Source organism: Anarhichas minor, unplaced genomic scaffold (genome assembly GCF_050575085.1).
Source record: "Anarhichas minor isolate MPS153535 unplaced genomic scaffold, ASM5057508v1 ptg000030l, whole genome shotgun sequence".
Taxonomy (NCBI): Eukaryota; Metazoa; Chordata; class Actinopteri; order Perciformes; family Anarhichadidae; genus Anarhichas; species Anarhichas minor.
In genome coordinates this window covers 9,619,190-9,675,987 of record NW_027466476.1, presented here as the reverse complement: position 1 = coordinate 9,675,987, position 56,798 = coordinate 9,619,190, and the positions used below count along the sequence as shown (strand labels likewise).

General features: G+C 40.5%; 7 protein-coding genes across 7 annotated transcripts; 1 reads left to right on the top strand and 6 right to left on the bottom strand.

Moving 5' to 3' along the window:
• Positions 1-958: 958 nt before the first annotated feature.
• Positions 959-3,414, bottom strand: LOC142964179 (nuclear factor 7, brain-like). The gene has a single exon (XM_076104387.1). The coding sequence runs from the start codon at positions 3,250-3,252 to the stop codon at positions 1,825-1,827; it is 1,428 nt and encodes a 475-aa protein (XP_075960502.1). The 5' UTR covers positions 3,253-3,414; the 3' UTR covers positions 959-1,824.
• A 2,949-nt stretch (positions 3,415-6,363) lies between these two features.
• On the bottom strand, positions 6,364-7,922 carry LOC142964436 (nuclear factor 7, brain-like). The gene has a single exon (XM_076104755.1). It carries the CDS (start codon positions 7,881-7,883, stop codon positions 6,456-6,458), a length of 1,428 nt encoding a protein of 475 aa, XP_075960870.1. The 5' UTR covers positions 7,884-7,922; the 3' UTR covers positions 6,364-6,455.
• Positions 7,923-11,623: 3,701 nt separating this feature from the next.
• Positions 11,624-14,042, bottom strand: LOC142964434 (nuclear factor 7, brain-like). Its single transcript, XM_076104753.1, has one exon. The coding sequence runs from the start codon at positions 13,881-13,883 to the stop codon at positions 12,459-12,461; it is 1,425 nt and encodes a 474-aa protein (XP_075960868.1). The 5' UTR covers positions 13,884-14,042; the 3' UTR covers positions 11,624-12,458.
• Positions 14,043-17,311: 3,269 nt separating this feature from the next.
• Positions 17,312-19,954, bottom strand: LOC142964538 (zinc-binding protein A33-like). Its single transcript, XM_076104896.1, has one exon. It carries the CDS (start codon positions 19,810-19,812, stop codon positions 18,355-18,357), a length of 1,458 nt encoding a protein of 485 aa, XP_075961011.1. The 5' UTR covers positions 19,813-19,954; the 3' UTR covers positions 17,312-18,354.
• Positions 19,955-23,444: 3,490 nt separating this feature from the next.
• Positions 23,445-26,095, bottom strand: LOC142964501 (nuclear factor 7, brain-like). The gene has a single exon (XM_076104849.1). It carries the CDS (start codon positions 25,948-25,950, stop codon positions 24,523-24,525), a length of 1,428 nt encoding a protein of 475 aa, XP_075960964.1. The 5' UTR covers positions 25,951-26,095; the 3' UTR covers positions 23,445-24,522.
• Positions 26,096-28,807: 2,712 nt separating this feature from the next.
• Positions 28,808-31,306, bottom strand: LOC142964494 (retinol dehydrogenase 14). The gene is made up of 4 exons (XM_076104836.1): positions 30,911-31,306; positions 30,228-30,470; positions 29,724-30,026; positions 28,808-29,205 (listed from the first exon to the last, which is right to left on the bottom strand). The coding sequence occupies exons 1-4, from the start codon at positions 31,029-31,031 to the stop codon at positions 28,946-28,948; spliced, it is 927 nt and encodes a 308-aa protein (XP_075960951.1). The 5' UTR covers positions 31,032-31,306; the 3' UTR covers positions 28,808-28,945.
• On the top strand, positions 28,816-56,188 carry susd2 (sushi domain containing 2). The gene is made up of 14 exons (XM_076104835.1): positions 28,816-30,515; positions 32,243-32,441; positions 32,993-33,141; positions 33,528-33,885; positions 34,236-34,437; positions 35,079-35,164; positions 35,256-35,524; positions 36,827-36,970; positions 37,589-37,741; positions 37,842-38,093; positions 39,475-39,753; positions 40,298-40,474; positions 48,610-48,706; positions 55,448-56,188. Exons 2-14 carry the CDS (start codon positions 32,374-32,376, stop codon positions 55,491-55,493), a joined length of 2,280 nt encoding a protein of 759 aa, XP_075960950.1. The 5' UTR covers positions 28,816-30,515; positions 32,243-32,373; the 3' UTR covers positions 55,494-56,188.
• The last annotated feature ends 610 nt before the right edge of the window (positions 56,189-56,798 follow it).

Below are 56,798 nucleotides of genomic sequence, written 5' to 3'. Positions count from 1 at the left end.
ACCTCTCATGCTCTTCTATGGGGCTCCGTGTTGTCAGTGCAGAACATCTCACGTAGCTGAGAGAACACGAGGAGCGCTCGTTGACCATCAGCACCAAGAGTGACTGGTGCTTCACTGAGCCTGCATGTCACTTTGAGGAGCAGCACTCGAGTCCAACTGAGCGATTCGAGGCAGCTCAAAGAGAGAAGGAGCTCCAGCAGGGGGCGCAGTCACACAGAGTAAAGCACAAACACACACAGACGGACGGCACATTGATGCTTCTGATGCAGCTGCACAACAAGTTGACTTTAGTGTCAAATCTGACAGACAATGCAGTCAGAGACAACAGCAGTTGATAAACCTCTGATACATCCTGATTGTGTATGAATGATCAAAGCTGACATGATGGTAGAAGATGATTCATTGTGCAGCCCTACATATAAACTACAATAACAGTCCTTCTCTGGTGTCTGGAGGTCACTGAGAGCTCTGCTGCCTTCAGCTGTTTAGTCAGATGAAGCATTACTGAGATCAACTGGAGCCACCGTGTTCACTCTGAACCTCCGCCATCTTCTTCCTCCAGACAGCGACTACGCTGCACTGACAACACTGAGTTGTCTTCTCTTGGTCGTCCTCTCTTTCTCCCGTTCCCTCTGTTTCAGACCTTATTCAATCATTTCTCTGCAGTTGGCTCTTTCTAGTTTCCCTTTGTCTCTTTTTGTCTCTTTGGGTTTCTTCTGTATGATAATATTAATCCTCTAGTTCTCTGATTCTTCAGATTATTGCTCTGTTCTCTTACGTGCTACACGTGTTTCTATGACTTCAAGAAAATGTGTTACGGTGTTATCAATAAAATGATCATTGAAATAGAAAAGTGAATATCAGTTTCTGTGTTTGCAAACACATCAAACTGCAGCACAGCTTTGTATTGATAGAAGTCACTCATTCATGTTTTTGACCACAATATTTGCTGACAAGGTAGAAAACATGCAATTTAATAACTCATATTGTTGCCAATACCAACAATCATTAAAATAATTCATCAAATTCATTTTCTGATATTTAATGACTAAAAACATCAACAGATTAATTGATAATAGAAACAGATTTTAGCAGCAGCACTAATACACACAGTCTTAAAGTCAATGTCACATTTTATAAACATGTTGAGCTTTTCTAATTTGGACTCAAACAATGAAGAAGTATAAACATTATCAAGCAATTTCTGCAGAATTTTCTGCAGAAATTTGTTCATTTGTTCATTTAAAGAAACAAAAATGGAGGAAAGAGACTGAGTTTAATCATATAGATAAAATTGATATAATATAAAATATGTGAACAGTCACATATAGTGAATAACAGGTTAATTATTACATCAACATTCACTGTTTGGTCCATTCTGAACAATACAAATGTCATTTTTTTTTTTAAAGGAATTATTTATTCATCTGAATGATTTTATATGATTGCATTTTGAGAAAATGATTTACTGAAACAAAGATTTCATGACTAAAAGTAAAATGTAAAAAATAAAAAAGGGAACATAATAAAGTTAAAGACTATTTGAAAAATAAATGTAAAAGGAGGAAATTTAAACTTGTTGCTCATTCTTAGGAATAAAAACAAATCGAAAATAAAATGATCACATGAAATCTACTGGTCTCAGTTCTTTCAGCATATTTACATCACAAACATGTTATTTATTCAAATCTTATGTTTCTTTAACTCGACATGTTCTTCATGTATTATCAAATTAAAGAACTAACTGGAATTGTCTGTTATTAACAAAACCACCACCATTATAAAAATAATAAATCACTGAGACCTCACCACCCTCCCTGAACATCACAGAGAAATATCAGTTTGACACATTTTGATATCAGCAGTTTTAGCATCACCAGAGTTTCCAATAATGAACCATGGGAAGAGTTTCTCAGTGAAAGTGTCTCTGAGAGTGTAGATGCGAGTCATGTCTTCAGGGTCGTAGAAGGACACGTCCCCCATGTCATAGTCCAGCTGGACTCTGATCCTCTGGAGACTCTTCTTCACTCTGACAGTCTGACCAACAACATTAGTGTATTTTCCACTACGATGAGTTAAACACCAGACTCCATAATCTGGTGAAGCATGTAACTCTCCCTTCCTGTCAACTGACTCTTTAACCAAACCTACATTCCAGGAAGGATGGTCTCCCACCTCCACCTCCCAGCTGTGTTTCCCTGAGCTGAAGCCCTCAGAGCCCAGAACATCGGCATAATAAGTGTTTCTCTCTGGATTGTCAGGAAGCTTCTGGTCTGTGTCTCCATGTCTCACACTGGTCAGATCATCAGACAGATAGAGAATGGGGTCTGCAGTGTTTGGGTCCAGAATGACAGGACTGAAGTGGACCTTGTCCTTCATCTTCTCCCAGACTCTGAAGGACAGGTTGCCCAGGTGTTTGGCCACATCTATCAGCGCTCCTGAGACCAGCTGTGGATCTGACAGTGAGCTCTGGACTCTGGCTCTGGTCTGAGTGGGTTTATAACTGCTGAGGAATGACACGTTGTGTTTCTGCAGGTCTTCTTCAACAGCAGAGATGCTGTCTGACAGAGAGGAGATCTGCTCCTGAATCATCTTCATCTCTCTGCTGATAGTCTTCCCCTTCTGCTGCTCTTCCTCCCTCAGAGCTGCCAGTCTGGACTCCTCTTCCTCTTTCAGGAACTGGTGGAGCTTGTTGAACTCTGCTCTGATCTGCCTCTCTGTGGACAACAGCTGCTTCTTGGAGTGTTCAATCATTTCATTGTGTGTTTCCTCCACTTGTTTGTGTTCGTCCCTCTTGTCCTGCAGAGACTCTAAGTCAGATCTCAGCTGGTCCTTCAGGTCACTGACTGCTTGTTCTAAAGGAACCACCTTGTGACTCTGGTGGAGAGAAAACTCACAGACAGGACACACAGCTTTCTGCTCGTCCTCACAGAACCAATAAGGAACTTCTGGATGTTTTTCACACACGACCTCTTCTTTCTGCTTTTCTTGTTCCGTCTCAGGTGATCCATTATTCTGTCTCTCAGCAAACGAGTCAGCCAGTCCCTTCAGTGTTAAGTTCACTGCTGGTTCATCCGTTGAGGACTTTGTTTTACAAATGGGACAGTTTTTAGTTTTAGCTTGTTTCCAGAATAGTTGCAGGCAGCTTGAACAGAAGCTGTGGTTGCAGCTCAGAGACACAGGATCTCTGAACGTCTCTGAACAAACATGGCAGTTCAGGTAACTTTCAACAAGAACTATTTTCTCAGCCATTTGCTCTGATATGTGAATATCTTTAAACAGCAAGACTCACCAAATCTGTGTCTCTTTAAATTACAGATTACAATCCTTCTGATTTAATGTTTATAGTAGAGATACTCCTCCCTGTAATGGCGTCTCTCAGCTCCGTTCAGCAATGTAGAAACCAGCTTTAAGTTTCACTTTCTATCCTCACATTTCATTTCTTTACCAGCAGATGGTGATGTTTTGTTGATTAGCAGATTTTACAGCAACTTTCCACAACAAGTGCCTGAGAATTGTTACTTGTAAAAAAATATTTATTTTAAAGTGGAGAAAAACAAAATCAACATAATAAAATGCAGTGACATTGCAACATTTTCTGACTACAGAAATATTTTAAAACACATTTCATGATTCAGTTTAACTTGTTTTAGGAAATAATCACGACATCAAATCATGTGTTTTACAACCAGTGTTCAATTAAATGACAATGTCTTTTTCCAACACAGTGAGAAATACTGTAAAGTCTTTTATTGTTGCAAAACATTTCCTCTTAAAATACACAAGCACATGAAAGAACATGAAATATTTACATATGCATATGAAAAATAAAACTTAAATAATCGGATAGAAATGTTTAACTTTTTAGTATTTAGTTCACTGGATAATGCAAAATCATAGTTTTAATGTACTATATCACATTGAAGCAAAGAATCTGTAAATAAATACAATATTGTGATAAAGAAGGAAGATCTTCAACATTGACCACAATGACCTGATACAACCACACAACCTGTTCTAAAGAGAGAGCTCAGTGTAAACAGAGAGGACATGTTGTAGTCTCAGACTATGTACAGAACAACTCTAATTATTTCATTTCAAATAAAATGTATTTAATGTAAACAAATAGATTTGCAATAAATATAATATAGAAATGTAAACAAACAGTAAATGTACTGATACAGCACTTATTTAAAAACTGTTTAAAAGTCCTCTATTTGAAACAAGAAGTTTGGCTGTAAGTTAACAATTACTTTCATTATTGATTATTTCCTTCTTCTAAAATATCAGAAAACAAAGATATTCAGTTCCTCAGAGTGAAAGTTGACGTCTTCAAATATCTTGTTTTGTCTCACCAACAGTCCAAAACCCCCAAATATTCAGTGAACATTGATATAAAACAGAGAAAAGCATTAAATCCTCTCACAGAAGGAGGAACAACTGGTGTTCTCAACCTTTCTCTGTCTGTTCTCTCAGCTTTATAACTGCATATAAATCATTTTAGTCTCAAGATGATACAAAGAAGATGATCAGGATGATGATGTTAGTGACTGTGGCGCTATGAGGATGTTGACAGTGTTGATGATGATGAAGATGACCTCTCATGCTCTTCTATGGGGCTCCGTGTTGTCAGTGCAGAACATCTCACGTAGCTGAGAGAACACGAGGAGCGCTCGTTGACCATCAGCACCAAGAGTGACTGGTGCTTCACTGAGCCTGCATGTCACTTTGAGGAGCAGCACTCGAGTCCAACTGAGCGATTAGAGGCAGCTCAAAGAGAGAAGGAGCTCCAGCAGGGGGCGCAGTCACACAGAGTAAAGCACAAACACACACAGACGGACGGCACATTGATGCTTCTGATGCAGCTGCACAACAAGTTGACTTTAGTGTCAAATCTGACAGACAATGCAGTCAGAGACAACAGCAGTTGATAAACCTCTGATACATCCTGATTGTGTATGAATGATCAAAGCTGACATGATGGTAGAAGATGATTCATTGTGCAGCCCTACATATAAACTACAATAACAGTCCTTCTCTGGTGTCTGGAGGTCACTGAGAGCTCTGCTGCCTTCAGCTGTTTAGTCAGATGAAGCATTACTGAGATCAACTGGAGCCACCGTGTTCACTCTGAACCTCCGCCATCTTCTTCCTCCAGACAGCGACTACGCTGCACTGACAACACTGAGTTGTCTTCTCTTGGTCGTCCTCTCTTTCTCCCGTTCCCTCTGTTTCAGACCTTATTCAATCATTTCTCTGCAGTTGGCTCTTTCTAGTTTCCCTTTGTCTCTTTTTGTCTCTTTGGGTTTCTTCTGTATGATAATATTAATCCTCTAGTTCTCTGATTCTTCAGATTATTGCTCTGTTCTCTTACGTGCTACACGTGTTTCTATGACTTCAAGAAAATGTGTTACGGTGTTATCAATAAAATGATCATTGAAATAGAAAAGTGAATCAGTTTCTGTGTTTGCAAACACATCAAACTGCAGCACAGCTTTGTATTGATAGAAGTCACTCATTCATGTTTTTGACCACAATATTTGCTGACAAGGTAGAAAACATGCAATTTAATAACTCATATTGTTGCCAATAGCAACAATCATTAAAATAATTCATCAAGGAAACAATCTACACATCTGCTCAAATTTGAGTATTTGCTGTTTTTATTTGGCATTTTTCACAATTTTCTGATATTTAATGACTAAAAACATCAACAGATTAATTGATAATAGAAACAGATTTTAGCAGCAGCACTAATACACACAGTCTTAAAGTCAATGTCACATTTTATAAAAATGTTGAGCTTTTCTAATTTGGACTCAAACAATGAAGAAGTATAAACATTATCAAGCAATTTCTGCAGAATTTTCTGCATTTAAAGAAACAAAAATGGAGGAAAGAGACTGAGTTTAATCATATAGATAAAATTGATATAATATAAAATATGTAAACAGTCACATATAGTGAATAACAGGTTAATTATTACATCAACATTCACTGTTTGGTCCATTCTGAACAATACAAATGTAATTTTTTTTTAAAGGAATTATTTATTCATCTGAATGATTTTATATGATTGCATTTTGGGAAAATTATTTACTGAAACAAAGATTTCATGACTAAAAGTAAAATGTAAAAAATAAAAAAGGGAACATAATAAAGTTAAAGACTATTTGAAAAATAAATGTAAAAGAAGGAAATTTAAACTTGTTGCTCATTCTTAGGAATAAAAACAAATCGAAAATAAAATGATCACATGAAATCTACTGGTCTCAGTTCTTTCAGCATATTTACATCACAAACATGTTATTTACTCAAATCTTATGTTTCTTTAACTCGACATGTTCTTCATTTCTTATCAAATTAAAGAACTAACTGGAATTGTCTGTTATTAACAAAACCACCACCATTATAAAAATAATAAATCACTGAGACCTCACCACCCTCCCTGAACATCACAGAGAAATATCAGTTTGACAGATTTTGATATCAGCAGTTTTAGCATCACCAGACTTTCCAATACTGAAATATGGGAAGAGTTTCTCAGTGAAAGTGTCTCTGTGAGTGTAGATGCGAGTCATGTCTTCAGGGTCGTAGAAGGACACGTCCCCCATGTCATAGTCCAGCTGGACTCGGATCCTCTGGAGACTCTTCTTCACTCTGACAGTCTGACCAGATCCATCAGTGTATTTTCCACTACGATGAAGTAAACACCAGATTCCACATTTGTTTGAAGCAAGTATCTCTCCCTTCCTGTCAACTGACTCTTTAATCAAACCTACAAACCAGACAGGATGGTCTCCCACCTCCACCTCCCAGCTGTGTTTCCCTGAGCTGAAGCCCTCAGAGCCCAGAACAATGACATACTTAGTGAATCTCTCTGGATTGTCAGGAAGCTTCTGGTTTGTGTCTCCACATCTCACACTGGTCAGATCATCAGACAGATAGAGACAGCGGTTTGCAGTGTTTGGGTCCAGAATGACAGGACTGAAGTGGACCTTGTCCTTCATCTTCTCCCAGACTCTGAAGGACAGGTTGCCCAGGTGTTTGGCCACATCTATCAGCGCTCCTGAGACCAGCTGTGGATCTGACAGTGAGCTCTGGACTCTGGCTCTGGTCTGAGTGGGTTTATAACTGCTGAGGAATGACACGTTGTGTTTCTGCAGGTCTTCTTCAACAGCAGAGATGCTGTCTGACAGAGAGGAGATCTGCTCCTGAATCATCTTCATCTCTCTGCTGATAGTCTCCCCCTTCTGCTCCTCTTCCTCCCTCAGAGCTGCCAGTCTGGACTCCTCTTCCTCTTTCAGGACCTGGTGGAGCTTGTTGAACTCTGCTCTGATCTGCCTCTCTGTGGACAACAGCTGCTTCTTGGAGTGTTGAATAATTTTATTGTATGTTTTCTCCACTTGTTTGTGTTTGTCCCTCTTGTCCTGCAGAGACTCTAAGTCAGATCTCAGCTGGTCCTTCAGGTCACTGACTGCTTGTTCTAAAGGAACCACCTTGTGACTCTGGTGGAGAGAAAACTCACAGACAGGACACACAGCTTTCTGCTCGTCCTCACAGAACCAATAAGGAACTTCTGGATGTTTATCACACACGACCTCTTCTTTCTCCTTTTCTTGTTCCGTCTCAGGTGATCCATTATTCTGTCTCTCAGCAAACGAGTCAGCCAGTCCCTTCAGTGTTAAGTTCACTGCTGGTTCATCCGTTGAGGACTTTGTTTTACAAATGGGACAGTTTTTAGTTTTATCTTGTTTCCAGAATAGTTGCAGGCAGCTTGAACAGAAGCTGTGGTTGCAGCTCAGAGACACAGGATCTCTGAACGTCTCTGAACAAACATGGCAGTTCAGGAAACCTTCAAGAAGAACTATTTTCTCAGCCATTTGCTCTGATATGTGAATATCGTTAAACAGCAAGACTCACCAAATCTGTGTCTCTTTAAATTACAGATTACAATCCTTCTGATTTCATGTTTATAGTAGAGATACTCCTCCCTGTAATGGCGTCTCTCAGCTCCGTTCAGCAACGTGGAAACCAGCTTTAACCTTCTGGCTACGAGCGCCCCCCAATTGGGGGGCGCTCGTGTTGAGGGTACCCCAAAATCAAATGCGGAAAATAGCATGATTATTAGCCAGTAGTGTGGACACGGCCACTTTTTTTTTTGGATGAAATAGCAACGTGTGGACAACAACATCATATAAGTCACTTATTATAAACTCCAAAGACAACTATAGGCTACTCATATAAGTATAACAATATCGTGGCATAAAAGCACCAAATCCGGGCCAGAAATCGGCGCTATGAGTACAGTAAATCAATGTTTGTACCCTCATGCTAACGGCTACCCAGTCATACAAAGCATTTATTAGCATTAGCACACGTGGCGGAACACGTAACTAACTTCTGTTTTACGATCCGTAGAAGCACTAAACCCGTTGTGGATGATCAAACGTACCTTCATGCTGAACTTCGCCGACAAAAATCGTGGTTATGCGCCCAAGTTTTCTCAAAATATGGATAATAACGTCGCGGAATTTCCGTTCCAAAGCTGTAGTCATTGCTGCCAACTGCATACTGTTGACTTCCGACTTGTTTCCAGAATAAGAGCGGTCAAGGGGGCTTGGGCGAGTGGTCAGACTGCCTGCGACCGGAAATTTCCGCCGGGGTACACGCGTCACTTCTGGCAACTTTATTCTATGAAATCTGTTGACGATCACCACCAAATTTGGCATGAGTCTTCCTAAGACGATGACGCGTCTAAAGAGGGGTTGTTTTTGGAAATCGACCGAGGATAGGCTGAGATCCAGCCACACACACACACATGCAATGAGAAAATCCTACAGATGACAGCCAAAACTGGCTCTGATGATGTTATGAATATGAATATGATTCCTATTATCTGTATTTGGATGTATTGAATCATATGAGTGATAAAGAAAGTGAAATATATAGTTATATAGTGTATAAAAGTACAATGTAAGAGCTGCAACAGCTGGTTCGAAAATGATGACCTCGCCTGACCCCTTTGTAATAAAAACCTCTTATTATTCACTTTATTCCACTCTAACCATTTTGTAATAACTACTGATCAGTTATGCTATGACTTAAGAAAGTTTTTAGGGATCATACTGCATTATTTCAATAACTTTTTATCACTGAAAGTGCATTTTTTCCAGGCGGAGCTGAATGTTTTCAATTTCAGCTGTATAATTTCTTATTTTTCTATATTAACCAGTAACATATACATCAATCAATGTATATCAACACATCTCACAAGTGTTACCAGTATTCTAGCATCAAAATTATTAAAATAGACCTTGTAGTTTGGGTAGTGTACTCAAAGGAGTAGGAGTATGCAATTTCCGAGCAGGGGGCTAAAAACAGGCCTAGTAGTTAAAAGGTTTCACTTTCTATCCTCACATTTCATTTCTTTACCAGCAGATGGTGATGTTTTGTTGATTATCAGATTTTACAGCAACTTTCCACATGAAGTGCCTGAGAATTGTTACTTGTGAAAAAATATTTATTTTAAAGTGGAGAAAAACAAAATCAACATAATAAAATGCAGTGACATTGCAACATTTTCTGACTACAGAAATATTTTAAAACACATTTCATGATTCAGTTTAACTTGTTTTAGGAAATAATCACCACATCAAATCATGTGTTTTACAACCAGTGTTCAATTAAATGACAATGTCTTTTTCCAACACAGTGAGAAATACTGTAAAGTCTTTTATTGTTGCAAAACATTTCCTCTTAAAATACACAAGCACATGAAAGAACATGAAATATTTACATATGCATATGAAAAATAAAACTTAAATAATCGGATAGAAATGTTTAACTTTTTAGTATTTAGTTCACTGGATCATGCAAAATCATAGTTTTAATGTACTATATCACATTGATGCAAATAATCTGTAAATAAATACAATATTGTGATAAAGAAGGAAGATCTTCAACATTGACCACAATGACCTGATACAACCACACAACCTGTTCTAAAGAGAGAGCTCAGTGTAAACAGAGAGGACATGTTGTCGTCTCAGACTATGTACAGAACAACTCTAATTATTTCATTTCAAATCAAATGTATTTAATGTAAACAAATAGATTTGCAATAAATATAATACAGAAATGTAAACAAACAGTAAATGTACTGATACAGCACTTATTTAAAAACTGTTTAAAAGTCCTCCATTTGAAACAAGAAGTTTGGCTGTAAGTTAACAATTACATTCATTATTGATTATTTTCTTCTTCTAAAATATCAGAAAACAAAGATATTCAGTTCCTCAGAGTGAAAGGTGACGTCTTCAAATGTCTTGTTTTGTCTCAACAGTCCACAACCCCCAAATATTCAGTGAACATTGATATAAAACAGAGAAAAGCATTAAATCCTCTCACAGGAGGAGGAACAACTGGTGTTCTCGACCTTTCTCTGTCTGTTCTCTCAGCTTTATAACTGCATATAAATCATTTAGTCTCAAGATGATACGAAGAAGATGATCAGGATGATGATGTTAGTGACTGTGGCGCTATGAGGATGTTGACAGTGTTGATGATGATGAAGATGAGCTCTCATGCTCTTCTATGGGGCTCCGTGTTGTCAGTGCAGAACATCTCACGTAGCTGAGAGAACACGAGGAGCGCTCGTTGACCATCAGCACCAAGAGTGACTGGTGCTTCACTGAGCCTGCATGTCACTTTGAGGAGCAGCACTCGAGTCCAACTGAGCGATTCGAGGCAGCTCAAAGAGAGAAGGAGCTCCAGCAGGGGGCGCAGTCACACAGAGTAAAGCACAAACACACACAGACGGACGGCACATTGATGCTTCTGATGCAGCTGCACAACAAGTTGACTTTAGTGTCAAATCTGACAGACAATGCAGTCAGAGACAACAGCAGTTGATAAACCTCTGATACATCCTGATTGTGTATGAATGATCAAAGCTGACATGATGGTAGAAGATGATTCATTGTGCAGCCCTACATATAAACTACAATAACAGTCCTTCTCTGGTGTCTGGAGGTCACTGAGAGCTCTGCTGCCTTCAGCTGTTTAGTCAGATGAAGCATTACTGAGATCAACTGGAGCCACCGTGTTCACTCTGAACCTCCGCCATCTTCTTCCTCCAGACAGCGACTACGCTGCACTGACAACACTGAGTTGTCTTCTCTTGGTCGTCCTCTCTTTCTCCCGTTCCCTCTGTTTCAGACCTTATTCAATCATTTCTCTGCAGTTGGCTCTTTCTAGTTTCCCTTTGTCTCTTTTTGTCTCTTTGGGTTTCTTCTGTATGATAATATTAATCCTCTAGTTCTCTGATTCTTCAGATTATTGCTCTGTTCTCTTACGTGCTACACGTGTTTCTATGACTTCAAGAAAATGTGTTACGGTGTTATCAATAAAATGATCATTGAAATAGAAAAGTGAATCAGTTTCTGTGTTTGCAAACACATCAAACTGTAGCACAGCTTTGTATTGATAGAAGTCACTCATTCATGTTTTTGACCACAATATTTGCTGACAAGGTAGAAAACATGCAATTTAATAACTCATATTGTTGCCAATAGCAACAATCATTAAAATAATTCATCAAGGAAACAATCTACACATCTGCTCAAATTTGAGTATTTGCTGTTTTTATTTGGCATTTTTCACAATTTTCTGATATTTAATGATTAAAAACATCAACAGATTAATTGATAATAGAAACAGATTTTAGCAGCAGCACTAATACACACAACCTTAAAGTCAATGTCACATTTTATAAAAATGTTGAGCTTTTCTAATTTGGACTCAAACAATGAAGAAGTATAAACATTATGAAGCAATTTCTGCAGAATTTTCTGCAGAAATTTGTTCATTTGTTCATTTAAAGAAACAAAAATGGAGGAAAGAGACTGAGTTTAATCATATGGATAAAATTGATATAATATAAAATATGTAAACAGTCACATATAGTGAATAACAGGTTCATTATTACATCAACATTCACTGTTTGGTCCATTCTGAACAATACAAATGTAATTTTTTTTTAAAGGAATTATTTATTCATCTGAATGATTTTATATGATTGCATTTTGGGAAAATTATTTACTGAAACAAAGATTTCATGACCAAAAATAAAATGTAAAAAATAAAAAAGGGAACATAATAAAGTTAAAGACTATTTGAAAAATAAATGTAAAAGAAGGAAATTTAAACTTGTTGCTCATTCTTAGGAATAAAAACAAATCGAAAATAAAATGATCACATGAAATCTACTGGTCTCAGTTCTTTCAGCATATTTACATCACAAACATGTTATTTACTCAAATCTTATGTTTCTTTAACTCGACATGTTCTTCATGTACCATCAAATAAAAGAACAAACTGGAATTGTCTGTTATTAACAAAACCACCACCATTATAAAAATAATAAATCACTGAGACCTCACCACCCTCCCTGAACATCACAGAGAAATATCAGTTTGACAGATTTTGATATCAGTAGTTTTAGCATCACCAGCTTCTTCAATACTGAACCATGGGAAGAGTTTCTCAGTGAAAGTGTCTCTGTGAGTGCAGATGCGAGTCATGTCTTCAGGGTCGTAGAAGGACACGTCCCCCATGTCATAGTCCAGCTGGACTCTGATCCTCTGGAGACTCTTCTTCACTCTGACAGTCTGACCAGATCCATCAGTGTATTTTCCACTCTGATGAGTTAAACACCAGACTCCATATTCTGGTGAAACATGTAACATTCCCTTCCTGTCAACTGACTCTTTAACCAAACCTACATTCCAGTCAGGATGGTCTCCCACCTCCACCTCCCAGCTGTGTTTCCCTGAGCTGAAGCCCTCAGAGCCCAGAACATCGGCATAATAAGTGTTTCTCTCTGGATTGTCAGGAAGCTTCTGGTCTGTGTCTCCATGTCTCACACTGGTCAGATCATCAGACAGATAGAGATTGTAGGCTGCAGTGTTTGGGTCCAGAATGACAGGACTGAAGTGGACCTTGTCCTTCATCTTCTCCCAGACTCTGAAGGACAGGTTGCCCAGGTGTTTGGCCACATCTATCAGCGCTCCTGAGACCAGCTGTGGATCTGACAGTGAGCTCTGGACTCTGGCTCTGGTCTGAGTGGCTTTATAACTGCTGAGGAATGACACGTTGTGTTTCTGCAGGTCTTCTTCAACAGCAGAGATGCTGTCTGACAGAGAGGAGATCTGCTCCTGAATCATCTTCATCTCTCTGCTGATAGTCTTCCCCTTCTGCTCCTCTTCCTCCCTCAGAGCTGCCAGTCTGGACTCCTCTTCCTCTTTCAGGAACTGGTGGAGCTTGTTGAACTCTGCTCTGATCTGCCTCTCTGTGGACAACAGCTGCTTCTTGGAGAGTTCAATCATTTCATTGTATGTTTCCTCCACTTCTTCATGTTCGTCCCTCTTGTCCTGCAGAGACTCTAAGTCAGATCTCAGCTGGTCCTTCAGGTCACTGACTGCTTGTTCTATAGGAACCACCTTGTGACTCTGGTGGAGAGAAAACTCACAGACAGGACACACAACTCTCTCTTCATCCTTACAGATCAGTTTAGTCTCTTCTCCATGTTTACACACCACCTCCACCTTCGTCTCTCCTTTTTCTGTCTCAGATGATCCAGTTTTCTGTCTCTCAGCAAACGAGTCAGACAGTTCCTTCAGTGGAAAGTTCACCAGAAGACCGTCTTTTGAGGATCTTCTTTTACAAATGGGACAGTTTTTGTTTTCAGCTTGTTTCCAGAATAGTTGCAGGCAGCTTGAACAGAAGCTGTGGTTGCAGTTCAGAGACACAGGATCTCTGAACGTCTCTGAACAAACATGGCAGTTCAGGAAACTTTCAAAAAGAGCGGTTTTCTCAGCCATTTGCTCTGATATGTGAATATCGTTAAACAGCAAGACTCACCAAATCTGTGTCCCTTTAAATTACAGATTACAATCCTTCTGATTTAATGTTTATAGTAGAGATACTCCTCCCTGTAATGGCGTCTCTCAGCTCCGTTCAGCAACGTGGAAACCAGCTTTAAGTTTCACTTTCTATCCTCACATTTCATTTCATTACCAGCAGATGGTGATGTTTTGTTTATCAGATTTTACAGCAACTTTCCACATGAAGTGCCTGAGAATTGTTACTTGTGAAAAAATATTTATTTTAAAGTGGAGAAAAACAAAATCAACATAATAAAATGGAGTGACATTGCAACATTTTCTGACTACAGAAATATTTTAAAACACATTTCATGATTCAGTTTAACTTGTTAAACTTACGATAACTAACGATTACTTTCATTATTGATTATTTCCTTCTTATAAAATATCAGAAAACAAAGATATTCAGTTCCTCAGTGTGAAAGGTGACGTCTTCAAATGTCTTGTTTTGTCTCAACAGTCCAAAACCCCCAAATATTCAGTGAACATTGATATAAAACAGAGAAAAGCATTAAATCCTCTCACAGGAGGAGGAACAACTGGTGTTCTCAGCCTTTCTCTGTCTGTTCTCTCAGCTTTATAACTGCATATAAATCATTTAGTCTCAAGATGATACGAAGAAGATGATCAGGATGATGATGTTAGTGACTGTGGCGCTATGAGGATGTTGACAGTGTTGATGATGATGAAGATGAAGATGACCTCTCATGCTTTTCTATGGGGCTCCGTGTTGTCAGTGCAGAACATCTCACGTAGCTGAGAGAACACGAGCGCTCGTTGACCATCAGCACCAAGAGTGACTGGTGCTTCACTGAGCCTGCATGTCATTTTGAGGAGCAGCACTCGAGTTACCAGCACAGGTAACTTTCAAGAAGAACTCTTTCAGCTATTTGTCTTGGTAGCTTAATTATCTTTCAATAACAAGACTCACCAAGTTACTGTTTCATCTCTTCACTGTTTCAAAACTCCAAACGTGTGTTTTCCAGCAGAGATCTCACACCCTGTAATGGCGTCTGAGCTCTGTTCAACAATGTCACAATCCCGAAAAAAGGACAAGGCCATGCCAACAGGTGTGTTTTAAATGCTGGCACTGATTAGGAATTGGTTGTGGGAGGAGCCAGCCTGAGGGCTGCTTTCACAACCCTACACCCTATTCTTCATTCTCTGGGGAGCATTCCACCTCATGTAGGTTCAGTGTTGATCTGTATCTTGTACAAGTGAGTTTTGACGATGACGGTACAGCAGCACAAAATAAACGTGGGCCTCTAAAGAGCTGAAAAGACTCATGTCTGAGATATAATCTAATCTGAATAACGTCTCTGAGATGATTTGACTAACTTGGTGGCTGATGAAGCAACAACAACATCAAGAGCCACAGCAGTGATGGATGTGTGAGCTACTCTGGACAAACAGGACGTCAGACAAACACAACGAGGTTTCTGTGAAGGATCTGTGTGAAAAGAAGAATCCATCAGAAAGTGCTAAGAGGTGCTGCTATTGATCAACCTGTGCAGCAAAGAACAACATGGACTTTGTCTCCATCTTGTGACGTTTACAGGAAGTAAAATGTGTCCGTGCCATCACATCCTGTACACATGCTGCACATTCTATAATGTTGATGACATTGAGCACATGTGAGCATGTTGTCCCTGAGAAGTGCATTCAGTAGGTCAGTGATTTTCAATATTTGAAGAGGAAAAATTCAGATTCTGAACTGGGCCCTGGACAAAATTCTAACCTTGATGAAAAGCCTCGTATGAGTGGTGTTCAAAAGACAGAAAAAACGTTGAGCTCGATGCAATACAGCGAAAGTTATCTGTCGTTTGGATTTACCTTCACCGGGGATCCGACTGCACCGACTCCGTTAAGCTTGGTGTTTGGGGAAAAGCTGTCCAACAGATCCATGGTCCTAAGCGAGCTTAAACGTCATCTCTAAACAAAACACCCGTCAATATGCAGTATTATGCTACAATGTGTCATTTTGTAACTTTTTTGGTTGTTGGTGTGCCACGGGATCTTTTTAATATAAAAAACGTACCACGGCTCAGAAAAGGTTGAAGAACACTGTGGTACTTTGCTGCTATACTCTTAAATACTGCACCAATGTGTTGTAAACATTTAGCATTTATTTGTCATATTTATGTGATAATTTGTTCAAGGTTGCCCTTTTGCAACACATTGTGATTGTTGCACCATTTTCACATATTTATCCTGCACCATGTTTAGCCAATAGAGAGCAGCAGAAGCCAGCTGATGCTACATTTATTCACCACTTCATTGGTGGAATGTAACAAAGTGCATTTACTCAAGTACTCTACATGAGTACATATATGCAAAGTACTTGTACCTTATTCCAATTTCATGCAACTTTATATTTGTGCTTCACTACATCTCAGAGATAAACATTGTACTTTTTACTCCACCACAACTTTAGTTACTTTTCGGATTACAGTCTTCGTCTCCTTCCTGTCCAGTGAACACCACGTATCTCCAGATGCGTTGATTTTGAATGTTTGTGATGAACTGAAAGATGAAGTGTTCCTTCATGTGTTGAGTAGACTCTCCTCCCTGTTAAGCTAAATAAACTATTTAAAAAGCCTTTTTGGATCAGCTGGAAAAAAAACATTGTCACAAAGCTGAAAACAGGGCTGTTATTCTGAGCTCATGAAAAGTTGACTTTTTAGAGATACGTGGTTCTCACAGGACAGAGACGCTACAAATATATGATCTTCTGAAATATGATGCATTGCTGCAAATTAAACTACCAATTAACACAACCTTAAACATCTAAATGCAACACATTAATGCAGCAGTAATATTAATCCAGACATCATATTTAACAGTAAAGCACTTAATGTAACATTTTACTGCATAATAAGTACTTTTCTTTATGTACATTTAGCAGATGATACTTTTACTTCAGTACAGTTTTGAATGCAGGACTTTTACTGGAGTATTTTCACAGTTCGTGTTAGTACTTATACTCCTGTAAAGGATCTGAATACTTCCTTCACCACTGCACCACTCTACCATATCTACAGTACGTTGATGTCAAAAGACCAGAACATTACAGCTTTTATATTCCTCATTACAAACATGTATTATCATTTGTATTGTGTATTTCCAGATATCATTCCACATGTTCTTCTGGAGCTGAAATAAAGTCCTGCACAGTGTTGTTGTAAAAGACTGATATTCATGTCTTCATCAGGAACAGACAGGAATATGTACCTGCAGCACACCAGTGTTGGTGTCCACAGTGTCCCTCACCTCTTGTATGTTCTTCTACATTTCACTAAACAGGTGAGAGGAGTTTTTCACCAACACCAACAGAAAATGAAGGAATGAGAGAAGAAACATGGAGATAAGAATAAAGTGTTTTATTTAGTAGCAGTCTGTATTCACAACATCTGAATTTAATTTAAGATGCTACAGTTACACAAAAAACAGGCAAGTGATGAATGATTATATTTGTGTGTCTGATTTCTGAGATAATTAAATAACAAACTGCTAAATGAAGCATCTTATCAAGAGGAACAGTCACTTGTGATCGTCTGCTAGATACCCTGAGGACAGATAGAAATCTTCTGAAGGATAAGAAATAGAGACATGTTCTACCAAACCCTGAACAAAGGAAAGATTTTTTTTGAAACTGTGCAGGAAACAATAATATGTGTATAAAAAAGTGAAAACTAAAATTATCAAAATTCTCACCAGCCTGGAACAGAAATGTGTACTTTGTCTCCAACTTGTGGAACTAAACAGAATACAATTAAACCCGTACATCAACAGCATCACATGTGTATTTGGATATGTTGAATATGAAAATATTTGTTCAAAAGGATATGAAATCAATACAACATTATGCTGCATCATCAGCGCTAAACTCTCGTTTGCAAATAAAACAACTGAAGGAACCGAACCATTTATTCATGAAAGTAACCAGTTTACTATAAAACACAATGAAGTCATTGTTTAACGTCAAAGATAAACAAGGTAAGATGAGGCTTCATGTGGTCACATGGTTTAAAATGATAACCTTTTTAATGCAAACTTAAAGTTGTTGCTAATTGGGGGAAAAAGTAGATATCTTTCAAAATAAAATGATCACAGTAAATCTACTCGTCTGTTCTTGTAGGATATTTACACCACAAACACCATTTAGAACATAATGCCTCACACACCTAGTTCTGCTTTAGTTTCTCATTCTGTGCTTCGAAAATATATTTATATGATACAACAACCAATGAATGTGTTCTTTCATGATATTTGCTGAAAGAGATCAAATCTTATTTTTTCTTTAACCTTGATCTCTACATTTTTTATTTTACTTTCAAATTACAGGATTCTCACCTCAATAGTCTGTAATTAACTAAAAACCCACCACCATTATACAAATCCTGATAATTCACTGAGACCTCACCACCCTCCCTGAACATCTCAGAGAAATATCAGTTTGACAGATTTTGATATCAGCAGTTTTATCATCACCAGACTCTCCAATACAGAACCATGGGAAGAGTTTCTCAGTGAAAGTGTCTCTGAGAGTGTAGATGTGAGTCATGTCTTCAGGGTCGTAGAAGGACACGTTCCCCATGTCATAGTCCAGCTGGACTCGGATCCTCTGGAGACTCTTCTTCACTCTGACAGTCTGACCAACAACATCAGTGTATTTTCCACTGTGATGAAGTAAACACCAGATTTCACATTTGTTTGAAGCAAGTATCTCTCCCTTCCTGTCAACTGACTCTTTAATCAAACCTACAAACCAGACAGGATGGTCTCCCACCTCCACCTCCCAGCTGTGTTTCCCTGAGCTGAAGCCCTCAGAGCCCAGAACATTGGCATACTCAGTGAATCTCTCTGGATTGTCAGGAAGCTTCTGGTTTGTGTCTCCATGTCTCACACTGGTCAGATCATCAGACAGATAGAGAATGGGGTTTGCAGTGTTTGGGTCCAGAATGACAGGACTGAAGTGGACCTTGTCCTTCATCTTCTCCCAGACTCTGAAGGACAGGTTGCCCAGGTGTTTGGCCACATCTATCAGCGCTCCTGAGACCAGCTGTGGATCTGACAGTGAGCTCTGGACTCTGGCTCTGGTCTGAGTGGGTTTATAACTGCTGAGGAATGACACGTTGTGTTTCTGCAGGTCTTCTTCAACAGCAGAGATGCTGTCTGACAGAGAGGAGATCTGCTCCTGAATCATCTTCATCTCTCTGCTGATAGTCTTCCCCTTCTGCTCCTCTTCCTCCCTCAGAGCTGCCAGTCTGGACTCCTCTTCCTCTTTCAGGACCTGGTGGAGCTTCTTGAACTCTGCTCTGATCTGCCTCTCTGTGGACAACAGCTGCTTCTTGGAGTGTTGAATCATTTCATTGTATGTTTCCTCCACTTGTTTGTGTTCGTCCCTCTTGTCCTGCAGAGACTCTAAGTCAGATCTCAGCTGGTCCTTCAGGTCACTGACTGCTTGTTCTATAGGAACCACCTTGTGACTCTGGTGGAGAGAAAACTCACAGACAGGACACACAGCTTTCTGCTCGTCCTCACAGAACCAATAAGGAACTTCTGGATGTTTATCACACACGACCTCTTCTTTTTCCTTTTCTTGTTCCGTCTCAGGTGATCCATTATTCTGTCTCTCAGCAAACGAGTCAGCCAGTCCCTTCAGTGTTAAGTTCACTGCTGGTTCATCCGTTGAGGACTTTGTTTTACAAATGGGACAGTTTTTAGTTTTAGCTTGTTTCCAGAATAGTTGCAGGCAGCTTGAACAGAAGCTGTGGTTGCAGCTCAGAGACACAGGATCTCTGAACGTCTCTGAACAAACATGGCAGTTCAGGTAACCTTCAAAAAGAGCGGTTTTCTCAGCCATTTGCTCTGATATGTGAATATCGTTAAACAGCAAGACTCACCAAATCTGTGTCTCTTTAAATTACAGATTACAATTCTTCTGATTTAATGTTTATAGTAGAGATACTCCTCCCTGTAATGGCGTCTCTCAGCTCCGTTCAGCAACGTGGAAACCAGCTTTAAGTTTCACTTTCTATCCTCACATTTCATTTCTTTACCAGCAGATGGTGATGCTTTGTTGATTAGCAGATTTTACAGCAACTTTCCACAAGAAGTGCCTGAGAATTGTTACTTTTAAAAAAATATTTATTTTAAAGTGGAGAAAAACAAAATCAACATAATAAAATGCAGTGACATTGCAACATTTTCTGACTACAGAAATATTTTAAAACACAACATTTCATGATTCAGTTTAACTTGTTTTAGGAAATAATCACGACATCAAATCATGTGTTATAGAACCAGTGTTCAATTAAATGACAATGTCTTTTTCCAACACAGTGAGAAATACTGTAAAGTCTTTTATTGTTGCAAAACATTTCCTCTTAAAATACACAAGCACATGAAAGAACAGGAAATATTTACATATGCATATGAAAAATAAAACTTAAATAATCGGATAGAAATGTATAACTTTTTAGTATTCAGTTCACTGGATTATGCAAAATTAAAGCTTTAATGTACTATATCACATTGATGCAAATAATCTGTAAATAAATACAATATTGTGATAAAGAAGGAAGATTTTCAACATTGACCACAATGACCTGATACAACCACACAACCTGTTCTAAAGAGAGAGCTCAGTGTAAACAGAGAGGACATGTTGTAGTTTCAGACTATTTACAGAACAACTCTAATTATTTCATTTCAAATAAAATGTATTTAATGTAAACGAATAGATTTGCAATAAATATAATATAGAAATGTAAACAAACAGTAAATGTACTGATACAGCACTTATTTAAAAACTGTTTACAAAGTCCTCCATTTGAAACAAGAAGTTTGGCTGTAAGTTAACTAACGATTGCTTTCATTATTGATTATTTCCTTCTAAAATATAAGAAAACAAAGATATTCAGTTCCTCAGAGTGAAAGGTGACGTCTTCAAATGTCTTGTTTTGTCTCAACAGTCCACAACCCCCAAATATTCAGTGAACATTGATATAAAACAGAGAAAAGCATTAAATCCTCTCACAGGAGGAGGAACAACTGGTGTTCTCGACCTTTCTCTGTCTGTTCTCTCAGCTTTATAACTGCATATAAATCATTTAGTCTCAAGATGATACAAAGAAGATGATCAGGATGATGATGTTAGTGACTGTGGCGCCATGAGGATGTTGACAGTGTTGATGATGAAGATGATGAAGATGACCTCTCATGCTCTTCTATGGGGCTCCGTGTTGTCAGTGCAGAACATCTCACGTAGCTGAGAGAACACGAGGAGCGCTCGTTGACCATCAGCACCAAGAGTGACTGGTGCTTCACTGAGCCTGCATGTCACTTTGAGGAGCAGCACTCGAGTTACCAGCACAGGTAACTTTCAAGAAGAACTCTTTCAGCTATTTGTCTTGGTAGCTTAATTATCTTTCAATAACAAGACTCACCAAGTTACTGTTTCATCTCTTCACTGTTTCAAAACTCCAAACGTGTGTTTACCAGCAGAGATCTCACACCCTGTAATGGCGTCTGAGCTCTGTTCAACAATGTCAAAATCCCGAAAAAAGGACAAGGCCATGCCAACAGGTGTGTTTTAAATGCTGGCACTGATTAGGAATTGGTTGTGGGAGGAGCCAGCCTGAGGGCTGCTTTCACAACCCTCCACCCTATTCTTCATTCTCTGGGGAGCATTCCACCTCATGTAGGTTCAGTGTTGATCTGTATCTTGTACAAGTGAGTTTTGACGATGACGGTACAGCAGCACAAAATAAACGTGGGCCTCTAAAGAGCTGAAAAGACTCATGTCTGAGATATAATCTAATCTGAATAACGTCTCTGAGATGATTTGACTAACTTGGTGGCTGATGAAGCAGCAACAACATCAAGAGCCACAGCAGTGATGGATGTGTGAGCTACTCTGGACAAACAGGACGTCAGACAAACACAACGAGGTTTCTGTGAAGGATCTGTGTGAAAAGAAGAATCCATCAGAAAGTGCTAAGAGGTGCTGCTATTGATCAACCTGTGCAGCAAAGAACAACATGGACTTTGTCTCCATCTTGTGACGTTTACAGGAAGTAAAATGTGTCCGTGCCATCACATCCTGTACACATGCTGCACATTCTATAATGTTGATGACATTGAGCACATGTGAGCATGTTGTCCCTGAGAAGTGCATTCAGTAGGTCAGTGATTTTCAATATTTGAAGAGGAAAAATTCAGATTCTGAACTGGGCCCTGGACAAAATTCTAACCTTGATGAAAAGCCTCGTATGAGTGGTGTTCAAAAGACAGAAAAAACGTTGAGCTCGATGCAATACAGCGAAAGTTATCTGTCGTTTGGATTTACCTTCACCGGGGATCCGACTGCACCGACTCCGTTAAGCTTGGTGTTTGGGGAAAAGCTGTCCAACAGATCCATGGTCCTAAGCGAGCTTAAACGTCATCTCTAAACAAAACACCCGTCAATATGCAGTATTATGCTTCAATGTGTCATTTTGTAACTTTTTTGGTTGTTGGTGTGCCACGGGATCTTTTTAATATAAAAAACGTACCACGGCTCAGAAAAGGTTGAAGAACACTGTGGTACTTTGCTGCTATACTCTTAAATACTGCACCAATGTGTTGTAAACATTTAGCATTTATTTGTCATATTTATGTTGTAATTTGTTCAAGGTTGCCTTTTGCAACACATTGTGATTGTTGCACCATTTTCACATATTTATCCTGCACCATGTTTAGCCAATAGAGAGCCGCTGAAGCCAGCTGATGCTACATTTATTCACCACTTCATTGGTGGAATTTAACAAAGTGCATTTACTCAAGTACTCTACATGAGTACATATGCAAAGTACTTGTCATTTGCTTGAATATTCCAATTTCATGTAACTTTATGTTTGTGCTCCACGACATCTCAGAGACCAATATTGTACCTTTTACTCCACCACATTTATCTGACAACTTTAGTTACTTTTCAGATTACAGTCTTCGTCGCCTTCCTGTCCAGTTAAAACTACGTATCTCCAGAAGTGGTGACAATACTTTTACTTCAGTACAGTTTTGAATGCAGGACTTTTACTGGAGTATTTTCACAGTTCGTGTTAGTACTTTTACTCCTGTAAAGGATCTGAATACTTCCTTCACCACTGCACCACTCTACCATATCTACAGTACGTTGATGTCAAAAGACCAGAACATTACAGCTTTTATATTCCTCATTACAAACATGTATTATCATTTGTATTGTGTATTTCCAGATATCATTCCACATGTTCTTCTGGAGCTGGAATAAAGTCCTGCACAGTGTTGTTGTAAAAGACTGATATTCATGTCTTCATCAGGAACAGACAGGAATATGTACCTGCAGCACACCAGTGTTGGTGTCCACAGTGTCCCTCACCTCTTGTATGTTCTTCTACATTTCACTAAACAGGTGAGAGGAGTTTTTCACGAACACCAACAGAAAATGAAGGAATGAGAGAAGAGACATGGAGATAAGAATAAAGTGTTTTATTTAGTAGCAGTCTGTATTCACAACATCTGAATTCACTTTAAGATGCTACAGTTACACAAAAAACAGGCAAGTGATGAATCATTCTGTTTGTGTGTCTGATTTCTGAGATAAGTAAATAAAGAATATCTAAATGAAGCATCTTATGAAGAGGAACAGTCACTTGTGATCGTCTGCTAGATACCCTGAGGACAGATAGAAATCTTCTGAAGGATAAGAAATAGAGACATGTTCTACCAAACCCTGAACAAAGGAAAGATTTTTGTGAAACTGTGCAGGAAACAATAATGTACAGTATATAAAAAAAGTGAAAACTAAAATTATCAAAATTCTCACCAGCCTGGAACAGAAATGTGTACTTTGTCTCACCTTGTGGAACTAAACAGAATACAATTAAACCCGTACATCAACAGCATCACATGTGTATTTGGATATGTTGAATCTGAAAATATTTGTTCAAAAGAATATGAAATTATTATAACATTATTCTGCATCATCAGCGCTAAACTCTCGTTTGCAAATAAAACAACTGAAGGAACCGAACCATTTATTCATGAAAGTAACCAGTTTACTATAAAACACAATGAAGTCATTGTTTAACGTCAAAGATAAACAAGGTAAGATGAGGCTTCATGTGGTCACGTGGTTTAAAATGATAACCTTTTTAATGCAAACTTAAAGTTGTTGCTAATTGGGGGGAAAAGTAGATATCTTTCAAAATAAAATGATCACAGTAAATCTACTCGTCTGTTCTTGTAGGATATTTACACCACAAACACCATTTAGAAAATAATCCCTCACACACCTAGTTCTGCTTTAGTTTCTCATTCTGTGCTTCGAAAATATATTTATATTATACAACAACTAATGAATGTGTTCTTTCATGATATTTGATGAAAGAGATTCAATCTTATTTTTCTTTAACTTTAATCTCTACATTTGTTTTCTGATGTACTTTCAAATGACAGGATTTTCACCTCAATAGTCTGTAATTAACTAAAAACCCACCACCATTATACAAATCCTGATAATTCACTGAGACCTCACCACCCTCCCTGAACATCACAGAGAAATATCAGTTTGACACATTTTGATATCAGCAGTTTTAACATCACCAGAATTTCCAATAATGAAATATGGGAAGAGTTTCTCAGTGAAAGTGTCTCTGTGAGTGCAGATGTGAGTCATGTCTTCAGGGTCGTAGAAGGACACGTCCCCCATGTCATAGTCCAGCTGGACTCTGATCCTCTGGAGACTCTTCTTCACTCCGACAGTCTGACCAACAACATTAGTGTATTTTCCTTTGAGATGACTTAAACACCAGATTCCACATTTGTTTGAAGCAAGTATCTCTCCCTTCCTGTCAACTGACTCTTTAGCCAAACCTACATCCCAGTCAGGATGGTCTCCCACCTCCACCTCCCAGCTGTGTTTCCCTGAGCTGAAGCCCTCAGAGCCCAGAACAATGGTATAATTAGTGAATCTCTCTGGATTGTCAGGAAGCTTCTGGTTTGTGTCTCCACGTCTCACACTGGTCAGATCATCAGACAGATAGAGATAGGGGTTTGCAGTCTTTGGGTCCAGAATGACAGGACTGAAGTGGACCTTGTCCTTCATCTTCTCCCAGACTCTGAAGGACAGGTTGCCCAGGTGTTTGGCCACATCTATCAGCGCTCCTGAGACCAGCTGTGGATCTGACAGTGAGCTCTGGACTCTGGCTCTGGTCTGAGTGGCTTTATAACTGCTGAGGAATGACACGTTGTGTTTCTGCAGGTCTTCTTCAACAGCAGAGATGCTGTCTGACAGAGAGGAGATCTGCTCCTGAATCATCTTCATCTCTCTGCTGATAGTCTTCCCCTTCTGCTCCTCTTCCTCCCTCAGAGCTGCCAGTCTGGACTCCTCTTCCTCTTTCAGGACCTGGTGGAGCTTGTTGAACTCTGCTCTGATCTGCCTCTCTGTGGACAACAGCTGCTTCTTGGAGTGTTCAATCATTTCATTGTATGTTTCCTCCACTTGTTTGTGTTTGTCCCTCTTGTCCTGCAGAGACTCTAAGTCAGATCTCAGCTGGTCCTTCAGGTCACTGACTGCTTGTTCTATAGGAACCACCTTGTGACTCTGGTGGAGAGAAAACTCACAGACAGAACACACAGCTCTCTCTTCATCCTCACAGAACAGTTGAGTCTCTTCTCCATGTTTACTACACACCACCTCCACCTTCTTCTCTCCTTTTTCTGTCTCAGATGATCCAGTTTTCTGTCTCTCAGCAAACGAGTCAGACAGTTCCTTCAGTGCAAAATTCACATCTGGATGTTCTTTTGAGGATTTTCTTTTACAAATGGGACAGTTTTTGTTTTCAGCTTGTTTCCAGAATAGTTGCAGGCAGCTTGAACAGAAGCTGTGGTTGCAGCTCAGAGACACAGGATCTCTGAACGTCTCTGAACAAACATGGCAGTTCAGGAAACTTTCAACAAGAACTATCTTCTCAGCCATTTGCTCTGATATGTGAATATCGTTAAACAGCAAGACTCACCAAATCTGTGTCCCTTTAAATTACAGATTACAATCCTTCTGATTTAATGTTTATAGTAGAGATACTCCTCCCTGTAATGGCGTCTCTCAGCTCCGTTCAGCAACGTGGAAACCAGCTTTAAGTTTCACTTTCTATCCTGACATTTCATTTCTTTACCAGCAGATGGTGATGTTTTGTTTATTATCAGATTTATTTCAGAAATATTTTAAAACACAACATTTCATGATTCAGTTTAACTTGTTTTAGGAAATATTCAGCACATCAAATCATGTGTTTTACAACCAAAGTGTTTGAAAGATTAAATCATGATTGTAATAAAATGACAATGTCCTTTTCCAAGACAGTGAAAAATACTGTCAAGTAAGTCTATTACTACGGCTCAGATATAGTGCGCATCAGACTTTACAATAGGGCTTCAACTAATGATTATTTTCATGGTCGATCATTTTCCCGATTAATCAATTACTTGTTTGGTCTATAAAATGGTGAAAAAATGTCTTTCTCCCTTTTCCTCTTCTTGGTAGCTGGTCTGTGTGATGGAACCCAGTCAGGGGACAACGGGTCATCAGATTTGGCACTTACAATGATAGAAGAGAGGGAAAAAAATGTGTGATATCCTTTCTGCACACTGGTTAAACCCTCTCTCCCTTTATACAACCGCTGATAACGCTATTATTACAACCTCAATTTAACCCAAAACTTGTGCTGCTGTGTAAAAAAACAAAACAAACAGAAAGCATCATAGCTTAGCTTTAGCTAAACGTTAGTTTGACTCATCAAGGCCACTGGAGTTGGTTGCCTCACACATTTAAAGGCACAAATCTTCATTCTCCTCCTTTCAGCCTTTTGTTTCTCGGGGGCGTTCCCTTGAAGGCGTGACGTCACGCTTCTCTATAGGTCTCAAATTATAGATATTATTTGCCCCAAGTTAAGCAGGATCATAATCAAATACAGAGACGGTAGGGATAATAAAAATAAATCAAATACAACTACAACATCAGGGTTATGTCAAATTAACTTAAAGCTATCAAGTAAATAATACAAATTTAGAGATTAGATTAGATTAGATTAGAAAACTTTATTAATCCCCAGTGGGGAAACTCATTTGCCACCCAAAAACTCATACAGACGACACAGTCCACAGTACACAACAGACAGAAACACATTACAAAGGATAAATAACACCAGACAATGCCATATAAAACATGATCGACATCAGAAAGATAAAAACCTCTAAAGGTGTTCATTAATAAATCGGACTGCTGCTGGAACGAAAGACCTTCTTATTCGTTCAGTAGAACACTGAGGCATCCTGAGTCTCTCACTAAATGAGCTTCGGAGTCCATTGAAGACACCGTGTAGTGGACGGCCTTCAAACAAGACAATTGTTTTTAACTTGGCCCTTGTTCGCTTTTCAACAGTAATTTCTAGTGAGTCTGGGGTAAGGCCAATCACTGAGCCAGCCTTTCTGATCATCTTATTGATCCTGTTTTTATCATCCGCAGTGATGCCGCCCCCCCCCCTCCCCAGCAGAGCACAGCATAAAAAAGAACACTAGCCAAGATCCCCTGATAGAAAACATGAAGAAGCTTCCTGCTGATGTCAAATGATCTCAGCTTCCTCAAGAAGAAGAGTCTTGACTGAGCCTTTTTAAAAACAGCATCAGTGTTCTTCTTCCAGTTTAATTTACTGTCCAGATAGACCCCGAGATATTTATACGACTGGACAATTTCTATCTGCTGACCCGCAATTGTCACTGGGGAGACCTCCTCCTTCTTCCTTCTAAAATCAATAACCAACTCTTTGGTCTTTCCAATATTTAGTTGAAAAAAATTGTCATCACACCAGATGACAAAAGATTCAACCTCCCGTTTGTAGGCCAGGTCGTTGCCTCGGGTAAGTAGACCAACCAGAGCAGTGTCATCTGAGAACTTCTGGATGTTACAGGACACATGGCTCTGTCTGTAGTCAGCTGTATAAAGTGAGAATAAAAAGGGGGATAAAACTGTTCCCTGTGGAGCTCCAGTTTTAGTTAAGATAGTGTCAGACAGCTTTTTATCAAGCCTGACAAACTGTGGTCGAGAAAGAAGGTAATCCAAAACCCAAGCAACAGTTGTATTGTGCAGTTTAAAAGTCATAAGTTTTTTAGCTAAAAGGTGTGGTTGGATTGTATTAAAAGCACTGGAAAAGTCAAAGAATCCTAACAGAGCTGGCAGTTGTTGCAAGATGACTATAAATACTGTGGAGCATAAAAAGTATTGCATCATCTACCCCTACACCCTTCCTGTATGCAAACTGCAGAGGATCTTGGAAGACTGAGACCTGTCTACTCAGGTGACCCAGGACAACCCTTTCAAAACATTTCATTATGTGTGACGTCAGAGCTATAGGTCTGAGGTTAGTAAGACTATGATGACTCCTCACATTGTTTTTCTTTGGGATTGGGACTAAACAAGATGTTTTCCACATTACTGGAATTTTTGATGAAGACAGAGACAAGGAAAAGATAAAATGAAGGACTGAGCACAGCTGGTCACAGAGCGCAGAGCGCTCCTGTCTTTTAACAAGTTTCAGTGACTGAAGAGTTTTACTTCATTCTTCCAATGGATCAAACTGGGTTTAGTCTTAAAGTATCTGCATTTATGGAAACGCCAGAGCAGTGTGGACGCTCGGCATCACGTAGCAAAAGTTATCCGTTTTAAAACGAAAACGTAGTATTGTGGATGTAGCCTTATTCAGCATCAATGCCGTTCCAAAGTGCTTAAACATGACATCTTCATTCTAATTAAATGACAATGTGCTCTCCAAAGACAGACATCATTGTAAAGTCTTTTATTTGTGCAAAACATTTCCTCTTAAATTAGACAAACACATAAAACAAAATATTTACATCGGAATGAAAAACGTACACAACCTTAAACAAATCTAAGGATGAGCTTCCCCCAGTTTCCACCATCAGGCCAGTTTCACCAGTCTCTCACTGGCCTCCCAGAGTTTTTTTGCCACACCGGCGTCTCTTGCGAACGGACGCAGAGTAGCTGGTCGGCAGTCGACGAAGTAGCCCCCGTTGTGTTTGGCAGCTTCATCCGACACAGCACAGTAGACGACAGTCTGAGCCCCGATCTCGCACGGCACGAAAAACATCCACATGATCACCTGCATCAGCATGCGGAACAGGATGGAGTAGTGGCACGTCCAGCCGCTTTGGACAAAACCTGGAGCAACACATGGAAGCAGAGATATAAAGAATATATTTATGTTCAGGTTTGGCAATATGATAAATCCTCTAGTTCGGCACGAGTCATTTTACATCTCGATTTAAGTTTATATATTGTGATGAATTAAATTGAGAAAAAACTTAAATGACCAGATATGAATGTCCGCTTGTGGCTGATCTAGTAAATTACAAGGTACTATACAACAATAATGCAAAAGGCCAGTAAATATATACAATGTCGTCATAAAGAAGCACTGCTCAATGATCACTATTGACCACAATGGCCTGACACAACCACACACACTGTTATCTCAGTGTAAACAGTCTGCTGTTGCACGCTGTACATAGACCAAACCTAAGTACTTCAATTCAAATAAAAACTGTTGATTGTAAATAAATACATTTACAATAAATATAATATGAAGGTATTAATAGAAAGTACATTTATTGACACAGCACTTATCTTAAAACAGACCCATTCAAAACAAGAAGCAGGAATTTAGCAGCCCCTCTTACCAGGGTGCACAGCATAGGAGGTCACTCCTTTCCCTTCAGCGACGCGGGCCACTTCCTGACTGAAGTAGATGTTAGCCAGCTTGCTGCGGCAGTAGGTGAAGAAGGGCAGCAGGTTGTAGTTGAGGTCCTGGAAGTCCAGCTTCTGGTATTTGTAGCTGGAGCACGTGAGGGTGACCACGCGGCTGGGGGCACATTCCTTCAGGCGAGGCAGGAGCAGATTGGTTAGGAGGAAGTGACCCAAGTGGTTGACGCCAAAACACATGCTGAAGTTGTCGTCCGTCCAGGCGAGGACGCCGGGCATGCCTGAGGAAGCGCCACAGAAGGTGAGGAAAGAGGTCAAAACACGGAGGTGGAGGAAGTAGAGACGTATACAGAACACTCTATGCTGAGATCCCTGACAAGGAAAAACTTAACATAATCTTTTAATGCTGGTTAACTCCTTTCCTTCTCTGGCGATATTGTTTTAACGAATCAAGAGTCCTCCATGTGTTGGACAAACCTCACCTGCATTATTGATCAGGATGTCAAGCCTCTTCTCTCTCTGGAGGAAGTCCTTGCAGAATTCCCTCACAGACCGCAGGTTGGCGAGATCCAGCTCCATGTGAAGGATGTTAAGGCTGTGACTCTTCAACTTGATCTCCCTCACAGCCTTCTCAGACTTGTCAGGGTCTCTGCAAGCCACGATGACGCGGGCGCCTCTCCTTGCCAAGGCGATGGCTGACTCCTTGCCAATGCCAGAATTCCCACCTGCAAAGAGCAAATAGACCAAAAATGGTGAATTCATCACGCGTCGTAAGTGCTGATAGGAGGGTTGTGACTTGAAGATGTTTTGGTGTCAGTGGTGCTCAGATTTTTACTTAAAGTAGTTATACGACAGTGTAAAATCACTCGTACAACTAAAGGTCCTAGTAAAGGTAAAAGTACAAAAGTATCAGCATCAAAATATACTAAAAGTACCAAAAGTAAAAGTACAGATTATGCAGAATGGCCCATTTCAGAAAATGATATGTATTAATACTGTTGAATTACAATTATTGATGAATGAATGTGTTCATCACTTTAATGGTGCAGCTGGTAAAGTTCCTCCTTATCTTAATATAATACATTATGTACATATCGTCCTTAAGTACAGTACTTGAGTAAATGTACTTTGAATTTGCAGCAATAAGCAAGACATGTTTATTTACCTGTGATAAGAACTGTTTTGCCATTAAGTCTTTTCACATCGGTGCAATACCTCCTCTTTTTCATCCATTTCAAAATGAAAAAGGCAACTAAAGACGCGATGATTGTGTAGAGAAAGTACATTTTCCTATATTTTAATATAAGCAGCAACAGTACTGATGCTGCTGCCTATGGTAGCCTGGTGCTAACGTCAGCTAGCTGGTTAGCTTGCTAGTTGACTAAGAAATACGCCATTTCTTTGACCCCCTACTCTTCCTCCATTCTGGTTCTGGTCGCGGTTAACGTGGCAGAGATGATCCAGGACGAATTTAAAAACAACATAAGACAGTTTTATTAAATTTGATGACCACCCTCTTCCTCCTCCGATTTATTTCTGAGGCACTGCAGAGAGATGTGGACAGACACGAACTGCACATGCGCCAAAATGCTCAAATCGCGCAGCGTATCGCGAGAGTATATTGCCACAACGAGAATGAACGCAGGCGTTAACGATGTAGTTAAAAATCCAAGTTTAAATGCTTAAAAACGAAATTATAAACATAACAGTGTGGGTGTTGTGAAGCATGCATATTGTGTGTTGGTACGCCTGAAGAATGTTTTTGAAAATGAACGACCTACGTTGAACTAACGTCTGTTAATTTATAACTTTCTAACTGCCATTGGAAACCCATGTAGTTGGTTTTTAAATGACCTTTGATACCCTGCACACCTCAATGCCAGGTTTTCAGGCGAGCGAGGTGCAGTACAGGTATGTGTTTGCACAGGTAGGTGTGTGGACGCAGTGTTTATTTGTTCTGTGAGTTAAACATGAGAGCAAACTTGAGACAGACCATTTTTCTCTGTGGAATCTTTCTTATGTGCTCATCTGAAACAGCTGGTAAGTCACTTTCAAAGGTATTTTAGGGACTAAAGATGAATATGAGCTGCTGTTTGAATTCATTTGACCATTTCTATTTCAACTTTTGCATAGAGGAAAGGAACCTTGAATTTTACAAGATGTGATAAGGTCGATCAGCTAGTAGTATATTACGTTCTTAAAATGAGCCAGCAGCAGTGTAAAAATTATTAATGCATCAATAATTATGGTATTATTCTGAAATGGGCCCTTCTGTATAATGAGTAGTTTTACTTTAGGTACTTTCAGTATATTTTAATGCTAATACTTTTGTAGTTTTACTTTTTTTTACATTGTGGTATTGCTAATGTTACTTCTTCCACCACTAGGTATAGAATATAATTTTCATAGATTTCATAGATTTATTTCTATTTTATTATTTGAGGATTTTAGGAGCATTTGACTTCCTTGTTTAATTTGTTTCTGTTTTTTTCACCAGGTCAAACATGCAGGGGAAAGTGTGGGGATATACTGGAGGAATGCTCCTGCCGTGCAACCTGTGTATCTTTGCTGAACTGCTGTGCAGACTACGATCAGTCCTGTTTCCAGGTGAGGCCTCACTCCAGCTCCATGTTGGGTGGAAGAGTTCTCAGGATCCTCGGTCTGGTCCTTCGTCCTGGTGGGCGCCTTGTCTGCAGGTGTGTGTCTACGAGTGACCTTTTGACGCACGTCATGATCTAAACCTGGCATACCTCCATCATGGGATTATTTACATTAAACATATACAGCATATACTGTGCAGCGCATGTGCTTTGCAGTAGGTTGCAAAGAGGAGTTTTCAGAACCTTCGCAAACTTTGTTACAAACTTTGTAGATGTTAAGCACAAAACATGTCGGTGGACTTTTTCGTTCATTGAGGTAGTGTCACAAAACAAATGAATGATGAAATGATGGACATGATTATAAAGTGTGCTGTTCATGTAAGCTCTACGTCTTCATTATATTCCTGTAGTTAAAGCAACTGGAAACAGGCTGTCGGTACAAAGAACAGATAATGGTGGCTTAATGGCATATTTAATTCTTCGATATTTCAGTATTAATACAACTTTGAATACCAACATTAGACAGACATTTTCTGTTCTGAATGTTTTTAATTGTTATGTTGTATGAAAGTACTTGAAATGGTTATTCTACTAACCCAAATGATGAAGGACAAAGTAGTAGTGTTGTGTGTCTGTTTCTGTCACAGATTCAAGGATGAGATTGAACAAGAAGGGTTTCTTGATGCTGAAGGCCGCGGCTACTGTGTCTCTCCTTTATTGTACGAGACGGGTTGGATTCCATTTACCGTCTCGACAGATGGAACACATTTCGACAGATGTGGAGAGTACTTGTCAGGTATGTTATTAAAATATAAACAATTAAGTGATTTGTTGAATTTAGAATCCATTATACATTATTGATTTAGGATCAGTGAGACATTTTTTAAATGGCTGGTAAGATGCCATTTTTACCAAGATTTGTTCTTTACACATCTCTTGTATTAACTGCTACTTTGAAAAGAATAAATGACGGACACATTTTGCAGTAATTATTACTGCTGAGAAGCCACTATTTATGCAACTGTAACTGTTTCATAAAGAGTTCTCATTGAGCAAATTGAGCATTTTATTGAGTTATTTTCTCTTGTCTCTCCTTGACTTTGGATCAACAAAACATCTGGTTACACACAAAACTGCTTACTTGTGTGTCCCCTTAATGTTTTCTGGTTTTCACTGTGCTAGTCCACCCCAGTAAAGCAGACCGAGCCTTTGAAGTCAGCCTGGTGAATGCAACACAGTGGCAATACTACGGCACGCCGAACGCGGCAGGGCGGCTTAAGATGACATGGAATAGCTCTTTGATTGGAGCAGAGAAGGTCAACATAGAGCTGTGGGGTTACAGAGAGCTCAGCAGGAGCACAGAGGCAGGGACGAACGGATCGTCTCCTCTGCAGGCCGAGCTGAGCTATCTGCGCTCACTCGGCAGGAATCTGCCCAACACTGGTGCCTTCGGCTTCCTCCCCGAACCCTCAAAGGGTTTCTCTGACTGGGAGTTGGGGAATATCCGCATCACTGCTAGTTCGACGCCAGATGGAGCAAGGTATGCATAATACACGCCAAGCATTTTAGCAATGTCCCACATCCAATGGAAACATTTTCTTTCCGCCCACATTTTCTTTCCGCCCATATTTGTATCACGGACGGCTGAAAACATTCTTTGGATAAACGGTTAGATAATTGACAGAAAATGTATCAACAACATTTTGATTAATTGCTCGCTCCAGCTTCTCAAATGTGAGGATTTGCTCTTCGAAATTTGTGGACTTTTTTTTTTGACTGTACCATTAGTCGATTATTAGACACAATATTCATCACTTAATTACTTTCAGCCCTAGCTTGAACTTTGATTTTAAGATTATATTTGAATGATTTAGTCGATTGGTATTGCAGGCATGTGCAGGGGCTCTGGAGCAGAGGTCATGTGTTAGCCTGGCACCTGGAGCAGCCTTTCAGAGATGACTCGGCAGCCTGGGCCAAGAGAAAGTGTCTGCAGTGGGACGTCCTGGAGAGGAAGCTGCCCTTCTTCCTGGACGAGCTCATTGACTGTCCTTGCACTCTGGCACAGGCCCGAGCGGACACAGGCAGGTTTCATGTGAGTGCACGTCAGTGACTCTGGTATTCATTATATTAATCTAAATTTGTTATGATTTATTATTTTAGTTCTTTCATTTGAAGAAGTAGTCGTAGCTATAATCTGAATTACTTTAATGAGTAATAGAGAGAGAGAGAGAGAGAGAGAGAGAGAGAAAATATGAAAGCAATACAAGGTTGGTCAAGGTGAATAAATGCTTCGTCTCTCGAAAATTAAATATCAGACCAAGAATTTTAACATGAAAGATTATGCGCAGTTCCTGTTATAGTTCAAGTCGGAGATAATGATAAATATTATAAATCAGAAAAGGAATTATGTTTTCGAGGTCAAATTTATCTGGTAAATATATTCTAAAATGACACAGAATTATACTAAAACGATGAGAGACACCTTGTGATTAGTGAGCCTGAGTTTCAGGAAGTAAACAAAAGCACTGCAGTGATTCAATTACATAGTAGAGAACATGCTTTGTGATGAATCATATGTGATCAGCGTTAAGGGCACTTCCAGGTCTGTTAAAGTCAGCAGCATTGACACTGATCAATAAGTATTGATTCTTGAACCTAAATGTATTAATTGCCAGATAACATTAAATCACATTCATTATCTGACTGAGATATTTATTCACTGTGTGACTTCAGACCGACTATAGCTGTGACATTGAGAGGGGCAGTGTGTGCACTTATCACCCGGGTAGTGTCCACTGCGTCAGAGCAGTTCAGGCCAGGTAGGAGTCACAAGAGGACAGCTCACATTTTTAAGTGAAAGTAGAAGCACTTTCTTCACTTTTTGACAGGATTTTCTTCTCCTATTTCCAGTCCTAGACATGGATCGGGGCAGCAGTGCTGCTATGACAGCGCAGGCGCTCTGGTGCTGACGGGAGACTCGATGGGTGGCAGCACCCCAGACAGGGCTCACGACTGGGGCTCGCCTCCGTACAGGGAGCCGCCGCGGGTGCCGGGGTACTCCCACTGGCTTTACGATGTCATAAGCTTCTACTACTGCTGCCTGTGGTCTGACCACTGCCACATCTACTTCAACCATCGGCCGTCTAGCGGTTGTCGCAACTACCAGCCCCCAAGAGCCGGTGAGACTATTCATAAGTCATGTCAAAAAGGGATAAACCAACCTCCACAATGCCGAGGAGGGATTGTAATTATCGGTAAACTCGTATCATATTCATGGCCTACTTTATTGCCTTTGTACACGCCCTGTAAAGAAACAAGTCAAGTATTACATTTAGCATTATAAAGAAACGAAGGTTGAATATCTTGTAAACAATTTGATTTGGCTGAGAAATATTTACTCAAATGTAGAAACTAAGCTTTAACCTCCTCCAGGTGGGGGATGGCTTGTTCAGGGGGAGGTAACAGTATATGCCACATTGAAGTGGTATCGAGGTGTTCTAAAATGTAATTAAAATAAAGTGTAAAAGGGCTTAAAATATTATGATGGAAGTATGTGATGGCCATTCCCCTGACAGCAATCTTGGGGTTGATACCATTTGGTACACAGATTTGATGCAAAATATTACCTTTTTTGACAACTTGGGAAACATGTTGCGTAACTTTGGACCGTTATTTATTCTTCCCGACTAACTAGCATGACATGGCTGCTAACAATGGATTCATTAGGGTTGTCTTGTTTTAAATGTTACCAGTATCTTCACTCTAGCTTTAAAACTGAGCCCGCCACAGCCTCTGAAAGACAGCATGTAGGCCGGGCCTGCGCTGGAACAGGTTTGTGGTGCATCACTTGCTCAGCTATCTTGATCCTTCAGGTTTGTGGTTTACAATGTTGGTCGACATTAACATCTGAAAATGAAACAAAGCTTTTCTCCTGCGTGAACGTTTTTTTTTTTTCTAGGTTCTACCGTCAAATCAATAGTCTGTTTGTATGTCATCATCATTTTGGAAAAGATCATATATTTGTTAACATCAAACTTATTAATACGTTAATATAGAGTCTTGATTCTGGTTTTGGTTAGCTGAATTTGTTTTAAAACTAAGACTGTAAAAAAAGTACATCACAAACTGCAAGAAATAGTTCATCTTTGTTTAACTGCCTCTGCGTGGCCACACACACGCACACACACACACACACACACACACACACACACTCTCACACACACACACTCCAGACATTACAGCAGCAGGTAATACCAGATCAGTTTGCAGGAGAAGTAAATGGATTACAGACTGCGGCTGAGAGTTAATATTTGGATCGTGTTTTGACGACCTGCTCTCCAGACACTGTAAACGCAACAATAAGTCACATATTGATATGAGAGTGAGAGATCATCTGTGTACTATTCCAAATAAACATAGTTTGTGCCAAAATGTGTATTTGTCGTAAACGCATCGGTGATTTGTTTCTCGGCGCCTCACAGGTGTTGTCCTCGGGGATCCGCATTTCATAACGTTCGACGGCCTCGGCTACACTTTCAATGGCAAAGGAGAGTTCTGCCTTGTGTCTTCGGCGGACAGAGAGCTGAGTGTTCAGGCCAGAACAGAACAGGTGAAACTTAAGAACGGTGAGTCCACGTTTGACGTGAAAGCCCCGTCTGTGTCCCCTCTTTCATCCCCATGCTGCTACTGTAGCAGCTTTGTTTGGATGAAACGTGTTCCAATACTTCTGTGGAGAGACCGTCTCTTTAAAAAAAAAAAATTTAAGCAGTCACAAGATTGATTGCCTGCCTCCAGAGTTCACTCAGACATAATGACCTTTGTATTTCTTGCTGTAGTTTGTCTTTTTTGTTGTTGTTGCTTGCACTCTTCTCTTTCATGTGTTTTAAGGCTCCCTCTTATCTTTTACGCAGTTCTGCAAGGAAGTGATGTCATGTCCTTGTGTGAGTGAAACATGTTGGCGCTGTGAAATGACCCATTTCCTTAGTTCCCTCTTGTTTTTGGTCAGTCTTTATTGGGGTCGGACGTGGTGAAGAACAACTTCATTGTTTAGAATTTCCTCCAAGCCATTAAACAACAGCTGTGGGCAAAGTGACTGCAGATGGCCAGATGTCATTAACGTTCTCATTAGATCAGTAAAATCAAACTTGAGACTTTGAGCATAGGATGGTTCTTTACTTCAGCACACGTACTACATAGTCAAGTTAACTATCTGTAAGAGTGTGATGTTTATGTCGCCCACCAAGGTACCTTGGCCAAAGCCACACGGCTGTCATCAGTGGCTATGAAGGAGAAGGCCTCTGATGTCATCGAGGTGCGTCTAGCCGAGGGCCAGCTTCAGGTGCTGAAGAACCAGAAGGTCCTACCTTTCACCGAGCAAAGATGGATGGACCTCCAGGGTGAGATGATTCAGACACTCCTGACCGGTTAATTCTAGTTGCCATCTTTCCTAAAATCAATATTAAAGATGAGAATACAAACCCATTGTCTCTTTCGTAGGAGTGTTTGTGTTCGCCCCCGGCCTTCAGAATGTGACGGTAATCTTCCTCTCTGGAGTCGGCGTTGAGGTTCGTGTACACGAAGGAGCCATGGCAGCGACCGTCCTGCTGCCCACAGAGTTCACCAACCACACTCAGGGTCTCCTCGGCCGGATGAACTCTGACCCATCGGATGACCTGTTGACCCAACGAGGAGAGATCATCTCCTCAGCCGACGCCACGCCGGAGGAAATCTTCACCTTTGGAGCTGGCTGTGAGTGTGAAAGACTGTTGAACATCAGTCATTTTGATCAATGCTGAAATAATCAGTTTTCACTCCAAATCAGCACAAGAGAGATAGAGAAAGTAGAGCTCTGGCCAAACTACCAAATGACCAACATTTTACTATTTCTGCCTGTTGTGTTTATTACATCTTAATATCAGACTTACAGATTTTCCTCTTACATTTACATTTGCATCGTAATCTTTCAGGTGGGCCCTAAGGCCATGAGCAGAAACCAATATCGGCAAATGTCTGCCTGTTAACTGAAGAGATTTAGACAACATCATAATATGTCAAGTGGACAGTTGTGCCAGTCAGTGTATTAGAGTTTAAAAGTACTTAAAAGTATTATTTTAAATTTACTTTAAGAGCAACAGGTATAGAAATAGTTATATAATATGTGGTCACACCAATAAATTAATGTAATGTCAAACGTTTAACTGTTTGGTAGTGATGTTATTTGATAGAAACTGGATTTTCTGTGGCACATCAGGTTTTCTGGTCTAGAAACACCGATTTTATTGCATTTAAATGGGTTGAAAACTACGCATTTACTATTGTTTTGCCCGTGACTACTTGTATTTTTCTGTATATGGCCCACAATCAAAAACGTTTGGCCACGCCTGGACTAGAGACGCACTAATAATTACCCATCATTGTGTCTTTATTAACGACTACCATACTTGAGCCACGTTTGGCTGAAGGCTTCGAGAAACGTTTTAAGGGGGCACGGGAAGAAAACAAGGCACATGTTAAGAGTTAGCGCAGCTTCAGTAGATTACAGAGAGATAGCGGGCGCTGCGACCACACAGTGCCAGTGAAACCACTTCTCTGGAACACCAGTTGGGGCCAGACCGCACACATACACGATGATAATGTCTCGGCTTTAATTACAGTACAAATCCCTCGGAACGACTTTTCATGCGCTTGACCTTTTGACTGAAAGCACATGCTTCCGTCTAAGTGCAGCAAACACCCATCTTAAGCTTGTGGGAACTAATAGATTTAATGTTGCGGATATTTTTGTATGCATCAAGGTCTGCGCCCAAAATAAAACCATGACGGCATGCTGTGTGTGAGTCCTGCACTGAGCTCTCAGATTTATGCTCTTATCTCCAAATTATAGCGTGCCTCATATTCTCTCGTTTTTGATACCGTGTTTTAGAGGATCGGTAGTTTAAGCCAAACAGTCTGATTGGTCAAAGATAGATGCTGCATTGGCAATAATAAGTTGTGTGATTTTGGATACTTCCGACATCTCAACTACAACTATTGACATTAATTTGAGTTGGTTTAGGATCAGTTTAAAACTTGTAGCTGCACAACTTAGCTGCACAACTTAACTGGTGTTTTGTTTTATTTGTATCCACAGGGAACATTTCAAAGGACTCCTCCCTTTTCACGTATGACTCAAAGTACCTCTTGGATACCTACTATTCACCACCAAGCCACGATGCTGCTTTTGTTCCCGCCTTTTCTCTACCTGAGAGGCCGGATGACCCTCTGGTGGCAGACATGTTGACGATGTGCTTTGGAGAAGGAGCACAGTTCTGTAAATATGATACGCTGACCGCTCGGAGCCTCACAATGGGAAACGCCACACTAGGGGCCTACCTAAATCACCAGGCCCTGATGGAAGCCCTGGAGCCAGGTACAGCGCCATGTGAAACAAGACCTGTGTGTTATTGCCAAAGTGCAAGTGTATCATTCATGTTTGTTGTTCTTTTTGTACTAAGATAGATAATGACTTGCTGGAAAATTACAACTTTTTTTAGTCTGGATAGCGATACCTGGGCTTTGGGTATCGGACGATATCGAGTCTCCATCCAATACTAGTGTTTAATGTATAAGCTGGGATCATTCTTTAATGTGGAAGGCAACATCTGGCCTGACTTAAACATTACTACTTTGACTTTGTAAAACAAAATGAAACAATGGATGAATTGATATACATTTATTTAACAGTTATTTATTATTAAAAGTAGTGTATATAATATAAACATGGCCCTATTTTCTCCGATCCACCCGATGAGTCGGTATCGGCCTGGTATCTGACATTAGTGCATCTCTAGCCATAAGAAAGAAAAAAAGTTATCTATGTTTATACATCTGCATATCTCTCAAAAAAACATTTGACTGTCACTAATAACGGCCGCTTAAAGATTTAATATTGATTATTGTTACTGTTCCTTTAGTGGTGTCTTGTGGCTGGCTCCCCACACCCAGGAATGGGAAGAAGAATGGAACACAATACCTAGAGAGGAACGCTCTGAGCTTCCTCTGCAATGAAGGCTTCATGCTGTACGGTTCAACAGAGCGAACTTGTCTGGATGATGGGACCTGGACTGGAGAGCCCCCCTACTGTATAACAGGTTGGTTCTAATATGAAACAGCTCGTCTCTATTAAGTCTACTATAAATATTACCTGCCCGATAAACAATACCTAGAAACCTTGGTGGTACATTAACAGATCCTTTGACATCAGAGTTTTGAGAGCCAGCAGCAGGATAGCATCGCATTCATGAGCTGTGTTTTTGGAAATCAACCCCCAAGGACACCGAAAAGTTCAAAGTGAATTATATCATTTTAACAAACTTCCAAATCTACTTTATCTTAAACACAGACGGGCAGAGATTCCTGGTATTACCACATAGCAATGACATTATTATATTGAAAATAATTATTTATCTCCAGCACGTTAACTCATATACGACATAGAAAACCAAAGGCTGCAGCAATGTTAGAAGTCTTAAGTGCAGCGTATTTCCATGATTTAATTTAAATTTGGTTAAAACATGAAAAACCATTATTTTTTTCATCCTTGTTGGTTTTCGCCTGTATCGTTCTAGTCAGTGTGTGAAGTATGTGTTATATGTGTTATTCTCTCTCTTTTATTCACTCGTGAAACAGTTTCCCACGATTGCTCTAGAAAGGCACTACATGCATGTATTTACTTTACTCACTTACTTTAATTACTAACTAACTCCTCACATGTTTTATATTCTGCATGACTGGCAGCGCCCTCTAATAAACACCGAAAGAGGGACTTTGGGACTCCTCTTCTTCTCATCCAGTCTCTTTGAACGCAAAGATCCAATGGGGTCGGCTCTGGGTTGCTCATGCAGCCCATTAGCTACAAAGCTATAAACTTCTTAACCTGGATTGGCTCGGCTTTCTGTTTGTAAATTAGAAGCACCTGGGTCCGTCTGAGGGTTTCATTCATCATCCCTACTGTGAACTCTCTGAGAGTGTTGTTGTAGTCGTCGACTGTCGCCATCAGGCGGCAGTATTTCCTACTAAATTCCTCGTGTGACTGAGCAGACGTTTTCCTCTTTTTGTGCTATTGTGTAGTGTGAAGCAGGCTGGTTTTTAGAAAACGTTGAGAAGTAAGTGGTAACGGCACAGAAAGATTGGATGAAATTACATCTTTAATCACGTAGTTGGGTAATAATATTAAAAAGAACCATACTCTCAGTCGATGAAGCCAAAACCCTAAAATGATTGAAACCTAAGTGAAGTGAGATGAAGCAACGAAGAAACGAAGCTACTTGACTTGCGATCCACCTCCTCTTGCATCCCTTCATGGCTTCACCCCAGGCCTCCATCATTTCCTTGCTAGAACTGCAAACAGAGACTTCCTCTTGATAGTAATCGGGGGAGAATCAACTTCATATGGCAGATATTGAGGTCCAGGTATCGTGCTGGGTCACAGCTGGGCACAATCGATCCTGGCTCCTTCATTAGGTAAACATATAAGTTTCCTAACTTGGTTATCCAGTGCAGCGCCGTTTAGGAATGTTTCTGATTAAGTCAGGTGATGGTTTTTGTTATTTCTTTCATTTCTCCTTTGGCTTACAGCTCACAGTGACATTAGGCTTGGGTGGTATCTGTTTTTTCATACGTTTCTGACATTTCACTGAGTTATACGATGGTGGACAGGGGGCGGGGCTTGTCTCGAGTTGTCACTTAAAAGCCAGCCCACCTTGGGGGTAATGCATCTTAACCTGTTTGCCACCCGCCATAAAACCAAAAAAGAAGAAGAAGCCAGTTCAAGTTAAGAGGTTGAGCCGTAGACTGTATATAAGAAGTGGACTTAGTCGTTGTGACGTCACCCATTGGTTTGTGTGCTGCGGTTTTGAAGCTTTGAGTACGGCATTTTTGCCATCGGCATCTTGTTTTTTTGTTTTTAAACCAGTGAACAGAAGTGAGTGGCCATATTTGGACTGCAGAGGAGTGACGCTGTGGTAGACACGCTGTATACGGTTCTGGTAGCGACCTGTCAATCACAAGGTAGCCACGCCCTAAAGCTTACCCTGTTTTATGGTCTATTTTACTCTAAATGGGCCATAATTATTAAATGAACATCATGCTGTATTAAAGAAGACTTGAAACTAGCGATTGAGACCATAAACTCGTGTTTACAATGTTTACTGAAGTAAAGTTAGAAGTACGGACTTCTTTTTACAACCAGAGGAGTCGCCCCCTGCTGGCCAGTAGAGAGAATGCAAGTTTAAGACCCTTCCGCATTGAACCCCCTTTTCAGAACCGGAGGTTGCCGCCTGGCCTGAACCAAGTTGTAGCTAACTTCAGGACTAACCCCCTTCACTTAAATCAGCAGCGGGAGCTGTGTCATTTATTCACCGACAAATGGCTTAAATTGTACACACACTGAACTGCTACGTTCACAGCTATAACGGTACTGCTAACTTTATACTCGTTCCCTCTGTCCCACTCGCGATACCTCAACAGCGCACTCGCTAATGTTACCCGGCACACAGCGGGTACCGACGGAGAACAAAGAAGATATGCGGATGTTGGTGGCAGACTGTCAGTTGAATAAAATCATGTGGCAATCATGTAGTTCGAAGAAGACTCAACCCAGAACAGTCAGTCGCCATCGCTCTGAGCCCAGCCGCCTGTAACACCATGAAGGCCGATCTCTGGTGGCGCGTGCTGTGCACTACAATACATCACATCAACACAGCATAATGGAAAACAGAGAGTCTCTGTTTAGGACGGTGTTGAAAGTCACACTGTCGGGATTTCCTGGTTTGCTGTAATACCACTCAGGCCCATGTGGCATGCTTTCTGGCAAAAAAGCCATACCTGCTGATGTTATTTCTGTCGGCTTACTGTGAGGACTAATCAGACAGAAAGTTTAGAAAGTATCTATGAGGGTTCAAGTGATGTGGATTTGTCTGGAGAGAGTCCCACGCGATGGATACATTCACATGCACGTATAGATAAAAGCAATCATACAGGGTGAGGTAGAGCCTCAGCTGTACCCATGCGTGTTGCACACACACCTACAAAGCTGGGCCTTTTTTTAAAGCTATATGTGGCAACGGTCACACTTGCTCCAGCACTCTCATTACACAAATCAGAGCTAAGAACTGTCAACATGACCAGGGGGACTCCATGGCAGGTGTTGCATGAGCTGTTACCTCCACCGTTCAAATGTGACCTCTAGCCATGTAAACAACACTAAATACAGGCCCGAGCAGGAGACGCCCCGACGGATCCCTCCTCCTCCCTCCTCCTCCCCTTTATCTGAATCACCGCAGCACGGTGTGGAGGCTGAACAGCCAGAGAATTGCAGTCATAGCCGAGATGAAAACACTGTGCCGCTCAACAACAAATGCCACTGCATCCAGTTTGACTTCTTCTGTGAGTCACTTTAATGAGCCTTCAGCAGAGGTGACACTAAGTCCCTTCCATTTAAAGTGAATCTCCGTATGATTGTCTCCCACCACTAAAAGCTCCATCTATTTGAGATGGATTATAGCCTACTGCCGTACTTGTGCTTTTTTTTTTTTTTTTTTTTTTAACCGCTTTAGACAGGGGTGTGGTGGATTGTGATGATCTATGTTAACATCTTTGGCTGGAAAGACGAGAGTATTGGAGAGGTGAGGGTGGGGTTTGGGTAGAAAGTCCTTGGATTGTTTTTGATCTAAGCACAAACAGGGCCATGGGAGACTTGAGAAGTATAAGGTTATAGAGTTTACTAGCTCGGCTGCGCCTTGTCACGGTCTTCTGAAAAACAATAGCCCTGGTTGAGTATCGGATGCATACCAATAACAGGATCACCCCACCTTGATGGCATTATAATATTAATAGAGTTCCTTGCGCAGAGGAGAAGAAAGTGATTAAAGGAAAGGTGATAGCTGCCAGAGAGGCGTAGAGCGATTTTCACAGGAAACAGTGACGCGGGTTGCAAAACAAAGCCTCACTCAATTTTCTGCCTGTGGTTCTCTTCACAGATTCCCCTGAGATAAGAGGGGGGAGAGAGACGGAGGTGGTTGGTATACTGTAAATGCAGCTTACATAGAAGAAGAGGAGTTTGAGCTTAAGACTTTAAAACCAGTCACGTTTAGAGATGATTTGTTACCTTTTTTCCTTCCCGATACGATGTCTAAACTTCGGCCGATACAGAGTACTGATCCAATACCCCAAAAAAAAAAAAGATATATATATATATTATCATTATTTTACAGCTGTATAGTGTACTACTAATCCTGTATGAATGTGATATGATTGTTATTATTGTTGTAAGGCCTGGCTCAGGTTAAACTAATTCATCCGGAGAGCAAATGCCATAAAGTTTTCTTTCGTTATCCAGTTTGACAATCAGTCATCACTGAAAAAGGACGTAAATAAATAAACTCAACAGAGATGAGAAAGAAGCGCGATATTCCAACTCGGCAGCACAAAATCCTTTGCGGAACGTATTGCTTGAAGAGACGCTGCTTCTGAAACATTTAAATGAAATTAAATCATCGCACAGGTGACCGAGTCATGTCCAAGTTGTTTCCAACATTCTGGGTTCAATTTTAGGACAGTTGCTAAAATTTATCTCAATTTCTTTGAGTTCAGTTTCTCAGAATTCATCTCTATGATATGGAGTTGGATAAGAACATACACACATTTACATTCAGAGACACGCATACCTGGCCTCAGGGTCCCAGACCACAAGAAAGGTTAGCTGTTGAAGCTGAGTTTAATTCCTGTAGACACACTTTCATGTTCCAGAGCGTCTGCTGTGTGGACTTTATATTCATCAACTCCTCCAAAAGTGTGGTACGAATCTCTGACCATGGAAGGAGTCAACAAGCCTGTTTAGGCACAACAAATGTTTTAGTTGGCTGCTACTTTGCTTTTTTCGTGTTTTTGTAGTGTGATTATGCAACTGGGTGTTTTTGTTCAGTTTGTACTTGGAACATTTGAAGTCTGAAGCCATCTGACACATGGTTCAAATACCAAGAATACTTCCACCCATCACATTAAGTCAGACAGTGTGAGATACACATATCGGATGACAACAGTAGCTTGGTACAGAGACACACACACTGTTTCCAGGGAGGAAAAAATGTCAAGAGAATTATTTTAAGATATCAGCTCTGATAAAAAGAATACCTCCCTTGAAGACATGGGGGGGGGGGGGGTTAATCTTGAGAATTTTTTTAATCAACCAACCGAAAACCCCAGCCCAGTGTTGCCATCTATGTTCCAATGAAAATCACTACCAGCACTAGCGCCAAAAGTTGCTAAATCTAGCAAGAAAGTCGTCAAGTCAGCAAGAAAAAAGGCCTCCCTCCAAAAGCCACGTCCCCCAAATTGTCGTTATGAAGGTAAACAACGAACATGGCTGTTCTTGCATTTGATCACTTGATTGCTGTTGGGATGTAATGGGAATTTCAACAAAAAAATATTTAAATAGTTTATGAAGATTACCATCTCTGCCTATGTGAGAAGAATGAAGCTAGGGTTATGAAACAGTCTTGGAGTTCTGATTTGTATCATCCGTTTGGGAGAATTTCTTTGTTAGACAAACACTGGTAGGGGATTGAACAATGATGAACATGTTCACAATGTTTAGAGGTGATAAATCAAGAGAGAAGTAGGTTAATTTTCTCATTGACTTCTATACAATCAGACTTATTTTAAAGACCAGAGTCGCCGCCCCCTGATGGCGAGTAGAGAGAATGCAGGTTTAAGGCACTTCCGCATTGGCCTCACTTTTCAGACCCAGAGGTTGGCGCCTGGATGAATGATGCACACCATCTTTCAGTCCAACCCCATGAAGTCTGTCATGTGTTAATCGCCTCTCACTGGAAATGTAATGGACCAAAGTGAGTGCTATCGCTCCCTGGCGCTTTACTTTTTGATCAATAAAGCGGGAGGGGAGTAGTTACAGTGGATTAATGAGATGGCTTTGGGATTTTGCAAGCAGAAAAAAAAAAGTTTTAAGTTATCACTGATTGACTGCCAGTCCTCCACGTGTTCCAAGGCCTGGACATGGGTAGCGAAACTGATTGGTTTCGAAACTTCAGGAGATATTTGTACACGTGGGTGTGTATTTCACTGGGCCTCTGCATGCCTGCGTTCGTTTGATGTTCCAAGCCTGATGGCATTTTAAAAGGACCAGCACCTGCAGTGCTTACCTGACAAACATCTACCACACTTGACATATGTCCGTGCATTCATGCGTTAGAGGATGACGGTACTCTGATAATTATCTTCTTCCGAATGTCTGTATACTTGCCTGCCTTTTAAAGAAGAACTCGTGGCTCAGTTTACTGTATAAATAGTCAAATATATTGGAAAGCAGTTCACTGAACTTGCCAAGATCCAAAGGAACATTTCAGATGTTCTAATTTGATCAAAATATTACCAAAGTAAGTGCAGACAATGTTAAGGCAACTAGTGGGAAAATCCAGCAAATGGAAGCAGTCCATCCAGCAAGGTGCTCTTTAAGTGCGTTTGAAGCCAATGTTTTATTTTGCACTGATACATTTTTATGATTATTGAATTTAGAAGTGGGTGATGTGGGTAAAATACAGAACGTGCAATTACGATATATACATCAGAATAAAGCAAATCTCCTGGAAAGACAATTATGTCGCAATTAAATGCACAGAAATGTATGTTCTAACCAATCAAGGTACACAAAATGGGCAATGCTACAAATGGGTGTCAGACCTCTTGAATCGCCCCCCACTTCTCAGATTTGGTCAGTGATTCAAATAGTTCTGATGTTCAGCTTGTTCAGGACATCATCTTGCTATATCGCTAGCTAGCTACCTAACTACATTCATGAAAAATAGAAGTAAATATATAACAAATTGGCAAGAAGATAGAGATCTTTTATTGGTCTCCTAAGTCATGACCTAAAAAAACCTTTCCCCCTACAAGTTTCAGTTTGAGTTGTACGGTACAATTGGTTTTTAAAAGTGTTCGTACTTTTCACCAGTTAACCAGCCCACAGGCTAATTTAGCAAGGCAATGGATTCTTACACTGATATTAGTATAATTAAAGATAACCTGTGTTAAAATATGAGGTGCTTAATGACATCTATTTACAACAGAAAAGTGATGGTTAGATTGCTATAGACTACAAGTGAAGGTGACATTATTTAACAATCACATCTGACCAAGCCGTACATTTCCATTTATACGTTTTATATTTTACGACATTCATAAGGCCGTACTACACAAACTGCCTCCTTATCTATGTTCATACTGACGCTAAAAGCAATAAATAGCTGCAACCGCTCTTCATGAAGACAAATATGGTACGTCATCTTTTTTAAAGCCTTTGCACCCTCATCCTGGGTTGAGCTCCAGAGACATTTTAAACAAAAAATATTTTATAAGCATGCAAGATTTCAAAAACAGGATTAAGGATCATTTAAGCAGTGACTGTACTTGTCCAGCCACTTAATTCTTGGATGCAAATTGCTGGTTTGTTTTAAGTCTGTCTGCCCTTTTATGTGACATTTGTTTATGTTTTTATATTGTTTGTAACTTTTTACTGTTTTGTCTTTAGGTATCTGTGTTTTAATGTGGGGAAACCTTTACGCCGCCATCTTGTCCAGGACCCCCTCGTAACAGAGATTAAAGATCGCAGTGGGAATAGCCTGGCTAAGTAAAGGGTTAAATAAAATACATTTACCGCAATCACAGCTATTGTTTTTGGACGTTTTTTGCTCCTTAATCCTTTATTTATCCAGATAAAACACACTGAACATGCATCGTGTAATTCAGCCACAAACTGTTACACCCATCCTTACCTAGGAGCTTCAACCACAGTCCTCTACTGAGCAGCTCCCCCCGATGCCTTGCTCAAAGGAACCCTGACTGTTCATTGATCTTCCACTCAATCTGATTATATTGTATTTTTAGCTTTTGTTGTTTTTTGCGGTTTACTTATTTATTATACCTTTACTGTTTGAGTATTTATTGTTGTTTTGTTCTCTACGGATGTCTCTTGTTGCGTTCTCCACTGTGCTGCTGTAATCCTGTAACTGTCCCCACTGTGGGACTAACAGAGGATTATCTTCTCTTCTCTTCCCTCATCGTTTTCCCCTCATGTGTTTACTTCTAATGCTTCCCAGGGTGACTTTTCTATCGAGCCAGATATTAAAAGCTGTGGAGGACGGATGGATTGTATAGAAGGATCAATGGCTGATAGCAATGACTGATTTCTTTGTTGTTATTATCTTCACAGTTAATAACGTGGGGTTTGTTCTTGGCGCTGTTGGTTCCTTCTCAGCGCTGGTCACGATGGGAGTAATGATCCACCTGCACAACAGGAAACAAAACAGGTGGGTCCACACATGATTCGCTTCATGGTAAAATAAATTCCTCTATTCCACTGGTGCTACGGGATCCAATATAGCAGGGGTCACTAATAGGCGGACCGCGGTCCGGATCCGGACCCAGACGCTGTCCTATCCGGACCCGGACGTATAACTGATGGATTATTGAGAATTATACATTTTGGCGGAGCGCTTCTATTTTAACCTGCGCAGCTTTTCCAGCCTTTACGGCTCTCGGTCAGCAGTCCAGGAAACGCACCGACCAATTAGGCTACACGAGTTGTAAATCATCTCACGTGATGCTACTCAGCCAATCGAATATGTGTATCCCAAAATGCATCGTGAGTCGAGAGACGGGGGAGAGAGAGCAGTGGGAGAAGCAGTTTCACACGGCGAGTGGACCTCGAAAAAGAGCTTTTAACAAAGAATGGACGGACTCTTATTTGTTCATTCTTCCTGCTGGCACTACTAAACCACTCTGCCTCATGTGTTCAGATACCGTGGCCGATATTAAACGCACCGATGTGTAACGCCACCACGAGACCAAACATAACTCTTTTGGGCAAACACTCCAGTCTGAACTGAGGGCAAGATGTTGAGATGTGTAGAGATAGTTTATTATAAAGTTGACTGAGACCGTTATGATGTGAAATGGATTCAACAAAACAGAAGAAATAAGTTAACTCCAGCCAAACTCTTTCCTTTTTCATTTTCATTCATTTTTCTAAAATCAAGCACTTTCTTTTAAGATGCAAGTTTTTCAAAAGTTCTCTTTTGTGTATTTTAATTTTAGATGGAGCCCTTATTTTACTTGAAATGATTTTATGTATTTATTTATGTATTTCTATGCATTATTTATAATCCATCCAGTTAAATTTGAAAACTGAGAATAATAATTGTTAAAATATATGTGATGTGTACTTTCTTTATTTGATTTGACAGTTGTTGACTACACACATACGTTGTTACTATATACATGGCACTAAATAGCGCAAATTAGATATTATTGTAATGATCCGGACCTTTGCACGAGGAGATTTTCTCAATCTGCACCTTTTGGAGTTTTAATTGAATACTCCTGTGATAGACCTTCACGTCAACAGAAGTTCACATCCCAGCATAACTGAGATGGGTTGGGAGGCCCCCAGGAAGCCTGACCACAATCGAATGAAATATCTTTATAAGAAATTAGCGCCATGCTACGTCGTCAGAGTGAAATCTGACGGTCTGCCTCAGAGGGCTTTACAATCTGTACACATCCTCTGTCCCAGGACCCTCACATCGGAACAGGAAAAACTTCCCCAAAAACCCCTTTAACGGGAAGAAAAGAGGGAGAGACCTTAGGGAGAGCAACAGAGGAGGGATCGCTCTCCCAGGATGGACAGAAGTGCAACAGATGTCATGTGTACAGAATGAACAACATTTACAGAGTTACAACATATTCAGTGGATATGACAGAACCACGGCAGGAGGCAAGACCAGGGTCCAGGTATCACCAGGATCCATGGAAACCTGTGAGGAGAGAAAGCACAGAGACTCCGGTGAAGAAGCAAAGTTAGTAATGAGCATTAATGGTATTGGTGATAAAAATAGTAATGTGAGTAATTATAAAAAAGATATTAACAGTGGGAGTCAGCAGGGCCATGGCAGGAGGAAGGTCCAGGGTCCAGTGGTCCAGTCTACCATTGTGAGGAGATGTGTAAAACCACAGGATGGGGGCAAAGGTCCTACCAAGTCCACATTCACGTGATCGAACCTCCTTTCTAGAACCGAGAACTGTGCTAAAGGAGTCTTTGTGTGACGGTCCACCTTGGAGCGCTGGCACACCACACAAGTCCCGGCACACCTCCGTACATCCTTTTCCTGCCCGTGCCAGACGAACTTCGCTGCCACCAACTTCTGAGACGCCCTCTTGTCAGGGTGCGACAGCCCATGAATAGCGTTGAAGACCCGTTGTCTCCATTCGTCGGGAACAACCGACACACATTATGAGCCATTAGCAGTAATGAAATAACACTGTATATTACAAAAAAAAATGTGTCTATTGCTTTGCAGATTGCAGATATTTTAAATCATACATGCAACAAGTCACAACAAAAGTTTAAGCTGTTGCAAGTAACTCCACAAATTATCCTTTTAACATTGTTAAGCTGTCTATGTTTGCAAATTCATATTTAAATGCTAATATAGTGCATCCCGTGTACTGTGTGGTGACTATAGCCACACCCAAATCTCACCTGCACCTGCGTTTGGGAATTAGTCAGTTGATATAATATTGTGGCTTTTTTGGGTGACACGACTTCACACCTGAATGAACTGAATTTAAAGCTGCAGGTCAATTCAGTTCATCTTTCTAAAATGAAGTACTTTATTTTAAGATGCACCATTTTTAAAAGCTTTCTGTTATGTAACTTATTCTTTAATCCAGTCCATATTTTAATTTCTTTAAATTCATGTGTTTGATTATTAATTATAATTCATCCAGTTCAATTTGAAAACTCACAAATATTGTTGAGATATTATTCAATTGCACTCTCTATAATTTATTTGACAGCCAGTTGTTGACTGCATACAGACGGTAATACAACTGTTCGGCTACTTCAATACATATGGTACTAAATCATTGCGCAAGTTAGACATTATTGTGATGTTCCGGACCTTTGCGTGAGGAAATTCTCTCGAAGTGGACCTCGGTGAATTTTAATTGAATACCCCTGCAATATAGGAAACAAGAAATACTATCAAAATCAGTTTTAGGATTTATAATTTATAATCTCCCATTTGTCTTTTACACTTGATTGCTGCTGCAGATGAATTATTTCTCTCAATTAAAAAAATGCTGCATTCGTAGGTGTCAGCCATCATATATCATCTTCCATCTACTTACAACATAAACATTGTTTTACTTCCTCCACTTCAGCAGCTGCTTTGTCAGAAAGTGTTGTATCTGTTTACAGTAAAGTTACAGTTTTCATAAGACGACAGTAGTAGTTTTCCACAGTGAAATGAGGCGGTTATCTTGCTGAGAAGTTGTAGGTGTGCATCCTGTCGCCTGCAGCTCTTCATCTCCCGACTCGTTGAGGCTGGTCCCTCTTGCCAAAAAATTAACGACGACCTGTTTTGTAAAAGCATTTTTGATGAACGAAGGCGGTTAGCGCATTCACCGCATTTCCTGTGACTGCTTCACAATAAAAGCACCCCGTGTTTCGTCAGACGAACGTGTTTAATATGAAGCAGTAGGAGATGTTTCCATTCGCAGTACAGTTAGCAATACAGTTAATATAGTGCACAGTTTGACGTGAGGCTGATATCAATGTGATTCAATTACAATATGAATTGGATTCCATATACATGCATTGATTCCAGTGAGTTCCTTGTGTGTATTTGATATGCAGACAGGTAATTACATAATGTAAATATATTGAACAAAAATAGGTGTGTGTGTGTGTGTGTGTGTGTGTGTGTGTGTGTGTGTGTGTGTGTGTGTGTGTGTGTGTGTGTGTGTGTGTGTGTGTGTGTGTGTGTGTGTGTGTGTGTGTGTGTGTGTGTGTGTGTGTGTGTACCATTTTCAAACCATTGGCGGAGCTTTTAATGTGTCATCTTCGTTATGTAGCATCTTGGTCAATCATGAGTATGTATGTAGTAGTGAGTTAGAGTTATAGTGTGACTTGGGTGATTCCGAATTAACCCTTTAAAACACCGCAGTCACACAATAGCAAAAACAAACCAACCGATCGAGGCGGCCGATAGACCGGCAACGCCCGTGCTCTGCGAGGTAAAATTTCTGTTTCTGTCAAAGGAGTTCTGTGGCTTTGCATAGATTAGATCGGACTAAAATCCTCCACTGGTCAGACGAACACTGAATTGGGAAACAAATAATGGCTTCGTTTTTTGTTTGGTAGGTCTCCAGCCATAGCCGCCCGTATATCTTTCATTCTGTCTGTGAATAGATAGATGATATGTTGGAAATAGGAGGCACTTGATACCTTGTGAAAACCGGTACAAAGGTCTTCTTCCCCTCCCATTTCCTCTCAGTAACGAAATTCTTTTTGCACTGCCAAGAAAGACACAACAGCAATGAATCCCACCTGCCCGTTTGAAGTCCAACATGTCCCAGCCTCTTAACCGTTACTCATGAAATTTCTCTCTGATCTGATCAAACCAAATAAACCCATATACCCTGTGGGATCATGACTGCAGTCCAGAGACACAAGAGGCTAACAGTACTCCTTGGGCGTATACAAGCAAATTAAAGGCCCGTTTTATGGGCTCATAGACTTAATTTGGGCTTTCCCCTCGCCGTAACTCCGGCAGAGGATGAAAAAAGATGGATGTCAGGAGTCAAGAGCCAGCCTCCGCTCCCAGCAGCACTCGGGGCCGGCGGGCTATGAAACTGCTGTGTTTTCAAGTCGTGAGGGCAAGGAGCGAGCACACCTGCCCTCCCCTGAAGCCTTGATCACGGGAGGCCAGGTGTGAAAAGAGACGGAGAGTGTCAAGAGGTCGGCAGATGTGAGTGAGGTGATCTCTCTCTCACACACACACACACACACACACACACACACACACACACACACACACACACACACGCACGCAACATGTTGGTACACATGCTAGTTTGTAGAGGAGAGACACACACATAGACAGGAAACCTACTGAGGCTGCATGTATACAGTAGTCTATGTGAAAGAGAAACCTTATACATTCCTTGAGTGTGAGTGGTCACACTGACATGCATGAACACACACACACACACACACACCTACCGACAAGTGCAGACACATTGATTCCTCCCAACATCAGAAGCATAGCAGGATGGAAGTAGCGGGGGTCTTACTGGATTTCAGATCATGTCTGGGTTGCTGTCTCGGGGAAAGAACCAGTGATACTACACAATTCTGTGTGTGTGTGTGTGTGTGTGCGACAGGTAGATAGCGAAGGCCTCCTGTGCCTCAGTAACCTGTGTCTCAGACTCAGACTTGCAGGGGTACTTTCCACTTCTAGGGTTACGCCGCAGGTTTCAACAGGTCTGCTGGCAGCTCACCACAGGAGTAAGAAAGTCATTACACCATAAGATGCGAGTCTGTTTGTGTGTATGTGCGTTTGTTTCTGCTCCATTTCTGCTATATGACACATCAAAAAGGTAGAGGGGGGGGGGGGGGGGCTTGTCTGAACCTGGCTAGGGTTCAAAATGGATCGAGTGCAGGAGGAAGCACATTTAGCAAACTGCCATAACATGCCTGGAAATCTGAAATAGATATGATGGGACAATGCAGAAATTGAAAAATATCACAGGGTCAACAAATGTTCATGTATTAGTGCTGAGATCTGAAAGCCTCTCATTACTTTGACTCATTGATGGTGGTCTCTGAGTGGAATACCGGTGGAATTATTTCTTCGGGTTCTTACGGCCGTCCGATATCTCAGGAACGCCTGGAGTGAATTTCTTCTAAATTTTGTGACCTCACAAAAAAACATTTTTGGCCATAACACAATAATCCATATGCTGAATTTGACAATTTCAGACAAATGTCTAACAGGATAAAATGATGAAGTGATGACATATTGGGCAATAGCTCTTTCCCCTCCTCCCTCATCATGAAAGTTGTTTTTCTTTACGCCACTTTAGCTACTGGCTGATATGCTGCAGGCAAACAATACCACTTTCATCACAGGCATGCTTGGTATTGCTTTTTTTTCCACAGTCCTAGTTCTGTGGAAAAATGACACCTTCTATGAACGCTCAACAGCACTGAGATGGTCTTCTCTTTTGGCAACAAATTCGTTCTTCGTGTTTCCCCGGAAAGTGAAACTTTCTGATACTTCCATGCCGATAAAGCACCATTGAATTTAATGGAATTGTGACCCTGCTGAGCTGAGGTGGGGGGGGGGGGGGATTAATACTATAAAGGCCGTAACTTTTGAAAGATAACCAAAATGGTTGAAGCCTCATATTGGCGTTTCAGCTGAACTTCAGTGTGCATTTTTGCAGAGAGAGAGGATTTTGTGGATTTTGCTCCCCATCTCCTCCAATTGAATATGCTTTTAGGAAGGGACCTTTTCACGGTCAGTATAGAGAGGAGGAGCAATTACGACGACCAAGAACTCTTTCAATGCACCTACTGTGTGTTTATGTTTTAAGACAGACTTGGGGGGGGGGGGGAACGTGAACATGCACGATCTAAAAAAATTGTTATGTCTGATAAGATTCAGATTGAGTAAAATGCTTTAATCAAACAGCCAGTTTGCTTTCAGCAACACGTGTCGCTGCTTGTTCAAAGGACGATCCTCCTGAGCTTATTAATCTCCGCTGCAAAGGTAGTGGACATAAATGCCAAAAATAGAACTAATGCATTCCTAGTTCAAATACCCTGGCAGGGCTCAGCGCATTTATGTCCCTGTTTTGCAGCGTTGATGAAACACTATTCATAAAAGCAATAAAGTGCCGTTATTAAGAATCGAATTGAAAATGATCCCTGCCCTGATGCAGGGTCACCAGACAATTTTCCTGCGGTCACTTTTGATTCAGCAAGCGTTCCTCATTACGTCACATATTGAGCTGCAGACTGGATGGCTATGTCCCCAAAATAACTCTGGAAAGGTGAGGATAATCAGCTCTGAAATGAGAACATAACTAAATAGAAGTGGTGGTGTAAAAAATGAATTTAAAAAATGTTCCTTCTAGTTGGTTGCCTTATAATTTTAATCCTCAAGTTGTTTCAGTGACTCTACTTTCGTTTGTATTTTCAGAGAGAAAAGGGAGGACAAGATGGTAACTCAAGAACAAACCTGCTGAACCCTCCGCTCCACAATGAAACCTTCAACTGTGCAGCCTGTGGCAACGAATGTGTTTATAGCCCAGCATTTGGAAATCATATTGTATATGTTGTTTGTTAGGACAAGCAATCTTCTCTTGACCTGTTGACCTCATCAGGAAAACCCCTCAGGGGCACTTTAGGCTTTCGGCGTGTTGTTTGGCCTCATGGTTTACCTCTTGTTTTGTTTGGAAAACCTCCAGGCCGTGGCAAATGGCGCTTGGGGTTAGGATTGAGGTAAAGACGGAAAGAAAATGCTTATTGTTTCACGTTTTTTGCATGACTGGTCTTCCGATAGAGAGAGAACTGTATAAATACTACACATGGGATATCTACATGACAATCAACACTCCCTTCTCCTGTTTAAAATAATACCAGATGTGTTCATGTTCATGTCAGATGTCAAGCGAACCTGATCATCTTTTCGGTTGAAAGACTTTGAACCAATATGCAGCCTTTGTGTGGGCTCACAGCCTTCAGTCAAAAGAAAGTTTCGCTGAGTGACTGAGAAAAAACAATCCACAAATGTAACATAGAGGTCACATGAAGGCTTTGAACTGTGTCAACACCGACTTGTTTTCCTTGTACTGCTACATATCTGTATTTGAAGACATTCATTGATTGCTTCTAGAAATGTTTTCCTGAAAGAAATCAATGAAGGAATCATTAAATGATATCGAGGTTTTTTTTTTTTTTTTAAGTGTGTGTGTGTGTGTGTGTGTGTGTGTGTGTGTGTGTGTGTGTGTGTGTGTGTGTGTGTGTGTGTGTGTGTGTGTGTGTGTGTGTGTGTGTGTGTGTGTGTGTGTGTGTGTGTGTGTGTGTGTGTGTGTGTGTGTGTGTGTGTGTGTGTTTTAAAGAATCACCCCCTCTTCAAACCAGCAGGTATGCATCGTCTGGCACGGCCACATGGCCCGCCGGACAGACCGTCATCTCATGTTACTCCGCGGTCTTTTCCTCTACTTTGAACCTGACTCAATTCAACTTTTCTAAAACAAAGCTCGAGTGGGTTGGGAGGGTAAAAAGGAAGCAGACTGACAGGGTCCTGTGAGGCTGATCCCTGGGAGTGATAGGTGGGGGTCCGGCTGGGGAAGAAGGCTTCTTGTTGGAGACTAATTGAAATAACGTGGCCTGCTGGACCTAGAAGGCTTTGAAGTATAGTTTGGCTCGTGTGTACAGTGTGTCCTAACTAGCGGTTGTGCAATGCTCTATCCATTAGCTGCTCCTGCAGACATTTGACTGTTGTTGCTGCTCCGTCATGCTTCAGGGACTCATGGGACACTATTGTT

Coding starts and splice junctions, on each gene's coding strand:
- susd2 (XM_076104835.1), top strand. CDS start 32,374: ATGTTGGGTGGAAGAGTTCTCAGGATCCTCGGTCTGGTCCTTCGTCCT. Junction 33,142..33,527: donor ATGTGGAGAGTACTTGTCAG/GTATGTTATTAA, acceptor TCACTGTGCTAG/TCCACCCCAGTAAAGCAGAC. Junction 35,525..36,826: donor CTACCAGCCCCCAAGAGCCG/GTGAGACTATTC, acceptor GGCGCCTCACAG/GTGTTGTCCTCGGGGATCCG.
- LOC142964538 (XM_076104896.1), bottom strand. CDS start 19,812: ATGGCTGAGAAAACCGCTCTTTTTGAAGGTTACCTGAACTGCCATGTT.
- LOC142964436 (XM_076104755.1), bottom strand. CDS start 7,883: ATGGCTGAGAAAATAGTTCTTCTTGAAGGTTTCCTGAACTGCCATGTT.
- LOC142964501 (XM_076104849.1), bottom strand. CDS start 25,950: ATGGCTGAGAAGATAGTTCTTGTTGAAAGTTTCCTGAACTGCCATGTT.
- LOC142964434 (XM_076104753.1), bottom strand. CDS start 13,883: ATGGCTGAGAAAACCGCTCTTTTTGAAAGTTTCCTGAACTGCCATGTT.
- LOC142964494 (XM_076104836.1), bottom strand. CDS start 31,031: ATGTACTTTCTCTACACAATCATCGCGTCTTTAGTTGCCTTTTTCATT. Junction 30,027..30,227: donor CATCCTGATCAATAATGCAG/GTGAGGTTTGTC, acceptor GCGCTTCCTCAG/GCATGCCCGGCGTCCTCGCC. Junction 29,206..29,723: donor CTCCTATGCTGTGCACCCTG/GTAAGAGGGGCT, acceptor GTGTTGCTCCAG/GTTTTGTCCAAAGCGGCTGG.
- LOC142964179 (XM_076104387.1), bottom strand. CDS start 3,252: ATGGCTGAGAAAATAGTTCTTGTTGAAAGTTACCTGAACTGCCATGTT.